Genomic DNA, 56,959 nt, shown 5'->3' on the forward strand with positions numbered 1-56,959 from the left:
CAGCAAAAATCTCAATTATTGACATTCGTTTCTTTCCATGTATTATTTACCCCTCTTACCCCACCAATAAAATTACCCCACTAATAAAATAACTGCTTTTTTGTTAAAATGCATCTGTTGTTGTTGTCGTTACGTGCCACATACGTGATACATAAAATACTTCATAACGTAATATGATTTACTGAATTCTAATTATCATTCATACTTCGAATTTAACTATAAAAATGTTATGAAAGTAAATAATCAGGGAACACATTTTATTTTACATTGGAAAATATTTACAAAAAATTTTGTTAAAATACCCTCTCATTCTCCTACATCGCATTAGCTTAATGCCAGTAAGCTTAGACTCGGCCTTACCAGGCTCTAAGTCCTGCTTGGGACCAATGCAATTCATTTGCATTGACTTTCTATTGTAGAGCTTTGGAACCAAGGGAAGGATCCAAACATAGCTCCATTTTATCCAATCAGAGGAGCCTCTTAGTGCTAAACTCTGATTCGTCCTTTTCTGTTTGCATCTACCCAATCATCAGGCCACTTTAACAGCCAATCAGCGATCCAGATATCTACCAATCAGGGAACAGGGCCGAAGCACGGCCTTTGTGTCGGGGGATGTCAGCGCGCCGGCGAAAGCGCCCGCCAATAGAAAAAGTCGTTGGTGTATGCAAATGAGGGGTCTATGACGCAGAGACGCAGCGTGAAGCGTGCGTATAAAAGCGGAGGCGTCGGGGGGGCTGGGAGCGCAGAGCGGTTTGGTCGTTTGGTGGGGGGTTGTCGTCTTTCTGCTTAGCGACTGCGGCTCTCGTTTGGGCAGCAGGAGCGGCGCGGCAGTCCGAGAAGCGGCCCAAGACTTCGGCGTTTGGTAGGCGTTCGCGGGGAGTGCCATGACTGGGTGCCCCGCCAGCCGTTGATGGCGCGGGTCGCGGCCGTTGGGAACCGAGTGACGGGCGGAGGGGGCTGCTTGCCCGCTGGCGTCGGGCGTGGACCGGCCGGTTTGTTCTCGGGGCTCCGGGTCGTCCCGCTTCTCCGCTCCTGGCCTAGTGGTGATTCCGAGGTTCCGGCGCCTGGTTCCGGACGCTCGGGCTCCGCCCGGCGAGGAGGGGAAGTGACTCCTCCCTGCGCCCCCCTCCCGGGGGAGCCTGCTGCTCCGCGCAGCCTGAGTCATTAGGGGTGGGGGGGCTCCCCGGCCATCTGCCGCCGCGAGGTGGGGGGCGAGGGCGCGGGCGGGGCCGGCGGAGGTCGGCACTCGCTCCGGCAGGGGCCCGGGTCGGGCTCGGTCCCCCTGCGCCCCCGGCGGCGAGCGAGAGGGGGGCCGGGCTGGAGGGGCGCGCGGCCTCACCGTGGGGGTGCTGTTCCTAGGTGAAAAATGGCCCGGACCAAGCAGACTGCCCGCAAGTCTACCGGGGGGAAAGCCCCCCGCAAACAGCTGGCCACCAAGGCAGCCAGGAAGAGCGCTCCCTCTACCGGCGGGGTGAAGAAACCTCACCGTTACAGGTAGGCAGAGCGGGGAGGAAACAATGGCCTGGCGGCCGCTGGGCTTTGTTCGCCAACTGTCCGGGGCTCCGCCGGGGCTGCCCATCGGCGTCCGTTCACGCGCCCCTCCGCTCGCTCCAGGCCCGGAACCGTGGCGCTCCGGGAGATCCGCCGTTACCAGAAATCGACCGAGCTTCTGATCCGGAAGCTGCCTTTCCAGCGGTTGGTGAGGGAGATCGCCCAGGATTTCAAAACGGACTTGAGGTTTCAGAGCGCAGCCATCGGCGCCCTGCAGGTAAGGCAGAAAGGCGATTTTCCTTCAGGGGAGGGGCTGTGTGTGCTTGGTTCTCTCCGCGGGGTTTAACTGTGTGGCTCTTGTCCTCAACAGGAGGCTAGTGAAGCGTACCTGGTGGGGTTATTCGAAGACACTAATCTGTGTGCCATCCACGCCAAGAGAGTCACCATCATGCCCAAAGACATCCAGTTGGCTCGCCGGATACGGGGGGAGAGAGCTTAAGTGAAGGGCAGTTTTTATGGTGTTTTGTAGTAAATTCTGTAAAATACTTTGGTTTAATTTGTGACTTTTTTTGTAAGAAATTGTTTATAATATGTTGCATTTGTACTTAAGTCATTCCATCTTTCACTCAGGATGAATGCGAAAAGTGACTGTTGACAGACCTCAGTGATGTGGGCACTGTTGCTCAGGAGTGACAAGTTGCTGATCTGCAGAAGGGATGGGTGATATTTCCTGCTTCTCATGATGCATGTTGCTGTATGTTACTGACTTGTTGGGTAGCTATTAAGGTACTAGAATTGATAAATGTGTACAGGGTCCTTTTGCAATAAAACTGGTTATGACTTGATCCAGGTGTTTAACAATTGGGGCTGTTAAGTCTGACCATACATCACTGTGATAGAATGTGGGCTTTTTCAAGGGTGAAGATACAAGTCTTAACCACAGTGTAACTTACAGTTTCCTAAGAAAAAAGAAAAAAAGTAAACTTGGCAGCTATAGAATACACTATGTGCATTTATAATAGCTATTTTATATATTGTAGTGTCAACATTTTTAAATTAAATGTTTTACATTCACATGTGGTGGGAAGTCTTGTCATTGAGATGTGTGTAATTTAGAGTCGAGTTGGTTTGCCTTTAACTAGACTACACTTGTTTTCACAGTAAGATGCTGTGCTGCGTTGTACCTTGCATAAGTCCTCATTCTACCACATGTTAACTAATCCTCTAGTTGATAATGCAGACACTGATGGGGGATTTTATTTATAAGGGCTCTAGAGTATATAATACCAGTTACTCACACCAGCATCACCTGTTACTAATTTCCAGAACTAGTTAGTGCAGCTTTTCGTTGTGTTGTGGTCTCATAACTAGGTTGAGTTTTTCTCCACTGAGAGGAGTCAATTCTGAAATGTTTTTCCTTGTGGAGTTTGTGTTTTAACTTAGTGTAAACTTGCTGTGGGGGAGGGGGATGTAGGTCCAGCTTATTGAGTCCTCTGCCAATTAAGGTGGTGTTGGCTTTAGGTTACATCTGGTATACTGTCCTGGGAAAAAATCACTTTTAATAGAGGTGGCCTTCCAAGTGGTTTTAAAATTTATCCTTCTATTGAAGTTTTTAGGTCAATTATGTATGTTGACTAGATTTATCAATAAACTTGTTATGTAACTGTCAAAAATCTAAATTGAATGTACAGAGCCTTAATACATCTATTGTCTAGGCTTTTTGTGTCCTAGAGTTTGAGCTTTTGTATTTTAGATTTTGGTTGGTAGTTAAGGAACTTTATAAAAGTAGTTGTAGAAAGCATGTAAACTAATCCCATGAGATAGTTCTCTTATCTATAAAAACGCCACAATTGCCATATTTGCAATGTGAACTTAGGACTAAAAGTTTATCGGTAGGCTCCTCCACCCCCCATACTGTCAACCAGTAAAATACTTTGGTCATATTCATGGTACAGCACAGACCGAGAGACAAGTATTTTAAAATTTTAGAATTCAACTTCGGGATCTTGTTCCATGAACCTTTTTTGGGTTGGGTTTGTAGAAATGTATATAGCAAGTTTATTTTAACAAGTTCACGGGCATGGAATTGTTTGTTGGGCTAAGCCACCATCTCAGTACAAAACTGGTTTTTTTGACCAGTGATCGTCTCCATTGGAGCATAGTCATGAATGTCAAGAAATGGGCGCAAGAGCAACCAGTCATCAGAAAACCAGATTGTATGTCCAAAGCTGCTAGTTGTAGAAATTTTTGCTGTATTAAAACAGCTTTTTGAAGAAAAAATTTTGGATTAGTTTGAAGTTGAAGGAGCTTGTTGAGAGGGAAGCATACTAGAGTTTTGAAGTCAAGAGGCTTTGGTGTCTTCCTAACTTAAGTCTTACAAGTTTTCAAAGGTGGGGTTCATTACAATATAAAGAAATGGTTTTCTGGAACATCTTAACCAGGCTCTAGAACAAATGTCAAATCTGACAGTTTTGTTACATGGTACTTAGAGATGAGATAATCTAGATGCTGGAGTTGTCCAGTGGTCTCCAAGTACACAAATGGACACAAACAGAGAGATGATGATGGGTTAGCTGCTTATGACTACATGTGATAATCCAAATGGGTGGCACTGTTGAGCTTTCTCCCTCGGTCTGCAGCTTCTTGGGTTTTGTTAGAATCTGCTGAAGTGCAACTCACATCACACTGCTTAGACACATTTAACCAAAGGCTTTGTGGTTCTTGGAAGCTGTGCCCACACAGGCTATCACTGAGAAAGGGTGATGGAACAGTCTGTAAGGAAAAAAAATTTGGAGCCGATGAAGGTACCCTGTGCCCTTGACGGATGAGACAAAAATAAAGTTGTTGAAGTTAGACTTCCTCATCTTGTTTATGGTTTTCGCTTGAATGACAAACTTCTGTTTCTTTCACAATTTCCTGTGGGGGAAATGTCCAGAAAGCTTTGTCTCCTGATTCAGGAAGGGTGGGGGCACATATAATGATGAAACAGGTAGATGCCTGTTATGAAGGTGACGTTTGACCAGGATGTTGCCTGTTTTACGCTTGTCGAACTTGGGTGTTAATAATAGTGCCTGTTTTTACTCATTGTCATGTTGCGATGATAAAATGTGGTTGCCCCACTTAACCAAAGCACTTGGTGGCGTGGGATGGGGGCCAAGTGAAGCTTTTGGGTAAGAACAGACTTAAGGAAAGCAAGCCAGGTTTGAAGTGCCCGAGGGCACTGGGTGAGTATATTTTGCCCTTTAGCTTTTTTTGGTCCATGCGAAGCAAAAATGTTTTACCCAGAAACGTGGGCTCAGGGAGTCAGCCCAAACTACACTGAGGGTGACCGATAAGAGAAAGGAGGGATGGGGCAGAAGATAGGGTGAAACCAAGTGGGGGGTGGGGAGGGCAGTGGGTCTTTCCTTACCTGAGGTAGCTAGTGGTGCTCTAGGGAGAAGGGGATGACTTGGTTTAGAACCTCTTGGGAGCCAGAATGGCGGGGGGGGGTACATTAGTATCCCAGGCCCTTGTCAGGTCCCTGGTGCTCCTGTTTTCCCCAGCTTACCTGGCCCACTCATGTCTGGGAACATTGGCAGACAAGGAGCCGAGGGAAGAACAGAGGCCAGCAAAGAACAGTCCATGTCCAGAACCAGGAATCTGGCGAATGGCTCTGAGTGTGAGATAACAGGTCCTGAGCTGGTTGGCTGGACTGGAAATTTATACTTTCCCATTCACTAATTCTCTCTGCTGGGGCTTTCCCGCCTGGCTGTGCAAGTATGGGCTCATGTTCTCAGGATTGGGGTTTGTGCAGCGGTTGGAACACAGGCCCTTTCTGGATCATCTTCAGGCAGGGCAGCAGAAGGGGGAACATTCCCAACGGCTGCCTGCCAGGAATGAACAGGAAACCAACTGAGGTTGTGGTTCAGTTTCAGCAGAGCCTGTGCTCTGAATGACCGTTCAGGGCCAGGGGGCAGGGTCTCGGCCTAGGGCCAGTCTAGCCTGCAGTTTTTTCTAACTTCTGCCAGTTTTTGTCTCAAAAGAGTAGTATGGTCCACCTGGGCATGCAGTGCCCACCCATGCCATCAACCATCTCCTAACTGTTTCTTAGAAGCTGCTCCACCCCAGGCACTGATCTAAGACCTCACCTGGACTGGTACACCTTGCCTTGGCCCTTAGAACTTTTTCCTTCACCCCAGCGGTGGTGCCCTTGTCTACCTATACCCTGATCTCACCAGCATGGATCACTCCAGCCAGCTGGGCCTGACTTATGGCCAGCAACTTCAACACATGCTGGAGAAAAGGAGGAAAGGTCAGGCCCCGGCAACACAAATGCCGCAGCACCAACAAAGAGAAGACTGAGGATGCCCATGCCCTCTTGGGTGAAGTGGCTGTCTTTTGGCCCCTTCATTGGTAGGTCTAGTGAGTGAGGAAAAAGGCTTTGGGCGTTAAGCAGCCATGGAGGCAGGTGTGGCTGGAAAGTCTTTTGAGTTTATACACCGAGGAAAGGGCAAAATGGCGATGTCCTCTGTTCTGGTGGGGGTGGGGGTTGGGGAAGCGCCTGTGCCCTGTGGTCTTTTTGAGTAAGCAGCAACCCCAGGCAGCTGGGGATCTCACGTGAGCATCACTGTCCCTCCAGGCACAGAATCATGGAGCTCCCCCGTGTGATGCACCCTTATGCTCAGTTCTGGCAGGGATCATTCTCCCAGGTCAAGTGCACCCTGGAGCAGGCACTTCTGGCTTTCTGAGCAGAGGATCCTCTGCCTCCGCCCACAACTACCCTACTGCCCTTCCCCAAGGAGGGAACCAAGAGCTACTCCAGTCACAACCCTTACTAAGGGGAGGGGGCCTCAAGCTGTGGCTCTTGGGGTGGCTGTTAGGCCAAACATCATCTAGAAAGGGTGCTGGGGGGGGGGCACAGTTGGGCAGCCAGGGTCTGAGGTGTTCTTAGGGCAGTGGCCAGCTCTCAAGGAAGCTGCAGTCCCAAGAGTACACACGGAAGGAAGATGCCCAAAACTAGCCTGGGGAGTGGGTACCCTCATTCAGCACCTGTAATGCCCAGGGAGGGCTTGGCAGACACAGGCTCCCCATAGGCTGCATCCCTGTCATGACCCCCACAGCTAGTCTCTCCTATCACACACCTGTAACTCCGGGGAGAAATCCCTCTTAAACACCACCAGTACCAGCGACAAGAAGGGCTCTGGGAAGGAGAGGCCATGAGCTGAAGTCTTAGGGCAGATGGTCTTTTGTTGAGACTGGGCATGTCCCCATGGAGGTGGTACCTGGGCTCCATTAACCCCAACTCCCTTCCCTACTCCTCTCTGTCGGACATACTGGGCCCCAGGACCTTACTCATAAGCTCCTCACAGCTGAGGGGTCAGCCTACAGAAGGGGAAGGATGGAGTTGGGTTCAAGGCCTAGACATCACAGGTCCGAGGGTCCTGCTGCAGCCACAGACCTCTCCTTTGCCACCTCTGGGCCTCCAGCCAGTTTCAGCCCTCCTGCTCACCTCAAGCAGCCTGGAGGCCTGGGCCAGCTGCTGAACAGTCCCAGCCAGCAGCTTCTGGGCCAGCATGAGATGCAGGGAGAGGTGGCTTCAGCCCTGAGCTGTCATCTCAGTAGCTGAACTATCTTCATGGCCATTGACAGCAGAGTTGTCAGTCTAGAAGGCAGGAGCTTTGGGGGCAAGATGGGGGTACCAAGTAAAGACAAGGCCTGCAACTGGCCCTCTTAGCAGATGTGATTGGGGCCAGAGAGGGACAAGAAGCTCCCGGCAGCCTGGCCTGCCTCTGGAGTTGTGCCTGGCACATGGCAGAGGTGCCAGGCATGTTTGCTGGTGAAAGCGAAGGTTCCTGGCAGCACCACACCCCAGCTGGGTGGATCTGGAGCTAGCACAGGAGGCAAAGATTCAGTCCAGTTCCCAAAAGGCTTGGTTACTGGTCTGGGCTTCCAAATTGGGGGTGTTCCAGGTAGAAACTGGGGCTCCAGTGTTGTGGGAAAGTGACTCCCCCACCCCATCGGCAGTAGCAGAGGCTGAGCTTTCAATCCTGACCTCACTAGCAGAGACTGGTAGAACACAGGCTGCAGCAAGCCAGGGTGCTCATGGGGGCAGGGTGGTGGCTGAGAGAACAGGTGTCAGGTCAGACAGACCCAAGTTTAAGGCCCAGAATTCTCAGATGAGTTCCTTGATCTAGCTGTGCCCCTTTCCTCATCTGTAAAATGATCATAATAACAGTGCCTACCCAATAGGCTCGTCGTAAGGACTTAACAAAAGAATCTGTACAGAGCCCGGTAATGTAAGCTCTAACCTGCTGCCGTCGAGATGATTCTGACTCATAATGACCCTATAGGACAGAGTGGAACTGTCCCACAGGGTTTCCAAAGCTGTAATCTTGACTGAAGCGGACTGCCACATCTTTTTCCCACAGAGCAGCTGGTGGGTTCAAACTGCCAGCCTCTTTTGGTTAGCAGTGGAGCACTTAACCACTGTGCCACCAGGGCTCCTATTTAAGCTCTGGAGGGGACTTTAAAAATATTTAACAATAGAAGTGAAGAGTGCTGACCAATCAGAACAGACACTGGTGGGACACACCAGTACTGCCCTATGGTGCGTTCTGGCTAGAGATCAGCCCTGGTATCAGGGCTCACTTAACCAAGTGCTGATTAGGATTATCAACACTACAGAAGCTATTATTATTAATAGGAGCCCTGGTGGCACAGTGGTTAAGTGCTCGACTGCTAACCAAAAGGTTAGCGGTTCGAACCCACCATCTGCTCCACAGGAGAAAGATGTGGAGGTTTAGTTCTGTAAAGATTCCCAAAAACCCAAACCCACTGCCATCGAGTCGATTCTGACTCACAGTAACCCTGTAGGACAGAATAAACTGTCCATAGGGTTCCAAAGTTGTAAATCTTTACAGAAGCAGACTGCCACGTCTTTCTTCCGTGGAGTGACTGGTGGGTTGAAACCACCAACCTTTTGGTTAGCAGCTGAGGTCTTAACGGGTGTGCCACCAAGGTTTCTTCTATAAAATTACAGCCTTGGAAGCCCTGGGGAGCAGATTTTCTTTGTACAGTAGGGTCGCTATTAGTCAGAATTTACAATGGTTTTTATTTGTATTGTTATTAATGGAGTCCCTGGTGGTACAAAAGGTTAATGAGCTCGGCTGCTGACAAAAAGGATAGTTCAAGTCCATCCAGAGGTGCCTCAGAAGAAAGGCCTGGCAAGGTACTTCAAAAAAATCATGTGTTGAGAACCCTCCAGAGCACAGTTCTACTCTGGCACACGTGGGGTTGCCGTAAGTTGGAATCAACTCGACAGCGACTGGTTTTGGTATTATTAATAGTATAGAAGAGCAAAGGAGCCCAAATCAGGACATAGATTAACCCTCTGGGAGCAACAACAAAAAGTACCTCTGAGAATAGGTGAGATGGGTGGGCCATCTGCTGAGAGCGAACATTTTCAGGCTGGCTGGCTCGCTGTAAATATTGGCTTGGAAGATGTGGATCCAGGTCCCATCAGGCTGGGATTGTAACGGAGAAGCCAGAGGTCTATCAAGGGAACAGAATTCCATTGCGTGAAGAAAGACAGTGTAGCAAGGAGGGCCTGTCGTTAGGTGCCATCGAGTTGATTCTGACTCACAGCAACCCCATGCGACAGACTAGAACTGCCCCTTATGATTTTGTAACCAAAAGGCCGGCAGTTCAAATCCACCAGGCAATCCTTGGAAACCCTATGGGGCAGTTCTACTCTGTCCTATAGGGTCGGTATGAGTCGAAATCGACTCAACGGCAATGGCTTTAATATTTATGGGAGCAGATCACCAGGCCCTTTCTCCCATGGAGCTGCTGGGTGGGTTTGAACTGCCAACCTTTCGGTTAGCAGCCTTAACCGCTGCGCCCTGAGGGTTCCTAAGGAGGGCCTAAGGGGTAAGAATTTGGTGCCGAAGACAGACATAGAACCTGGTAGAGAAGGGCGAATCTCAGCGGTGGGTCAGGTCTCACCATGACCTGTACAAACAAATGTTCCTTGGCATCTCTAGGCCTGCCTAGCCCACCTGGATACCTTGACCAAACATGGTATTCCCACCACTGGACAGTATGTCCCTGTGGTTGATGTTACTGGGAAGCCTTTCACCATGCCTCAGCCCTTCTCAGTTGGACTTGTGCTAGTCGGTTCTGGCTAGGAGAGTTTCTCAGCCTTCAGAGCAGAGAACAGACCCTGGGGTGCAGTGTCCCATGAAGGCACCACCTCCTCCCAGTCCTGTACCATCTGGCCAGGAAATGGGAGGGAAGGTCAAGGGTCAAGATAGACTTTCTTTTGAACAAATTGCGGGTAACACACTAGACAGGATTCAAAAACGGAGAGTAAACACGTCTCCCAAATCGATGTTTCAGAGTCCATCTGAACAAACCAGGGGCACTTCCCCTTAGATAAATCCAGGCTCTCCAAGAAAAACTGCACAATACAAAGGATATATAGATGGGTCCAACGGGAGTGTTTTCAATAAAAATGAAACAACGGAAATAAACAGGGGTGTGGGCTTAGAAAGATCAGGATTCCTCCTTCAACTTTTCTCTATTGAAAAGCTCTTTATCCCCTCATGGGTCACAGCAAGGAGCCTTGATGCCGCAGTGGTTAAGAGCTCCGATGCTAACTAAAAGGTCTGTAGTTCCAAACCACCAGCTGCTCCACCAGAGAAAGATGTGGCAGCCTGCTTCCATAAAGATTACAGCCTTGGGAACACTACAGGGATGTTCTACTCTGTCCTCTAGGGTCACTATGAGTTGGAATTGACTCAACAGCAACAGGTTAGGTGTTTTTTTTTTGGGTCACAGCAAATGAGCCGTGGTGTCGCAGTGGTTAAGGGCCTAGCTGCTAACTGAAAGGTCAGTGGTTTGAACCCACCAGCCCCTCTATGGGAGGAAGATGTGGCAGTCTGCTTCTGTAAAGATTACAGCCTTGGAAACCCTATGGGTCAGTTCTACTCTGTCGCTATGAGTTGGAATCAACTTGACGGCAGTGGGTTTGGCTTTGTTTTTTGAGTCAGAGCATTTATCTTAGTGGGAGGGTCAGATCTGTGGCTATGTGTGCCTGCCAACCAGCCCCTGGCAGCCTGAGGCTTTATCTGGCCAGTTGACACAGGAGACCCCAATAAGGCCTGCTGAATGGATGGATGGCTGATAACAGTAAACACTCTGTGCTTCCTGAGTGTTAGGTGCTGGGCTGGGCATTTTATAAAGATGATCACTCCAGTTCTTAAAGACAGTGCTTCGGAGAGGAATCACTACCCACATTTTACAGATGAGAAACTGAGGCTCAGAGAGGTTGAGTCATTGACTGAGATCACATAGCAGTAAGGATAGAGCTTTGGGCTCAGGTCTGTTGCACATCCAAGCCAAGGGGGATCAGAGATGCATAGAGAAAGGGTTACTGGAGAAAGGGGTTGCCAGCATTCACTCAGGACTACCCCAACAGAGCTGGCCTCGCAGGGAGGCACAGTTTGTGAGTTCTGTTGACATTCCCAAGGGCCACTCATATTTCGTTTTTTGTTTTGTCTTTGGGCTTTTCCTTACTATGCCAAAAAGTGGTTTAGTGAAGAGTGCTCAAAATAAGCAGGCTATCAGATGAAATTAGCAATTGCTTTTATTCCCAGTGTTTTGTTTTTCAACATTACATTGATGACACCATGATGATCGGACCAATAAGGATGGAAATACCAATGCCTCTCAACTTATTGGTAAGACATTTACATGCTAGAGGATGGGAAATTAACCCAACAAAAACTCAGACACCTTCCACCTCACTGAAATTCCTAGGGGTCCAGCGGTGTGGGGCATGTCGAGATATTCCTTTTAAAGTGAAGGGTAAGTGTTACATCTGGCCCCTCCTACAACCAACTAAGAAGGAGTCACAATGCCTGGCGTGAACCTCCTTAGATTTGGAAGGCAACATATCCCTCATTTGGGTGCGCTATTCCGGCCTATTTATCAAGTGACTCAAAAAACTGCTAGTTTTGAGTGGGGCCCAGAACAAGAGAAGGCTCTGCAACAGGTTCAGGCTGCTGTGCAAGCCACCCTGCCACTCGGGGCATTGATACGGCTGATCCAGTGGTTCCTGAAGTGTCAGTGACAGATAGAGATGCTGTTTGGAGTCTTTGGCAGGCCCCTGTTGGTGAATCACAGCACAGACTCTTAGGAACAAGCTCAACCATCCTCTGCAGATAACTACTTTTCCTTTTTGGAAACAGCTTTTGACTTGTTACTGGGCCTTAGTAGGGACTGAATGTTTAACCATGGGCCACCAAGTCACTATGTGTATGGAGCTGCCCATCATGAACTGGGTGTTGTCTGACCCACAGAATCATAAAGTCAGACATACACAGTAGCACTCCATCATTAAATGGAAGAGGTATATACAAGACTGGGCTTGAGCAGGACCTGAAGATGCAAGTAAGTTTCACGAGGAAGTGGGGCCGAGTGCCCATGGTTCTCACACCTGTCACATTACCTTCCCTCTCCCAGGCTGCACCTAGGGCCTCATGCGGAGTTCCTTATGATCAGTTGACTGAGAAGGAGAAAACTTGTGCCTGGTTTACAGATGGTTCTGCACAATATGTCGCACCATTTGGACGTGGACAGTGGCAGCATTGTTGCTTCTGACCTCCCTGAAGGGCAGTGGTGAAGGGAAATCCACCCAGTGCGCAGAACTTCGAGCAGTGCAACCTGGTTGTTCATTTTTCTTGGAAGAGAGATAGCCAGATGTGCTATTTTGTATACTGATTCATGGGCTGTGGCCAGCGATTTGGCTGGATGGTCAGGGACTTAGAAGGAACATGATTGGAAAATCAGTGAGAAGGAAGTACAGGGAAGTGGCATGTGGATAGACTTCTCTGAACGGGCCAAAGAAGTGAAGATATTTGTGTCTCATGTGACTGGTCACCAAAGGATGTCCTCAGCAGAGGAGGATTTTAACAATCAAGTGGATAGGATGACATGTTCTGCGGATACCAGTCCACCTCTTTCCCCAGCTACTCCTGTCATTGTCCAGTGGCTCATGAAAAAAGTGGCCACGGTGTCAGGGAAAGAGGTTATGCATGGGCTCAATAACACTCACCAAAATTGACTTGGCTACAGCCACTACTGATTGTCCAGTCTGCCAGCAGCAGAAATCAACAACGAGTCTCCAATATGGCACCATTCCTAGTGGCAATCAGCCAGCAACCTGGTGGCAGGTTGATTATATTGGATCACTTCCATCACGGACAGGGCAGCGTTTCATTGTTACTGGGATAGACACTTATTCTGGATACAGATTTGCCTTCCCTGCATGAAATGCTTCTGCCAAAACTACCATTTGTGGACTTACAGAATGCCTTATCCACCATCATGGTATCCCACACAGCATTGCCTCAGATCAAGGAATTCACAGCAAAGGAAGTGCAACGATGGGCCCATGCTCATGAAATTCACTGGTCTTACCACATTCCCCATCATCCTGAAGCAGCTGGCTTAATATAACAATGGAATGGTCTTCTAAAGACAATTATGGTGCCAGCTAGGTGGCAATACCTTGCAGGGTGGAGGCAATGTTCTTCAAAAGGCTGTATATGTTCTAAACTAGTATCCAATATATGGCGCTGTTTCTCCCAGAGCCAGGATTCATGGGCCCAGGAATCAAGAGGTGGAAATGGGCGTGGCACCACTCACTATTACCCCTAGTGACCCACTCACAAAATTTTTACTTCCTGTCCCCATAACCCTATGTTCTGTGAGTCTAGAGGTCTTAGTTCCAAAGGGAGGAATGCTCCCACCATGAGACACAACACTGATTCTATTGAACTAGAAGTTAAGGATGCCACCTGGCCTCATGTTTCTGGATCAACAGGCAAAGAAAAGAGTTACCATATTGACTGGTGTGATTGATCCTGATTACCAACGGGAAATTGGATTGATATTACATAATGGAGGTAAAGAAAACTATGTCTGGAACACGGAACATCCCTTAGGTTGTCTCTTAGTGCTAGCATGTCTTGTGATTAAAGTCAATCAAAACCTACAGCAATCCAATTTCAACATGACCACTAATATCCCAGACCCTTCAGGAACGAAGGTTTGGGTTATCCCACCAAGCAAAGAACCACAACCAGCTGAAGTGTTTGCTGAGAGCAAAGGGAATACAAAATGGGTGGTGGAAGAAAGTAGTTCTTCATGCTGTCTATGACCATGTGACCAGCTGCAGACATGAGGACTGTAATTGTTTTTAGTATTTCTTCTTTGTTTTCTTGCACATGTATGAGTATATATATATGTATATAAACCAAAAACCAAACTCGTTGCTACCAAGCTGATACCGACTTATAGTGACCCCATAGGACAGAGTAGAACTGCCCTACAGGGTTTCCAAGGAGCGGCTGGTGGATGCAAACTGCCAACCTTTTGGTTAGCAGCTGAGCTCTTAACCACTGCATGTTACCATATATATATGTTGTCGTTGCTGTTAGGTGCTGTCAAGTAAGTTCTGACTCATAGCGACCCCACGTACAACAGAATGAAACACTACCTGGTCCTGCAACATCCTCACAATTATTATGCTTGCACCCATTTTTGCAGCCACTGTGTCAATCCATCTCGGTAAGGGTCTTCCTCTTTCTTGCTGACCCTCTACTTTACCAACCATGATGTCCTTCTTTAGGAACTGATCTCATCTGATAACATGTTCAAAGTATGTGAAATGAAGTCTTGCCATCCTTGTTTCTAAAGAGGATTCTGACTGTACTTCTTCCAAGACAGATTTGTTTGTTCTTCTGGCAGTCCACACCAAAAACCCAAACTCATTGCTGTTGAGTTGAACGGACTCATAGTGACCCTATAAAACAGAGTAGAACTGCCCCATAGAGTTTCCAAGGAGCGGGGTGGATTGGCAGTCCATGGTATATTCAGTATTTGCCTACACCATAATTCAAAGGTATCAATTCTTCTCTTGTCTTCTTTATTCATTGTCCAGCTTTTGCATGCATATGAGGCAACTTAAAACACCATGGCTTGGGTCAGATGCCACCTTTGTCCTTAAAGTGACATCTTTGCTTTTTAACACTTTAAAGGGGTCTTTTGCAGCAGATTTGCCCAATGCAATGCTATATATAACCCACTGCCGTCCAGTCAATTCCAACTCATAGCGACCCTATAGGACAGAGTAGAACTGCCCCATAGAGTTTCCAAGGAGCGCCTGGCAGATTTGAACTGCCGACCCTTTGGTTAGCAGCTGTAGCACTTAACCACTACACCACCAGGGTTTCCGCTATATATATACATACGTATATATATGTTGTTGTTGTTAGATGCCATCGAGTCGGTTCCGACTCATAGCGACCCCTGTGCACAACAGAATGAAACACTGCCCAGTCCTGAGCCATTCTTACAATCATTGTTATGCTTGAGCTCATTGTTGCAGCCACTGTGTCAATCCACCTCGTTGAGGGTCTTCCTCTTTTCCGCTGACCCTGTACTCTGCCAAGCATGATGTCCTTCTCCAGGGACTGATCCCTCCTGACAAGATGTCCAAAGTATGTAAGACACAGTATCACCATCTTTGCCTCTAAAGAGCATTCTGGCTGCACTTCTTCCAAGACAGATTTGTTTGTTCTTTTGGCAGTCCATGGTATATTCAATATTTTTTCCAACACCACAATTCAAAGGCATCAACGCTTCTTCGGTCTTCCTTATTCACTGTCCAGCTTTCACATGATGTGATTGAAAATACCATGGCTTGGGTCAGGCACACCTTAGTCTTCAGGGTGACATCTTTGCTCTTCAACACTTTGAAGAGGTCCTTTGCAGCAGATTTACCCAATGCAATGCGTCTTTTGGTTTCTTGACTGCTGTTTCCATGGCTGTTGATTGTGGATCCAAGTAAAATGAAATCCTTAACAACTTCAAGGATTGATGTTGCTCATTGGTCCAGTTGTGAGGATTTTTGTTTTCTTTATGTTGAGGTGCAGTCCATACTGAAGGCTGTGGTCTTTGATCTTCATTAGTAAGTGCTTCAAGTCCTCTTCACTTTCAGCAAGTAAGGTCGTGTCATCTGCATAAAGCAGGTTGTTAATGAGTCTTCCTCCAAGCCTGATGCCCTGTTCTTCTTCATATAGTCCAGCTTCTCATATTATTTGCTCAGCATACAGATTAAATAGGTATGGTGAAAGAATACAACCCTGACGCACACCTTTCCTGACTTTAAACCAATCAGTATCCCCTTGTTCTGTCCGAACAACTGCCTCTTGATCTATGTAAAGGTTCCTCATGAGCACAATTAAGTGTTCTGAAATTCTCATTCTTTGCAATGTTATCCATAGTTTGTTATGATCGACACAGTCGAATGCCTTTGCACAGTCAATAAAACACAGGTATACATCCTTCCGGTATTCTCTGCTTTCAGCCAGGATCCATCTGACATCAGCAATGATATCCCTGGTTCCACGTCCTCTTCTGAAACTGGCCTGAATTTGTGGCAGTTCCCTATCGATATACTGCTGCAGCTAGTTTTGAATGATCTTCAGCAAAATTTTCTTGCGTGTGATATTAATGATATTGTTCTATAATTTCCACATTCGGTTGGATCACTTTTCTTGGGAATAGGCATAAATATGGATATAGGCATAAATATATATATATATATATATATATATATATATAGCAATATCCCTCTCTTATTCCATTACTTATTAGAAAATATAAGATGTAAATAGGGCTGGGGTGTTTTCAGTTATATGCATGTCAGTTGTACTGTGTTAGGTGCAGGTATGAATTTATAATTGTCTTTATGTATTTAGAGGTTATGCAGGTTTAAGGAGATGTGTATAGGTGCCAAATTGACAAGGGGTAGACTATGATGGTTAAGGTTATGTGTCAACTTGGCTGGGCCATGATTCTCAGTGGTTTGGCAGATACTGTGTAATCATCCTCCATTTTGTGATCTGATGTGAACAGCCAATCAGTTGAAAGGGGAGTTTCCTTGGGCGTGTGGCCTGCACCCAGTAGACGTAGATGTTCTGGCAAAGCCCCCTCTGGGTCCTGCATCTGACTTGTCATCCTCTGACCTCCAGTTCTTGGGATGTGAGCCAGCAGCCTGCTGTCTGACCTGCCAGTTTTGCATTCATCAGCCCCTGCAACCATGTGAGTAAGGAGAAGCATCCAACCTTACATCTGACTCATGGATTTGGGACTTGCCAGCCTCCACAATGGCGTGAGCCATTTCCTTGAAATCTCTCTCTCTCCTTGGAAATTCTATGGGGCAGTTCTACTCTGTCCTATACGATTCGCTGGTTTTGCTCCTCTAGAGAGCCCAGCCTAAGACAAGGGGTGTACAACTTATTGACAGCAGCTGCAATAAATAGCTGTGCCACCCTACCCTTGATCAATGTGATTTTCAGAGCTGTCTTTTGAATGCAGTTCCCCATCTTTGGACAAACCCCTGAGTAGTCCCCAAGCTACACACCTTCCCACAAAGCCCCCACCCTAATCCCAGAGGCTGCTGACATTTCAGCCCCTTCTGCTGTATTAGCTCCAAGGTTTCTAATTGGGTGGGCAGCTGTGGATAGATGTCCAGGCAGGCTTGGGGCGAGCCTGAAGCTTCAGGATGCAGGCTGGCAAGAAAGGCAGCAAATGTCAGACCCTGAGCATGAGGGCATGCCTCTGAGACCAAGCCTCCTGGGCTGAGGATACATCTGCTAGGGACAAAAGCCCAGCCTTCCTTGGCAGCTGCAGTAGGTCCCTGGAGGAGTGGCTGGGCTCATGTTGGCTGCTGTAACCACCTTCAGTCCTCCATTACTAGCAGCTATGACAGAGGGTCCACCCCAGACAGGCAGCCTGTGATAAAGTGACTCCCTGGTCATCACCACACTTGACCTTCCTTGTATCTACTTACACTGAGTGCCAGACCACGCTCTTGGAGACCCAGGATCAGGGCCAGTAATGGGCAGCTCAGGCCTCCCAGTCCTGCCGAGTACCACTCAGGGACATACCTACTGGAGGGGCACCAGTGGGCATCATGGGGCACAGACAGGGCAAGACACTGGCCCTGAGCGTTCACTCTTCCCTCACACCCGGTGTGGGAGCAGGGTGCTGATTTCCGCCCCGCGTGCCCTAAAGATAATAGCAACAGGAGGGACCTGGCAGAGGAGGAGCCAGCTCGGGCCGCGGGGCGGGGCCGGGGAGAAGTCGGGGTCCGCCCCTCTTTCTCCAGCTCCGCAGCGCCGCGTCGGGCACGCGGGTGGTAAGGCTCCTGGCTCGGGGTGCGCGCGCCCGGGCGCGAGCGGCGGCTGGCGCTTCCCCGGGAGAAGGGTGGCGCGTGCAGGAACCTGCGTCGCCCGCTGCCGTGGCCCCGCCCCGAGCATCCAGCGCCAACTGGGCCAGCCTGGCGGAGCTGAGCTGCACGCGGCGGGAGAGCGTCATGGCTGCTTCCAGCCATCCGCAGGTCTCTGAGCTGCTGGCCGAGGCCCGGCGGGCCTTTCGGGCGGAATTCGGGGTCGAACCCCAGCTGGCCGTGTCGGCGCCAGGCCGCGTCAACCTCATCGGGGAACACACGGACTACAACCAGGGCCTGGTGTTGCCCATGGTGAGGGGCTGGGACGGGACCCCTAAACCTGCTGCCCGCTGCCCCGGCCACCTCTCCGGCCAAGGGCAAGGCGCAGGGGCGCAGGGAAGCTAATTCCCTCCGCGCGGGATGCTGGGTGGGCATCACCAAACCTCCTACCTGGAGTTTGCGGGAGGAGCACTTGGGGGAGAGTCTGGGACTGGCGTTTCCCGAGTTGGAAGTTGGCTGGGAGAGGGCGTGTGGATGCCTCCTTGAGCCGCCCAGCGATTCACAGGTCCTCGTCATCAGCCTGGGAGCATGTTGGCCTCAAACTGTGGGCCCCGATGCTACATGCAGAAGGGGCTATCCGGGCCTGCAGCCCCGTGTAACTCCAACCGCAGGAGGGCACACACTAGCCCCGAGTCTCCTGGCCCAGCCCGGCCAGTTTACAGAGGAGGAAACTGAGGCCCAGAGAGGGCGGGTGACCTGTTGAAGGTCACACAGCTGGCTCTTGGTGGGACTGCAGCTACAGTCAGGCCTCCTTTCAGACCCAGGGCTCTTTCCACCCCACTGGCAGTGTGGGGTCACCATGAGTCGGTATCAACTGGACGGCAGTGGCTTTGGTTTTATTCTTGGTGCAGCTTAGCAAGTGAGTGGGTACAGTGCATCCAGCCAACACCAAACCGGTTGCCGTTGAGTCGATTCCGACTCATAGTGGCCCTTCCAAGGAACGCCTGGTGGATTCGAACTGCGGACCTTTTTGTTAGCAGCTGTAGCTCTTAACCACCACCCACCAGGGTTTCTCCACAGTGCATCCAAGGCCACCCCCAAAATAGGAGGGCATCGGTCTCCTTTGGTCCTCTTTCTCTTTGCACTCTCCCCCTTGCCCTACATCTGGGAGCCCAGCTTAGTGCAGAGTCCAGAGTCCAGGTCTGCCCTCAGGGCCTCAGCTGGCTGGCCCCTGAAAAGCCTGGGGGCAGGGCCCAAGCCCCTAAGGCCAGCTCAGCACTCTTCCCCGACCACTCCCATCCCCTCCTTGGTGAACCTGGAGTTCTGCTGCAGGGCAGGGTGGAGCCTCTCACCTGGCTCCACCCTTTCCTGGTCTGTCCTGAGGCCCCATGTTCTTCAGAGCTGGGTGGTGTTGGAGTGGCTTATCCCTCTCTCCTGCCAGGCGCTGGAGCTTATGACTGTGCTGGTAGGCAGCCCCCGGATGGATGGGCTCGTATCCCTTCTCACTACCTCTGAGGATGCCGACGAGCCCCGGAGGCTACAGTTCCCGCTACCCACAGCCCAGCGGTCCCTAGAGCCTGGGACACCCCACTGGGCCAACTACGTCAAGGGGGTGATTCAGCACTACCCAGGTATGGGCCCAGGCCTGAGTTAGTTCGTGCTGGTACCAGGAGCGCCACCTCACAGCTGGGTAATTAATTAGCTTGTCTGATCCATGGGGAAGTAACATTCCCACTTTACAGATGAGGACACTGATGCTCCAAGAGGTTCTAGAACTTGCCCTGGGTTGCCCATTATGTGATTGGAGGAGCCAAGATTCCAACCCTAGCCTGTTGGCATCCAGAGCCCTAAAGTAGCAGGAGAATCAGGAAGACTGTATCCCAGAAACCACAGAGGCTGGGAGATAGAGGGCAGTTGGCTCCTTGGCTCAGCAGGTTGGTGGCGGTGGCCTCTAACAATTGAGATACACTCCCCAGAGGCAGCCTGCCAGGCCGTTACCTCCCTTCATGCCAGGACACATGCCCTTCCTGCGCCCATCCTCCCAGGCAGCCCATCTCACCGTTACCCACTCTTCCCTGCAGCTGCCCCGCTCCCTGGCTTCAATGTGGTGGTGGTCAGCTCAGTGCCCCTGGGGGGTGGGCTCTCCAGCTCGGCATCCCTGGAAGTGGCCACGTACACCTTTCTCCAGCAGCTCTGCCCAGGTACCACCTAGGCCCCAGTCCCAACTCAGCCCTCTTCCTGAGGTCTGTGGTCAGTGCTTCTTCCCTTACTTCGACTTAGGGAGTGGGGTGGGAATTTCCCTGCAGCATCTTTGGAGCTACTGCTGCTCCCACCCACCTACCCCTGTGCCCCCTCCTGGCCCCCAGCCTCCCCACCACACCCCACCCTGTGCTGCAGACTCGGGGACAATAGCTGCCCGTGCCCAGGTGTGTCAGCAGGCTGAGCACAGCTTTGCGGGGGTGCCCTGTGGCATCATGGACCAGCTCATCGCCCTGATGGGGCAGAAGGGCCACGCGCTGCTCATTGACTGCAGGTCAGGGGCCCCCCTCGCCCCCTCCCACCTTACAGTCCAGAGCTCCTGGGTGGAGTGTGCCCACCACCTGGCATGGCAAACAGACATTTGGCCTTGTCATCTCTCCCACTCCATCTCCACTCCAGGTCCTTGGAGACAACCCTGGTGCCGCTGTCGGACCCCAGGCTAGCAGTGCTCATCACCAACTCTAATGTCCACCATGCACTGGGCTCCAGCGAGTACCCCCTGCGGCGGCGCCAGTGTGAGGAGGTGGCCCAGGCGCTGGGCAAGGAGAGCCTCCGGGAGGTGAAGCTGGAGGAGCTTGATGGTGAGGCTGGTCAGGCGCACTCTGTCCTGGAGGTGGCTGGGCACCCACTGTGGCTGCTTCAGCCTACGTGTGGCCTTGACTCTGACCTTCAGGGGCCCCCTGCCATGCCTTTGCCCACTCCCCCAACCCAAACACTGCAAGCCCAGGGCTCTAGCCTCGGCAGGGCTGCTTGGACATCTTAATCTTGGTTTTTTTCTGATCAGAGAATTAGATTTCCATTGTGGAAGATATAGAAAAATACAAAGAAGAAAATTAACATGCTACCAGGCCACTCTTAGCATATTTCCTTCCCATGTTTTTCCTCTTCCATCTCAATTTTCAAAATTGAGTATATGCACTGTTCTCACCTGCCCCCTCCTTTTAACTTACCATTATCTCAGCACCCTGTTTTATGCCATGGAAAGCTCATTGTCAACATGATTTTTAAAATGTACGTGATCTTTCAGCACACAGATGCCCTGTCACATGCACTGTCTTCCAGTACCACACCCCACCCTTCCGTGGACTGCATGCATAAATCGTAATGGCATTCTGTTATTATTTTCTCACGACTTGGTTCCTAGGAGTAGGATTCTTAAGTCAAAAGACAGAAGTATTTTTAGGATTCTTGATACACCTGGCCAGGAAGGTGGTACTTATTTCACAAGGTTCTAAGGTCGCATAGAAATGAACTCATGTGATTCTCTTACAGCTCTATAGAGCAGGTACTGTGACTGTCCATTCAGGGGAATGTATGGAAAGTGGCAGTCCTGGGATTGAAGCCCAGGCCGACCTACTCAAGCCCACACTGTGAACTGTGCTGCTGCCCACTAGGGGCGTTGCCCTCTCCCTGCCAGTGTGAGTGTGGCCCTTTCAGGGACACTGGCCAACCTGAGGGCCCATCTCACCTTCTCCAAAGAGAACATCACCTTCTCCAAAGCCGCCATTCGGCCCTGCCCGGCCTGCTCTGTGCAGACGGCCTTGGCTGAGGTTTTCCCTCCTCCAGGCCTTTCACTCCTCTCATGCTTCCCCCCCTCCACCAGCTTCTCCAGAGTCCACCTGGCAGCCCCGCCCACTCTTGCACCTTCCTTCCTTCCTTTCCACTACCTACTCCTTCCCTTCTGCCTTGGGAACAAAACGTGAAACACACTCAGCTTTCTCCTCTCCCAGAAGTGTTTCCCTCCCCTGCCAAACTCTCCGGAAGAGTCCCTAACTAACACGTTTCCCCCACTTCCTCATCTCCACCCATTTCCTAATCCCCCAGTCGGCCTGCCCCCTGCCCCGCCTCCCATGACACTTCTCAGGGCTGACCAATAGTTTCCCAACATAAATCTTGTGGATTACACTCAGTGCCTCCCCATGCCACTGCAGCAGTATCCACATTGGCTTGCTTTTTCCTCCTGTTTCTCTGACTTTCCCTCCAGACATCATCCCAGCACATGGCATCAGCCCCTACTTTGCCACTAAAGCCTCACACCTGTATCTCCAGCCCCCGCTTTCCCAGCCATAGCATATCCACCTGGGTGTCCTGTGACCCCCTAAAAGCCTTCCTCGCCACAGGCTCCCCTGGACTTCCCCTTTTCTGTTATTTTCTCACCCTCATCACTCCTCTTTGAAACCTCAGAGTCAGCCTGAGTCGGCGTTGTTCCCGCATCTAAGCCCTCTTCCTACTCCTGTCTCTGATCTTGGTCCCCATCAGGCCTCCAGTTAAATATGAACCCATTCACAGCCACTGCTCCTGGGTGCTGGCTTCTCCCAACCTGGCCCTCCTGCCCAAGTCTGTCTCTTGTGTCCACTAGGGCTCAGCCCTGTCCTTCCTTCCCGAAAGTCCATGGCTCCGCTGCACATGGAATTAAGTAGCAAGCTCCTCTTGGCACTCTGGGCTGCTGTTACAGACCGCTCCCGCTACCCTCCCCCACACCAGTAGGACAGCGTGCTGACTCCCTAGCATGCCCCACCTCCTGATCTCTGCCTGGGCTGTTCTCTGTCCCCTCTGGAGCCCCCAGCCCTCTGGTGTAAACGCCAGCCCAATTCCCCCCTCCTGCTCTGCCGGGGCTGCTAGAGGGTAAGGCAGTGTCCCACTCACCCTGGAAGCAGCTGCAGGGCCTAGGCCTTAATGTGATGTTCATTGAGCACTTGCTGTGTGCCAGGTACCCTGCTGGGTGGTTTCTACGTATTTGGTCCTCTTAGCACCCAAATGAGGCAGCATCCTCCCATTTTACCATGGAGGAGAAGGAGGCCCTGAAAGCCTAGTCATCTGCTCAGGGTTCCACCTATGACTTAGTCGCAGGTTCAGAGCCAGGTCTCTGCCTTGGAGGTTGCCCCTGACCCATGGGGCTCTCCCCCCTTCACTACGTATGCTCAGCAAATAGCTTTTTGGTAACTGGCCGGGGGCCACTGCCCTGGAGCCATTGTGGTCCCTCCCCCACATCCCAGGGGTGGGGGGAAGTGGTCTGCTGACTCTCTTTCTTCCCCAGCTGGCAAAGAGCTGGTGAGCAAGGAGGGCTTCCGGCGGGCACGGCACGTCGTGGGTGAGATCCGGCGCACGGCCCAGGCTGCGGACGCCCTGAGCCGTGGGGACTACCGAGCCTTCGGCCGCCTCATGGTGGAGAGTCACCAGTCACTCAGGTAAGGCCCTCTGGGCACCCGCACCTCCCAGGCAGAGGCAGTCCCAGGCCAGTGCGTCCCAGGTCCGGCCCTCTGTATCCTCTTTTCAGGGATGATTTTGAGGTGAGCTGCCCTGAGCTGGACCAGCTGGTGGAAGCCGCACTGTCTGTACCTGGGGTTTACGGCAGCCGAATGACAGGTGGTGGCTTTGGTGGCTGCACGGTGACACTGCTGGAGGCTGCTGCCGCATCCCGCACCATGCAGCACATCCAGGTGAGTGATTGCCCAAGCCTGGGAGGGTGGAGGACACACCAAACAGGTGTCCTGGGCCCGGGGATGGGATGGGGCCACTCAGACCCCTCTCACCCCCCCACAGGAGCAGTACAGCGGGACCACCACCTTCTATCTCTCCCAGGCGGCTGATGGAGCCATGGTGCTGCCCTTGTGAGGTGCTGCCCTGGATGGGCGCACGACGGGCATTGGGCCTGCCTAGGCTGCAGGTCAGCCCCAGGCCTCTGGTGTCTGCTCTCCACATCTGGGTGCTCAATAAACTTGTGCCTCTGACCATGAGCCTGCCTGCCCCAGCAGTGGGTGTGTGCTTGGGTATCAGAGAGGGTGGGCGTCAGAACTGTCCCCTACTTGGGGTGGTACCTCTCAGGCCCCAGAAGCATGAACAAGGCAGAGCCAAGTAATAGCTAAATCTTTTATTAAGTGCAGGACAGAGGCTGAGTCCTTGGCATGCGGGTCCAGCTCTTTGGTTACAAATGGTTTTGGGGCCGGTGGGGAGGTGGGCAGCCAAGGGGGCTTCCAGGGCCTCTGCCCCCTTCATGCCTCCCAGAGGACGCCTGCCCCCTGCTCTGTGACTGAGGCGCTCACCCTGGGGAGTGAGCTGCATGTGGAGGGGGGGGTGCTGGGCCCCCAGGAGTCCTAGGGTTAGAGTAGCTGAGGCAGAGGAGAGGAGGCAGGTGTGGGGGTCCAGGCTCTAGGGCACTGCTGGGGTGGTGTGGGCTGGGCTGGGGGACTTAGGTCTGGTAGAACTGGTGGTCCACCTGTGTGCTGAGGGTCCCACTGGTGGTCAGTGTCCGGCTTACAAACTCCTGGGTCACATGCCGGGTGAGGGAACCACCCATCTCCAGGTGCTGAGACCCCAAGGTCAGCCCATCTGCAGGGGAGGAGGTGTTGAAGGTCATCTTCCCCTTCCCCTCTGCTTGCACCCCTGGGAGAGCCAGGAGCCCCAGCTGGCCACTCACCCACTAGGAGGGGCTCGGTGGTGCTGGTGTGGGTTGTGGTGACGCTGCTGTATTCCCCTGGAAGTGAGTGCTGCAAGAGTCCAGGGTGGCTGCCCAGCTGCGGGAAGGGGCCTGGAGGAGGCAGAGGGGCCAGTCAGCTGATGGAGCCAGGAAGAGGCGTGGCCTGCGAGGGGGCGGGGCTGAAGCCGTAGCCCTACCTCCATCCTGGGACTCGATGGTGATGATGCCTTCGCGCTCAGGGCCAAAGCCCTGTGTGGTCTTGGCCTGCACCTTGAACTTGTAGGGCACGTTCTCACTGAGGCCCGGCACTGTCAGCCGGCTCTCGGGGCTGTCTCCATCCACCAGAAACGTTGTGGCTGGCCCTGGGCAGGGGAGACACCTTCAGGGTCCGCGTTCCCCCTCTCCAGCCAGCCCCTGCCAACCCCTTCCCCGGAGGCGGGCAGCACCTCCTCCGTGGGCTATCTCGCAGGTCACCAGGTAGCCGAGGATGTCCCCAAGGGGCCGCCGAGGCCGCTCCCAGCTCAGCTGCAGCGAGTCGGGGCTCAGGGCCGTGAACACTAGGGGGCCCGGCGCACTGGGGGTGCTCAGGGTGAAGGCGGAGCCTGAGGGAGCGGAGGAGGAGTGTCACCGTGTGTGGTGGGAGGCGGTGGGCAGATAGGGGCGGTCGTGGGGGTGGGGGCAGCTCACCTGGCAGGGGGCAGAGTGGGCTCTGTGGGTGCACCTGCGACTCGATGGTGATGACGCCCTCGCGCTCCGGGCCCCACCCCTCCTGGCTCTGGGCACGCACGCGGAACACGTAGGAGTGGTTGGGCAGGAGGTCCTCCACGAGCACCGAGGTCTGGCTGGGGTTGGGGATGTTGAGCCGATGCAGCTCACCTGGGGGTGGGGTGGGGCAGAGGGTGGGGCAGTGTTCTTCCCACCCCTGGCATCATCCCACCCTTCCCCTAATCTGCCACCAAGACCTGGCCATCACCCACCCGGACTAGCTGTGGTTAGGTACAGAAAGGGTCAGCCTAGAGTCACCAGATACGGCTGGTTGTTCAGGTTGTGCATTATACAAGTGATGAGTGGAGCCTGAAAATCCACCCCTGCTCTGGCCAGACTCGGCCTTGCCAAGGGGCCAGGTCAGACTGCTTTGAGTGTGTCTGCCCAGAGGTGCCATTTCCAAATTCCCACACAGGTCAGCTGAGGCCCTGGGTCTGAGGTTAGTGGCGCCTTGTTAGGCAAAACCTAGCAGAGGAGATGACCAGGAGAGAGGCCCAGGGAGATGGATGAGGCCAGAAGAGACAGTGAAGGGGGGGGGGGCATGGGGTTAGGGACCCTCTCAAAGGCTGGGTTGGGGTGTTAGTGCTCAGGGGACTTGGGCAGTTCTTGACACAGCCAGGGATGCCCTTGTGTGTGGGGGACTGAGCCTCCAAGGGCTGCACCCCACAGCCAGACCATGTGTGCTCACCACCGTTCAGCAGCTGGTACTCCACACTGTAGCCCTGCAGTGCTCGCTCACACTGTGGCTCCTGCCAGCTCACTTTCAGGGATGTGGGTCCCAGGGCCGAGAACACCAGACGGGTGGGGGTGTCGGGCACACCCGCAGCCGTGCGGGAGTCTGGGGACAGAGGGCCAAGTCAGGGCTGAGGCAGGGGTCTCTGGGCAGAAGTCACAGGTCTGCCCTCTAACCTCCCTCACAGCTGGCGTGTCTACACTGACCACCTGCTGGCAGTCTGGGCATCTCACTCACCCTGTAACACCCTGTTCAGGCTGCCCAGCACCTCCCACTCATCATCAGAGTAGGTATGAGCCCTGCCTATGCCGAGAGGGTGAGCACCCTGAGTTGGCCAGCACCCCCCAACCTCAGCTGGCCTGGTCCCTCCCCAGCCTGGCCCGGCACCCCCACAAGGGCAGAGGCTGTGTTAGGCAACAGCACTGATGGGATGGGGCAGGTGGTTAGCTCCTGCGGGTGGGCCGGGGTCCTGCGGATGGGATGGAGCATGAAAAGGTGGTGGCACGGGTGGTGGCTGCATGGATGGATGGTTGACAGATGGAGCAGGTCAGCCATGGAGACAGGGTGGCTGCCCTCGAACTACCTGGGCCCCAAGAGGGCGCTGCTGGCTGCCCTGCCAGGATTATAGAGTCTCGTGAGTCCCCGGAGGGGGGCAGCACCTTCACCCGAGCCCGACTCCGGGCCCCCAGGGCCCAGGACAACGGAAGCCTGCTCCTCCCAGCTTCCCAGATGGGAGGGAGGCCTAAGGCAGGATGAAATGAGAGTGAGAGAGGCAGGGAGTGTGCACGTGTGTGCATGTGTGTGTGCTGTATGTGCATGCGTGTGTGTGTGTTGTATGCATGTGTGTGTCTTGTGTGCATGCGTGTGCTGTGTGCATGTGTGCTGTAGGTGTATGCATGTGCTGTATGCACGCGTGTATGTTGTACATGCATGCGTGTGTGTGCTGTACGTGCATGCATGCGTGTGCTGTATGTGCATGCATGTGTGTGCTGTATGCATGTGTGCTATACGTGTATGCATGTATGCATGTGGTTGTGTGTGTCTACATGGTGTGTGTGTGTGCTGTGTGCATGTGCATGCATGCATGTGTGGTTTGTGTGCTGGAGGGTGGGCACTGGGGCACCAGAGACCACAGCCTGAGCCTCCAGGAACTGGAAGAGAGGGGTCAGCAGAGGCGGCGTTCTTGGGGCACTCACCGTGGGAGGAGAGGGAGGTGAGAGTGGAGTAGTCCCTGGGCAGCGTTGCGGAGTGTGAGTGTGAGTGCTCTGTGCGGGTCAGTGAGTGGTAGTCCCGCGTGAGGGTGGAGGACGTGCTCAGCACGCGGTGGGGCAGGTGTGGGCTCAAGTGGGTGCCGTAGGCGGCGTTTGCTGCAGTCATCCTGTGCAGGGAGTTGGCGCTGCCCGGGAAGTCCATCCGCCCGTTTACCAGGTGCTCTGTAGAGAAGAGCAGGGTCACCTGCAGGCCTGGGGCAGTGGCCTTGGGAAGTCCCGGGATTGCCTACCCTCTGGGAGCCTTTCCGTAAATATAGCCAGCCTCCCTTGGCCTGCCAGGGACAAAGGTCCTGTGTCCCTAGAGGAGTGCCGCCCTGCCTCTGGCAGATCACACACGCTTCCTAAGCCCCCTGGCCTGGCATGACGCCGTAACCCGCCAGGGTCTGAACACAGTGGACCCCAGTTGGGAGACCTGCTACCCCGCCCTCCGGGAGCCAGGGCATCTGCCCTGGTGGTTCATGGCTTCCGGGTCTGCCTCCTGGGCAGCCTGAGCAGCAGACGAGCTGGGGGCTGTCTGCCCGATCTCCGACGCAGCCCGCCCCCGGGCTCCAGACGCGGTCGCCGAGTGTGCCTATGTGTGTGCGGTCGGGGCGCGGCCCGGGAGGGCGCCGTCACCTCCGGGGGGCCCGGGCGTCGTGCTGAGGGGCGGGCCACCAGCCTCGGCGCCCCCCGCGCCCGCGGCGCCGTCGTCCGGGGGCGCAAGGGGAGCCTCGGCGGCCTCGGAGGAGCGCCCGCTGCTGGCCGACAGGCGCGGGATGAGCTCCGGGGGCAGCCGCCACGTGACGCGCCTCAGGTCCAGCTCCTCCCCCAGCAGGGCCTCGAACTTCCAGCCGCCACCGCCTTCGCCTTGGGAACAACGAAGGGCCGCGTTGGCACCGCCGGCGGGGGGGGCGGGCGGCTGCCCAAGGAGGGGCCGGCAGACGAGGTGGGCGGCGCCGCGACGAGGCCCATCCTCCGGGCTCGCTGGGATCCAGGTGTAGGGAGGCGGGGAGCACGACGAAGGGGGGGGAAATCCCAGACAGGTGCGCCTCTCAGCCCCTCAGCCCCGCCCAGCCGGAAGGAGAGCCCTTCAGAAAGAGCGAGTGCAGCCCTTCCGCCGTTCCCCGTGTGAGCTACAGTGTGGCACCGAGGACAGACCTCTGGACCAGCAGGGAGTCCCGGGGCAGCCTTGTGAGGTCTCCCTCAAGTCGCTTCCCGACTCTGCCTGCCTGCCAGGGACGGTCCAGAGCCAGAGGGCTTCAGGGGTACAGGACAGAGCCGGTAGTGGTACAGTTGGGACTTCTGATTTACACCACCCGTTCTTTCTGCAGCCCCTCAAAGCGGCTCTGTACAGCCCCGTGGGGACCAGTGTATTCACTGGGGAAACTGGAGGCAGGAGAGATACAGACTGTAGACGTGTCCCAGAGGATTTTGACTCAGGACATCATGTGATTGGCATCTCATTTTACAGATCTGGAAACTGAGGCACAGAGAGGCTCACAGGTTCATCTGATGTCCCACAGCAGGGCCAGAGCAAGGACTGAGCTCAGGAGTCCCAGCAAAGGGCTCTTGCCATTACATTGTGCTGGGAATCAAGAGAAGCACACGGCCAATGTGTGTGCATGTGTGTGAGGGGTGGCACTGCCTCGCTGGCACTGGGCCAGGTGGCTGCTGATGGGCCATGCCTGCCTCCTCCCACCAAAGCCCTGCCCCATGTGTCCTGATTCCATGGCACTGCCTGTGAGCCCTGGAGCCACAAAGCTGTTTCTACCTGGCCTTTGTCATGAAGCCACGTACACCGAAGCCTGTGTGCATCAGCCCCCCCAGCACACATCTGTATGCTCTCATACACTGGCTGCACACGATTGCACATGGATCGTGTCTGCCTTGTCCCCTCTGTGTCCCCAGCGCCAGTACAGTGCCTGCCAAATCATGGGCTCACCAATATTTTCCTGGGACTCAGAGGGGACTTCCAGTCTTCACTGAACGCCCAAGCCCCTCTGCTCTCCTGGGACAGCAGTGACACGGGCCCCAGGCCCACTCACCAGTGTCGTCGGAGACGCTGGGCCTCTGGCTGCTGCCCGGGGAGCGCAGCACCTCGTCACTGTACATGAGGAAGCTGTTGTAGTCTTCTCCACTCTGGGCGTCCACGATGGGGATGTCGGGGATGATAGGGACTGCAGGGTGGGGGGAGGTGAGCCTGGGCCCAATCGCAGCCTCCTGGCCTCCCCGTCCACCCTGCACCTCTCCGTCACCACTCACTGGACATGGGCCGCTTGGGCTGGGTGGCCAGGTTGATGAAGGCCTCCCGCTCAGGCCCCCAGCCTGCCCCATTGCGCGCCTTCACCGTGTAACGATATGGTTGGGACTCCCGCAGGTTCTCAATGAGCAGCATCCGCCTCTTGGGGCTGTCCACCAGCACCTTCTTCATGGGCCCGATGGGTCCTGGGCCAAGGAGAGAGCTTCAGAGGGGTCCCCCAAGTTCTGGCACCATCCCAGACCTGCCTGACACAGCAGGACCATCCCACAGCCCCTGGACAGCTCCCAGGGGTGCAGAGAGCACAGCAGGGAGCATGACTTCTCTCAAACTAGTGGCACAAGAGGTGTCAACACCTGTCCAAAGGGCACATCATCAAGTGAGTGACAGCCAGGACTGGGCTCAAGTCAGCCTTGCTTTCACCTCTACCCCCAGTAAACCTGTCCAAACTGCCTCCAAGTAAGGCTTGCTCAAGAGGCATGGGCACTCGAGGGTGACATTTCACCACCTGTGCCCCACTGTCCACAACCAAACCCCAGTCGCTTCTGTTGAGGAAGCACAGGAGGGGGCCTCTGAGCACCCCCACAGTTGTCCTTGGGGAGCTGTGCCCGAGTGAGCAAGGAGTGAAGAAGAGGAAGGAGTAGGCTCAGGCAGCTGAAATTTAAGATGAACTGAGGCTTGTGAAGGTTAAGGGTAGAGGGAAACAGTGAAGAGGGAGGGTGGCTTGTGATGCAGGAGTGCCGCAGCTATCACATTAGCAGAGGACAACCCAGGGATCTCACACTGGGAAGGGTGGACATGCAGCCGCCAGCTGTGCTGCAGGACTTCTGGGGAACGGAGAAAGGACGGAAGAAGGGAGACCAGAAAACTCCCAGTTTCCAAAAAGGGCCAAAGGAGTATTTTGGAAAGACGACCAGTGATAAGCTTGATGTCTACCCCCAGAAAACCCTGTCTTCAAGGAGTTGGTGGATGGAGGCCTATCAGCCTGGAGGGGGCATTCTAACAGCTGCAATGGGGGCTGCCCTTGGGCCATCCGCCCACCCACTGCAGATGCCTAAGGAGTTGGGAGGGCTGCCTGGTACATCCATGACACAGGTGAACCTATGGGGCAGAAATTGTCAAGGATGAACTTCTGGAAGATACAAGTCACTCCTGGGATGACAGGCCTGGTCAGAGGAGGCTTTCCAACACTGGTCCATGGGACACACTCATGGCTACCCCATGTGTGGCAGAGTAGAACTGTGCTCCATAAGGTTTTCAGTGGCTGATTTTTCAGACCTTCCTCCTGAGGCACCTCTGGGTGTATGAGAACCTCCGACCTTTTGGTTTAGCAGTTAAGCATGTTAATCATTTGTACCACCGGGAACTCCTATGGGTGGTCTAGACCTTATAAACTCAGAAGGAGCCAAGGGCTTGAGGCAGCTGCTGAGAGCGTTGGTGCTCTCTCTGCCTGATTATTAAACAGTGAGGCAGCCCCCTGCTCCAGAAGCCTGATGCCCAGAACAGCCCCACTGCCCTCCAGGAGGGTTAAGCCTGACCTGCTGGAGGGTCTGCAGGTTGTACGTAGGCGTGAGAAATGTGGACACCTAGTCTAGGCCCTGCCCCTTCCTGGGGTGTGACATTGGACAAGCCACTGAGCTGGACTGCCCTTACCTCTTGGGTGGGGGTTGTCCTACTTCCCTCACAGTTGCCGTGAAGATTAAATGAGATGATACAGGTGATGACTGGAGGCTTTTGTTATTAACGGTTAGCCAAGAGAGAAGTGGGGGATGCAGGCTATCCTGAAATCCTTGGCAGGAGACCATGTGGAAGGGGACAGAGTCATTCTCAGAGGAGGGAAGTCAGAGAAAGTCTGGTTCCAGCACAGCCTCTAAAAACGGCTGCTCTGTGGAGTGGTGAGCTCCCCATTACTGGGACTAACCAAGCAAAGGCGAGGATGGGAGGAGGCGGTCCCTGCCCCAAATGAGAGGTGGGACCGACTTCCCTCTAACCCTTTCTCTCTGGACAGTTGGCAGGGATCAGCCACCCATTCTGCCAGGTGGAAAAGAATAACAGGTCTGCCAGGTGCTCATGTTGCAAGAAACATACTAAAAAATAATTTGTTTACCTGAAATTCAGGGTGCCCTGTGTTTTTGTTTGCTAAATCTGGCAACTCTACTCTGGCCCTAAGAGAACCATATAAAATGAGCCCCTCTGGTTACCTGTATGGAAAGGTGCCCCCACATGATAATTCTAGGCCTTCGGCCCCACCCTACCCCATGGGAGACTGGGTCATGGCCTTGGAATACAACCTAGCCTAAATCTGACCCGAACTTACAGATGCCTCAGGCCTCCAGAACTGATGGCCTCAGCCCCCTGTGCAGCAGATCCAGGGGGCTCAGACCTGGCCCCAGCCTCCCTCTGGCTCCTTGCCCCCTCTCTTTCCACGGCTGCTGTCCCAGGGGCAGGAGAGGGGCCCAGCCCTTACGATTGTCCTCGTTGACTGGGCCATAGCAGACCTCGTAGGCCGTGATCTCGCCATTGGTCTCAGCCGGCTCGGCCCAGCTCAGCTGGGTCACGGTGGAGGAGACTACATTGAAGGCCAGGCGCCCCGGCTCGCTGGGTACTGGGGTGGGGGAGGTGCAGGAAGAGAGTTGTCAGTGGGGGGGCGGTGGTTGAGTTCTGGGAGGCAGAGAGGGCAGGCTGGGTGCCCTGGCACCAGGGAGGCTGGAGTGGACGTGGCAAGCCTCACCTTCCTGGTGGGTGCGGCAGGTCACAAGGGGGCTGTATGGGCTCTCGCCCTGCGGCCCGTAGGCACACACCTTCATCTCGTAGTCGCAGTACGGGTACAGGTTGGTGAGCTCCACAGAGGGCACCTTGCTGTCGATCATCTGGGCTTCAGCCTCGGAGTCGCCCTGGATCCAGTACTTCACCTGCTCTCAGGGAGGGACAGTCAGTGGGGAGTGGGGGTCCAAAGCTGCCCCTCCCGCCCTTGGAACCCTGCCCTATGGTCCCATGGTACAGGTGAGGCTCCAGAGGTTGAGTGGCCTGCCACGGCAAGGCTCTGGCTGGGGGGGAGGGGTGTCCCTTAGGCAGGGGAGGGGAGCAAATGTCTGAAAAACTCAGGAGCAAGTCTTCCCTCTTCCCTGGGCCCAGATGGGGCTCCCTATGTCCATCGTGTCCAAGCATGCCATCTCTTCGCTCCAGGGGCCATCAGGCTGCCCACCTCCCCAGTCCAGACCTCCCCATCCAGCCCATCACTACCCCACCTCACCTTGTATCCCATCGGCTTGCCAGGAGGGGGCAGCCAGTTGAAGTGGATCTTCCGGGACCCGGCAGCCTTGGCATTGGGGTTCTGTGGGGCCGCTGGGTCACCGCGGAGGAGCGGGGTTGATGACACAGTCCGGCTGGTTAAGCTCCGGTCCAGTTCATCTGTAATGGGTCAAGTGCGGTGGGGAGGGGGGCTGGTGACCAGCTCAGACACCTTCTTGAAGAGGGGCAGGAGCCCCTCCTCCTCACCACCAGGGGGCGCCAGAGACTGAAACACAGAGGGCTCTTCACCGGCAATTAACTGAGACTGCCCCTAGGGACTCTGGGGGTCAGTACCTCAGAGGGCATCACACCAAGCTTGATAGAGGGCCCAGAAGGGTCTCCTGAGGAATGGGGGAGGAGGGAATTCATCTGCCCGTCTCTCTCCCTTGGCAAAGGAAATGGTTCACAGGAGAACACTTGCCCCTTCCCCCATTAGCCCCTCAGTATCCTCCTTCCTGTCCTATCTTCCCAATAAGGCCTCCTCCTGGGGAGGGACTCATGGACACCACTATAATGGAGGCTGGGACTGATACCCCTCCCAGGAGCCCCCACATTTTAGTTGGAACTGAGGCTGAAGTCAGTTCTCGGGTAGAGCAATGGTTAAGCTGAAAAGTTGGGGATGCCTTGGCAGACAGCCTTGGCGGTCTGCTTTTGGAAGGTTACAGACCTTGAAAACCCTATAGAGCACAGTTCTACTCTGCACACATCGGTCACCGAGAGTCAGAATTGACTTGATAGCAATTAACAACAATGAGGCTAAAGTCAAAGGGATAAGATCTAATTGGAATTCAAGATCCCAGCAGCAGGCCCCAGGGCCAGAGCATGATCCCAGCCTTTGGTTGCCAGACAAAACACAGGACACCCAGTGAAATGTGAACTTCAGATAAACAATGAACAGTTTTTTAGTCTAAGCATGTCCCAAATGTTACATAAAAAAAAAAAAATTGCATAGGATGTACTTATATTGAAAGTGTTCAGTGTTGATCTGAAATTCATACTCAACTGAGTGTTCCCTATTTTCATTTGTTAAATCTCCCTCCCCACGTGTTTCAGCTGACGTCCAGTTTTGCCCACCTCCGTCCCCCATGACGACAGTGGCTGAGTGGGGCTGGCCCAGGCGGGCCCCGAACTTGGGGTTGCTAAGGTGGATGTGGAAGCGGCGGGTCTGGCGGCCCCGAAGGAGGGAGTCCATCTCTTGCAGCTCCAGGAGCTTCACCTGCAGCTCCTTCCAGGTCTCCCCAGCATGGAATAGCAGCTCGCCCTCCACGGGGATGTAGTCCTGGGAGTGGGAAGGGGTCAGAATCAGGCCAGGGCTGGGGATGTGGCAACTCAGACATTAGGGTCCTCCAGGGAACGCATTGAGTCATGGCCACACAGCCCACCCTGTGCACACGACACTGCAAAGCCTATCACATGCAGACTGTCACATGGACATGAAACAGCTCCTGTGATTCTAGAGCACCTCCTGTGTATCGGTCAGGTCCCTGAGTGGTACAAACGGCCTGCACTTGGCTACTAATCTAAAGGCTGGCAGTTCAAACCCATCCAGTGGTACCATGGAAGAAAGGTCTGGCAGTCTACTTCTGCAAAGATGACCATCACAAAAACCTTATGGAGCTTAGTTCTACTCAGTAACATATGGTGTTTCCATGAGTTAGAATTGTCTTGATGGCAAGAGGTTACAGGTGTGTCAAGCACTTTACAAAGATTAGCTCATTTGATCCTCACAATGGTATGGGTTTGATGATGTTATCATCCCCATTTTACAGATGAGGAAACTGAGGCATGGAGACCTTAAGAAGCTTGCCCAAGTTCCCACACATAGTTGTGGTGAAGCCGGGATTTCAACCAGGGCTTAGAGAGACACAAGAATGCACTGGCAGCTACAGAATCCCCCACACAAGCAGGCACTCAGCCCTTTGTGAGGCCCCTGGGGGCTGGGATTTGCAGGCCCCACCCAGGAAGGGAAGAACTGTCCCCACACTGTGGCTCTGAAGTCTGGGATCCGAGCAGGCCACAGGCCCTACCTGCTGGGTGGGTGCTTCCATCGGCTCCAGCTTTTTTCCCCAACACTCCAGTTTTCCTGAGCTTCCTAGGATGAATATGTGTGTGTAGTGTGTGTGCGTGTGTGTGTGTGCATGCGTGTAATGTAGATCAACTGTGAGCAGCCAGGAAAAAAAAAAAAAAAAAATCCCTCTCACATGAGACCACTAGGTGGCGCTTCAAACTAATGAGTTTTAATTCCATGGTACAGCTGTCTAGGGCGAGAGCAGGGGACACAAACTCAAAAGATACAAAGAAAGTTCAACTGCTGATGTAAGAAAAACAGGGAATTGCTCTGCCAGACAACTCTCCTGGACCCTTCCGAAAGTGTCCATGTCATGAAATACAAAGCCAGGGAACTGTTTCAGATTAAAGGAGACAAAAGATCATGACAACAAAATGTAATGCCAGACCCTTGATTGGGTCGTGGATTTTGATGGGGGCAGCTATAAAGGACACTACTGGGACCCCTGAATATGAACTGATTATTAGGTACTAGTATAATGGAGCCAGGTGGTGCAGTGATTAAGAGCTTGGCTGCTAACCAGAAGTTTGGCAGTTCGAATCCACCATCCGCTTCTCCGAAACCCTGTGGGGCAGTTCTCCTCTGTCCTGCAGAGTCTCTTTGAGTTGGAGCTGACTGGACGGCAATGGGTTTAGTATGATCAACATGAAGTTTCTTAAGTTTGATACTTGTGTTGTAGGCACGTGGGAGGATATCCTTGTCCTTAGGAAGTGCCTACAGAAGTGTTTAGGGGCCTGTGTCATGATAGCTGCAACTTACTTTGAAATAGTTCAGCAAACAAAACAAAAAACAACTCTATATAGATAGATAAATATGGATATAGATGTATTATCTCTGTATCTAAGCTGTCCCTATTTCTGTATCTAAAGGGAACCCTCGTGGTGCAATGGTTAAGTGCTCGGCTGCTAACCGAAAGGTTGATGGTTTGAACCCACCCAGTGGCTCTGCGGGAAAAAGATATGGTGATCTGCTACCATAAAGATTACAGGCTAGAAAACCCTATGAGGCAGTTCTACTCTGTCACGTGGGGTCACTATGAGTCGGCGCCCCGAAACAGCAACATACCTATCTACATCTAGAGAAGGCAAACATTAGCAATGAGTGATCTATGTAAGGGGTAAGCAGGGCTTTTCTGTACATTTGACTTCTTTTTTTTTAAAAAAAGTTGAGACATAATAAAAATCTTTAAATACCAAGACATCTTTACAAAAGCATAACAGGATAGCCAGTATTTCTTGTATAATGTGACATACCAAAGGAAACTTACGAAAATACAAATATGTCCTTGGAATTTTTATTGGGCGCATCAGAGTGGTAATGAGAGATGTTCCTACCAATAAAAAGAAGTAGAGGAAAATGGGGCGTGGCCAAGCAGGGCAGGCCTGGAGAGTGCCAGCCTGATGGGCCAGGAGACCCTGCTACCTTGCTGGTGAGGTTTGCCAAGTGGGCCTGCGGGCTCAGCGAGGCTAGCATTTCTTACTTTCTGAGATAATTTTTGACAGATAATTGTTAAAGTTTTAGATGCTGGTAAAAAATTCAATGGTCCCTGGGTGGTGGAAACAGTCAAGTGCTTGACTACTAGCCGAAAGGTTGGCGGTTCAAACCCACCCAGAGGCCTGGCGATTTGATTCTGAGAGGTCGCAGGCTTGAAAACCCTATGGAGCACAGTTCTACTCTGACACACATGGGGTCGCCATAAGTCAAAATTGACTTGAAGTAACTAACAACAACAATAAATTCAAAATTAAAAACAATCACCACAAAACAAAACCCATGCAAACCAAACCCATCAACCAGCTGGAGTTGGCTGTTCCCTGCTGCTGGGGCCAGTGAGGAAGGGGATACAGGCACAGATGCCACCCCCTGCCTTGAAAGGCCACTCTTGCTGGGCAGAGCCTGTCGGGCAAACAATGAAGGCCCTTGGGATGTCGGGCCCAGGGACAAGGGGCTGGGACCCCAGGTCAAGCAGACGGAAGCCCCCAGGCCTGGGCCAGCCAGAGAGTCCATTTCCCTTGGAAGAGTGTGGCTGCCCTGATAGTAATCCTGGGTTGTTGGGGGAGGGGGGTGCTAAGAATGTTCTGGGCTGAGTCCCTGGCAGTGATGGGCTCTGGCCTGGCCTCACAAGGGAAGCAGGAGTGGGTAGGCTGTCTGGGAGGCCAGGCCAAGGACTCGGATAGCTGCCATGTCCTCTGTCCTAGGAACCCAGTGGGGCATCTTTGGACCTCTGGGACGCACCCACAACCCTGCTGGGGACCTCACCCGGTTGCCATGTGCTGTGTTGTCCTGTGTGCGGTAGGAGACTTGGGACTTGCCACTGTCGATGATGCGCCGGATGATGGGAATGCGGGCCACCTGCTCTCCGCGGCTGACGAAGTACTCGGGCTTCTCAAAGGACACCACCCCACTGGCTGCAAGGAGCCCGCACCGGTCAGGGGGTCCTGGCCTCAGCCCCTTTCCTAGCCCTTTCTCTCTGGCCCAGCCCAGCCCAGACTCAAGGAACCTGCGTGTCCCCCTCACCCCCACATCCCTCTGGGGAGGGTGGAGGAAGTGGGTGGAGAAATCTTCCAGAGAGCATTGAGGGGGCTGGAACACAGGGTCCAGCAGACACCCTAGAAGGGTCAGGGCAGAGAAAGGAGGCTGAGCAGGACAAAGACCTGTGGGTCCTGGTGGGGGGGGGTGTGGTGTGTGTCGCAAGGGCCCTGGATATGGGCAAGGCAATCGGGGCCAATGGTGCAACACCTGGCCCATCCCTCCCCAGTCTGGCCTCAATTCCTCATTTGCCCAAGAGGGGCTTGGACAAAATGAACACCCAATTCCCTTCCACTCTGACATACTAGGCAGCCTGTTTGACCCCCTAAGTTCAGAAAGGCCATGAGGGAGAGAGGAACAAGGGGACGGGGTGATTATAACAGGCGCTCCCGCTTCTTGCGCGTTTATCACGTGCCAGGCACTGTGCAAAGGGATTTACAGTCACCAATTCCTCACGAGAGCTTGATACCCATTTTGCAGATGGGAAAACCAAGGCTCATAGGGGTTAAATGACTTGCCGCAGGCCATGTGGCCAGGTCCCATTTCTACTGGGATAGCAGGAGGAACAAGGTGCCCCAGGAGTCCCTGGGTAGTGCCAAACAGTTAAGACTCTTGGCTGCTAACTGTAAGGTTGGAGGTTTGAGTCCACACAGAGATGCCTTGGAAGAAAGGCCTGGTGATCCAATTCTGAAAACTCAGCCACTGAAGACCCTTTGGAGCACAGTTCTACTCTGACACATGTGGGGGTCACCATGAGTGGGAGTCAACCCAAAGGCCACTGGTACTGGTTAAGGTGCTCCTTTCTGCCCCCCGCTGCTCTTCCCAACCCAACCTTGCTCCTTGATGACGGTGATGTTGACCAGGCGGCGGCCAAGGGTGGCGGTGCCGGAGGGCACGTCGATGGCCTCCACCAGCAGCTGCTTCTCGTCATCATCCTCAGGCCGGATGAAAAGTGGCACGCGCACGTCCACCAGCTCCACGCCCTCCTGGAACTCCACCATGCCCCGGGCATCTGGGTGGGGTGGGGGGCAGTCAGACGTGGGTCAGGGGGCTGCACAAGGGCTGGGGTGTGAGGGTGTGGCGTGGGAGTCTGCCACCTACCCTGGTCTGCAGTGAGGGTGTAGTAGCCAGGGGCCACCTTGAGCTCATGGAAGGCCCCCTGCTCTACCTGCTTCTCCGTCAGGCTCAGCAGGGTCTGCTTGGCCGAGCGGGGTGCCATCAGCACTGTGTCCACAATTGTATGGTCCTGCCTGGGGTGGGGAGTCAGGTGGGGATGGTGTCAGGCTAACCTCTCCTCCTGCCTGTCCCCCTCTGCCAGGGGACAAGAGGCAGGGCAGCAAAAGCACAGGGTGGTCTGGCCAGGCAGACCTGGAGGCCCATGTGGCCTCGCCACCCTTGACCTGCAGCCTTGGCCAAGCCACGCAGCTCCCTGAGCCTCGGTGTCCTCCTCCATTAAATGGGCTACCCATTCCCACTCACCAAGAAGGGCTGGTGATGTGAGGAGTAGGGGAGCTAAGACGGGGACAGGACAGCAAAGATGCTCAGAGTGGAGGCTGCAGGCAGACTCCTACCCAGCCACCCCACTGCCTGGGTTCAAATCCTGGTTCTACTTCCTGACAGCTAGATAACCATGGGCAAGTTGCTTAACCTCTCTGGGCCTCAGTTTCCTCATCTGTAAAACAGGGACAGCAATGGTAGCTCACAAGGTTGATGAAAGGGTTGGATAAGATAACACACACACACACATAAAGCCCCTAGAACAATGCCTGGCACGTCGTAAGCACCCAAAATTCTGGTCTCAGTGATTATTATTGATGGTGACTCCACTGTTCTGTTCTCTCCGCATTGAGGCCCCCCTTCTCTCCCCCTGAAAGGCTGGGACTTGGTCAGGAACTGGGGAAGAGGTGGTGACTTGGGTCCATCTACTTGGTAACCTGTCTGGTGCCCAGAGGTGCCTCTAGGATCAGGCTCTCAGGGTCTGGAGGAAGGTCAGAGCAGGGTGCTGGTGGCGGGCAGGGACTGTGTCTGTCTGGTTGCCTGGGGTTTGGCTGTTCTTGGACAGGGCTCATAGTCAGGGCTCCCCACCAGTGTTTGTGGAATGCATGGTCAAGTAAAGGAATGAATAAGGGTCCTAAACCATGACAGGTATCCGGTTCCCTCTTCCTATGGGATGGAGATGGGGCAGGGGGCTGGGGCTGGAGCCAGGCCAGCAGTAGAATGGGGCAGGGGGAAGTTGGGACAGGTAGCTGGGGCAGCAGACAGGCGTGGCAGGTTCTGGGCAGAGGGCAGATGGGGCGGGTGGCTGGGGCCGGGGGCTACCAGCCCCCCATGTGTCTTCCACTCACTTTTTCCCGGCATTGGGCTGCTGCCTGTGGGGGATGAAGAGGAGACAGTGAGTCAGATGGGCAGAGGCGAGGGCTGGGTGGAGGCAGGGTCGGCCTGAGAGCTTAAATCCCCAGGCACCAGGCTGCCCCACCTGCCCCTAACTCACCGGAACGTCGTTTGCTGGAGCTTTTGGGCGCCTGTGACCTGTCTGTACACCTCATTCAGCTGCATGGCAGGGGGCAAAATGAGTCTGGGACCTCAGACCAGGCTGCGCATTGGTCATCCCTTCACCCTGGCCCTCATGAGCCATGGGGGCTCCCCACCCAGAGCCACCCAGGCCAAGAAGACCTCTCAGGGTGGGCTGGGTGCATGCCTGGGGACATGTCCTGACACCCAGGCTCTGCTGCCTTTCCCCTCTCCAGAAACATTCACAGGGACAGATCCCATGTGGACCCCCTAGCCAAGGAAGTCCCTGTTTCCCAACTGGAACAGTCAAGGCAGCTCTACTGCTGTTTCCCTGCCCACCTACCATCCCCTGGTGCCTAGGGAGCCTACCGCCTGAGCCCAGCTCCTGTGGTTCTTACATTTTCCTCCACCTCCTGGCGCAGCTGGTCACACTCACGGGTGTCAGGCTTCAGCAGGTTCTCAGTGCAGAGGCGGGCAAGGCGCAGGGACAGCCCGTAGGGCACTGGGGGCAGGTGGGACGGGGGTGTCATCAGCCCCCTGCACAGTGGGCACCGCAGAGCCCGCTCTAGGAACCACACTAGGACTGGGGGACAACTCGCCAGTGAGGGGCAGCCCGCCTGGCACACTGAGGCCTGCGTTCGGTTTGTAGAGCCATTGGCAAGGGGCAGTGGGTGGCCACACCTGTGCCTGCCCCCAGTACCCACAGCAAACAGAAACAGTGTGATCCTGGGCCCAGGCCCAGCAGTGAATGTGCCCCGGGCCCCCACCGCCAAGGGCTGCAGCAGCCAGCCCACCCTCACCCAGCTCTGTGGGGTTGGTGCTGGCCGAGCGGGTGGCGAAGCCAGGTCGCTGCACGTTGTTGGTGATCTTCCAGCGGACGGTGTCCCGCCCCTTGAGGTTGCCGCTGCGCAGCATGGGCGTGTCCAGGTGGTCGGAGGCCATCAGGTTCTCCCGCAGCATGTAGTGGTCTTCCTTGAAGCCCACCATGTGGCCTGCGGGACAGGGAGCTCAGCCTGCGCCCCCTAGACCCACCTGCCACACCCCATCAGGCAGGATGCTATTCCAGACTCAGCCCCCATGTCCCTTCCACCCCAGCTGGGGGGCACAGAGCAGTCACAGCCTCCTCCCCCGCCCGATGCCAGGCCCATACCTTGGTTGCAGCAAGGGAGCAGGGCCAGGCAGGCCTAGAAAATGGGGGAAGGTGAGGGTGGGACAGGCTGTGGTGTCCGGCTGCTGCAGCCCTGGGAAGCCGCTCTGCCCACGCGCCCCAGGCCAGTGGCCCAGAGGGACCACAGTGCCTTCCCTGGGGAGATGGGAGCCCTGTGTGGGCAGGAACCCCATTGGGGATGGGGACCCTGAGGGGGTGGGTACACTGTGGGGACCGAGGACCCTGTAAAGATGGGGACCCTGGGGGGGTGGGGACCCTGAGGGGGTGGGGGCCCTGGAAAGGTGGGGACCCTGGTGGTCGGGGACCCTGTGAGGAGGTGGGGACCCTGGTGGTCGGGGACCCTGTGAGGAGGTGGGGACCCTGTGAGGGGGTGGGGGCCCTGCGGGGGTGGGGACCCTGTAGGGTGGGGACCCTGGGTGGGGTGGGGACCTGTGGAGGTAGGGACCCTGGGGCTGGGGACCCTTGGGGACTGAGACCCTGTGGAGGTGAGGACTCTTCGGGGCGGTGGAGACCCTGTGGGGGTGGGGACACTGGGAGGGGTCCCTGGGAGGGGACCCTGTAGAGGTAGAACCCTGTAGGTGGGGACCCTGAGGGGGTGGGGATTATGTGTGAGGTGGAGACCCTGGGGAGGTGGGGACCCTGTGGGGGTTGGAGACCTTGGGGGGGTAGGGGCCCTGGGGGGGAACCCTGGGGGGATGGGGACCCTGTGGGAGTGGGACCCTGGGGGAGTGGGAAACTTGAGAGGGTGGGGACCCTGTGGGGGTGGGGACTCTGCAGGGGTGGGGACCCTGGGGGAGCGGGAAACTTGAGAAGGTGGGGACCCTGTGGGGGTGGGGACCCTGGAGGAGTGGGAACATTGAGAGGGTGGGGACCCTGTAGGGGTGGGCCATGGGGGGTGGGGACCCTGGGGGTTCACCTTGCAGCAGGCGCAGTACTTCCAGCAGAGCAGCAGCAGCAGCGCCAGGAGCAGCAGGAGGAAGATGAGTAGGGGGATAAGCCACCAGAAAGAGCCGGGAGGGCAGTCTGGGGAGGAAGGAGGAGGAGGAGGAAGGCGGTGCCCACCTCCCACTGAGTCTGACAGGCCGCTCACCACTCCCCCCCGACAGCCCGCAGGCTCACCCTTCTTCTTGTGCACCAGGACGGTGCTGTTGGGCCCTGGCTCCCCGTCGCCCTCCACCGTGTAGCTGTAGGTGCAGTCGTCATCCTCGTCCCGGAAGGAGCAGTACTCCACAACCTCCTCCGCTGCACCCACAGGCAGTCAGATGGCACCCAACCCACCCTCCACCCTGAGCACCCCTCCGCGGCACCCACAGATGGTCAGATGGCATCGAACCCACCTTCTACCCAAAGCACTCCAGGGCCTGGTGAGGTGTTCCCTATGCTGGGGCACTCTTGGTTCCCCCAGGCCTGAGGCACCTCCCTGGGAAAGATCGAGAGTCCCCAGCAAATTGTGCCCCCTCCCCCAACACAGGGATGGGCATGATGGGGGGCTTCCCTGGGGCCGGGCTCAGGATTTGAACCCAGCAGCATCTAAGGATGCAATCTGTCCCCCATTTCCCTGCCCTGGGCATCCTGCAGGGCTTGGAATCTAGAAAGTCGATTCTAACCTAGAAAAGAGGAGGCTGTGTGCCTGGCCTGATTATGTGCCCTGCTTGGCCCATGTGCCCTGCCTGTCTATTTGCCTCTTGCCCAAGCCAGGTGCCTCCTGCCCAGACTCTTTGGTCCCAACTCAGCTGTGTACCCTCTGGTCAGACTGTGTGCCCCTGGTCCAGGTTTTGTGTTCCCTGGCCAGACTGTGGGACCTTAATCCAAACAGTGAGCCCCCTGGAAAGATGAGTGACATTCCTGCCTATTCGGTGCCCCTGCCTGGACTCACTGCACCCCCAGCCCCCAGCCCTGCCGCACACCTTTCTTCAGCTCATCCACCATCTTGACCTTGAAGCTGCACTCCTCACATGCATGCCCCTTCTTCTCTCCAGTGCCCCAGGCCTGGCACTGCACACAGGAACGCAGATCCTCACAGAGGCCCAGGCGGATCTGGGTGGGAGGGGAGGGGACAGACAGGCACTGTTCTGGGGGTTCCAGGCCCCAGTCTCCTGCCCTTGGCTAGCTTCTACAGCACCAGGTTAAGCCTCCCGTCCTGCCCTGTGCCCCTGGGTTGCCATGCCTACACACCCCGCGCTGTCCTAGCCTTACCGCCGAGTAATTGATCTCGCAGGTGGTGTCCGTGTACAGCGACTGCTGGTTGCAGTGGCAGCGTCCACACTCGCAGTGGCCACGCCCATTACAGATGCCCTGGGGCAGAGGAGGCACCAGTGAGCCCGCCGTGCCCCCATCCCTGCCCTCTCCTTTCCTTTCTCTTCACCGGGCATCCTTCTAAGGATGACCCTGACTGGGCACCCCCTTGACCACCCTGCCCTGCCTGCCCCTATGCCCAGGCCTACCCCATTGCTGTCAGTGCAGGTGGCATTGCTGAGGGGGCAGTCGCAGCTTGGTCCCGTCCAGCCAGGCTCACACACACACTGGCCCATGGTACAGTGTCCCCGGTCTGCAGAGAGGGGAGGAAAGGAAGAGGAGAACAACATTCCCACCTGCAGTCCCAGGCTGTCTACCTTCCAGGGAGGAACTGTTGGAGCTGAGCCTTGGAGCTAGGATGTCTCTGGCCAGGGGCAGAAGTTATCTCTTCCTCCTTCTCCTGGAATGTTCTTCTCTTCATCTCTCCCCCATCCAATCTTCTACCTCCACCTTGCAGCCAGAGTAACTGTCCCAAAACACAAATCCAATCATATGGCTCTCCTGTTTAAAAACCTCTAATGGGTCCTGGCCAATGCAATAAGCTATCAAAAATAAATAAATAAGTAAAAGGTATACATATTGGAAAGTAAGAAATAAAATGGTCATTTGCAAGTATCAGGTCCACCCAATAAAACAGAAGAATCTACAGACAAATTATTAGATTCCATAAGTGAGTTTACCAAGGTGGCTGGATACAAGGTTAATATACAAATAGTTAGAAATGAAATTAAAACTCCCATTGATTCCCTTTTGCCCAAAGGACAAATTCCAATAGAGCCCTAGTGGTACAACGGTTAAGCATTCAGCTGTTAACTGAAAAGTTGCCGGTTCAAACCCAGCCGGGGGCTCTGTGGGAGAAAGATCTGGCGATCTCCCGTAAAGATTACAGCCTAGAAAACCCTACGGGGCAGTTCTACTCTGTCACGTGGAGTTGTTAGGAGTCAAAATCAACTTGACGGGACCTAACAACAACGATCCCTGAACTAGAATAAGGGTCAACTAACTGTGGCCTGTGGGTCAAATCCAGCTTATCACCTGTTTTTGTAAATAAAATTTTATTGGAACACAGCCACACTCATTTGTTTATGTATTGTTTCTGGCTGTAGAGTTGAGTAGTTGTGATAGAGGCTGTATGGCTTATAAAGCTCCAGATATTTGCTCTCTGGCCCCTTGAGAAATGTTTGGACTAGACTAGAACTGGACCAGCCCTGAACTAGAACTAGCCCTTCCCACTCTGGCCCTGCCTTCTCCCTTCCTCCCCATGCCTCCACCTGTACCAACTGCCTGCCTTTCTCCACATGTGCTGGATTCTTCCTTTCATTTCTCTGAGCACCTTCTGGGACTGGCAGTTGGAGTGAAGAAATGGCAGGGAAAGCAGGAATGGAAGAAAGGGTAGAAAAGTAGGGACTCGACCCCCAGTGCCAAGTATACCAAAACAAAAAACCAAACCCATTGCCGTTGAGTCGATTCCAACACATAGTGACCCTATAGGAGAAAGCAGAACTTCTCACAGGAGTGGCTGGTGTTTTCGAACTGCTGACTTTTTGGTTAGCAGCTGAGCTCTTAACCACTGCACCACTAGGGCTCCATCAAACATACAGTGGAAGTTTAATAAGTATTCAATGAGTTCAATGTTCACTGAAGCATTTGATGAGTCAAATTTCATTCCTCCTCCTCCATTCAACCACCAAATCCATTCACGTGCCAATGGATGTGAGTTCCTTGCCCCCCTGCCCAGCTCTGGAGCCCCTGGCCAGACTGTGTGTCAACCACCTTGGCCCAACACTGCGTCAGGCCCTGTGAGGACACAGAGGAGGCATAACTCCAGCCCTGCTGCTACAAGTGCGGCATCTTCCAGAAGCAAGACTGTCATCATGCACTTCACCCGCCAACCGTTGAAGGCTGAGCTGAGTGGTGCTGGCCCTAATGAAGGGGAGGGGTTGGCACAGACTGGAGCTGCCAGAGAGGATCCCAGGGGAGCCAATGTCTTAAAAGGAGAAGGGAAGGTCAAGCTGGCAGGGGCCTGGGGCATCAAGTTTGTGGATGAGATGAGTGAGGTCCGGGGTGGGGCAGGACTTGGGAAGCACTCAGGGTGGCCGGAGCAGGGCTTGGATCACCCGCACTGGGTGTTGAAGGGAGAGTTCGATGGGGCGGGGTGGGGGGCGGACACCCAGGTCGCCCCGCAGCCGCCAAGCTCACCGTTACAGAGGAAGCCGGAGGTGCGGGGGCACTGGAAGTTGTCGAACTCGCAGAACTGGCCTTCATAGCGGCCCTCGCCGTAGCACACGCAGCGCCCACACTGGCACTCGCCATGGCCTGAGCATGGCTCGGTCTCCCCCTCCCGCAGACAGGGCTGCTTGTCGCTCAGCGAGCCGGTGGAGCAGTTGCAGGTCTTGCCACTCCTGGGGGAGAAACCAGTCACTTCCCAGAGCCCACAAGAGGGGCTGGGCTTTTAGGGTCCCATTTCACAGACAGGGAAACCAAGGCTCTGAGAGGGCCGCAGTGGCTGAGCTGAAGCTCAAACCTCAGTCCCCTGATACGCCCGCCCCCCAGTGTTCCTTTCTCACTGCTCTTGAAGCTTTAAGTGCCTTGGTGTTGCTGTGTGCTATCGAGTCCATTCCGACTCACAGAGACCCCACGTGACAGAGCAGAACTGCCCCATAGGGTGTTCTGGCTGTAACCTTCGCAGGAGCAGCTCCACAGATCTTTCTTCTGTGGAGCTGCTGAGTGGGTTTGAACCACCAACCTTTCGGTCAGCAGCCAAGCCCTTAACTTTTGCACCACCAGGGCTCCCCAAAAGTCCTTATGTTCATGTATGACTCTATTTCTGAGGAAGTAATTTTAATATATAGGCTTATGGCTCAGAATACGAAAAGTACCAGAGAGAAGGAGTGTAAAATAACCTGCCCTTCTACTCCAGCCCCCGACACCCACTCCACCCCCTGAAAGCTACCACTGTCCCAATTCTTGTGTTGCTTTGCAGAGACAGTCTATACATCTATCCATTGCCAACTGCGTTTCACTGAGCGCCCCCAACAAGTGGGTGCCCCCTCTCCTACTGCCCCTCCCCCACCCTGACAGCATCAGGCCCTTGTCGGGCCCCAAGCCCCTCTCGGGTCAGCTGAGTCTGCCCCACACTCACCAGCCCTCATTGCACACACAGTGTCCACACATGAAATCCCCGTTGAAGGTGCAGAAAGGTGACTGTATCTCTTTTTGCTGGAATGAGATGGTTGGGGTGGTGTACGGTGGGGAAGGGGAACGTGGGACACTTTCACTGCCCTCTGCCCCTCAGGGAACATGCGAGGGCCATGTGGTCACAGGAGGCTCTGCTTCGTGGCTCAGGGCTCAGCACGTTGGCTCGGACCCTCCTGCCCATCAGCAGGGCGGCGCCATACCAGCTCGCAGGTGCACTTGTCACAGATGATGCCCACGTCCATCTTGAGACCGTCAGAGAAGGAAGGCTTCAGGTGGACGTTCCCTCTCTGGTCACCTTCTGACAGTTGGCACACGTGGGTCCCCTCCACGTCCTCAGCGGCTCGCAGCTGCACGTGGTATGTGCCCTGTGAAAATGCTGCTGTCAGCTAAGGCAGACCCTGCCCTCAAGCTCTGGGCATGTGCCTTTGGATGAGGCTACAGATAAACTGAGACATGTGCCAAGCTCATCCGAGTCACCGACCCAGGAGGATTTGAACCCAGGCCTGTCTAACTTTCCGAGGCCACACTCTTGACACTGCTTGGAAAAGCCCTGCCCCTCGTGGGCACTGTGCCAGTCCTCTCTGCCCGCTGCCCCCACCAGACGTGTACCACTTTCCCACGCTCGATGTGGAAGGACCCAGTCTTTGTCTTTTGGAACATCTCGGAGGTGACCTCTGTCCGCACCCCTCGGGGGCTGTCCAACGCCCGGATGTCCAGGTTGGAGCGAATGGCCTAAAGGAGGGTAGGTGGTCAGTGGTCTTTGGCAGGGAGCCTAGGCTTCCCCACTCTGGCCTGGCCTGGCTCCCCTCCACTTCTGCCTGCGTGGAGGATTTGGGGGTGATATTGGAAGGGTCATGGTGGCAGAAGCCCAGAGGAGTCTGGGGTCAGCCCAGCTTGGTTCCTCAGCTCCCCAGGGACCGCCAGAGACCCTTCATCACTGGCCCAACTCAGGACCCCTTTCTTAGCTGTGACCTGCCCGAGACACTCCTGGCCCATTCCGCCTCTTCTCCAGCCCCACCCCAAAGGGCTCAGCCCAGGAGGCCTCATCCGGCCAGCCCTTACCTCGAAGGCCTCCTGCAGCAGCTCCACAATGTTGGATGAGTCCTCCTGCAGCACGCCCAGTGAGGAGACGGGAAAGTATGTGTGCAGCTTCTGCGGAGAGGGATACCACACCCGACTCAGCCCTCCATAGGCCTCACCCTGCTGAGGTCATCTACATTAGGCAGGGTTAGCCCCATTTTGCAGGTGGGAAGACTAAGGACTGGAACCTGCCCGGTGTATTTCAGAGCCTACCCTCCTAGCCCCCGCTTGCTTGGGAGTTAGGCTGGGGGATGGGCACACCAACTCCCCCTCCCACCAGGGCCCACTCTCAGGGGACCCAAAAGCTTTGGGGAGTGTTATGGATTGAATTGTGTCCCCCAATAATATGTATTGAAAATCTTAACCCCTATATAGGTGAAACCCTGGTAGCCTAGGGGTTAAGTGCTACGGCTGCTAACCAAAGGGTTGGCAGTTGGAATCTGCCAGGCGCTCCTTGGAAACCCTATGGGGCAGTTCTACTCTGTCCTATAGGGTCGCTATGAGTCGGAATCGACTCGACGGCAATGAGTTTGGTTTTTTGGTTATATAGGTGAATATAATCCCATCTGGGAACGGAGTTTTCTTTGTTAGATTAATGCACTCAAATTAGTGTGTGTCTTAAGCCAATCAGTTTTGAGATATAAATGGAACAGTTTAGGCACAGAGAAGGAAGCACAAATGCAGCGAAAGATACATGCCACACGAAGTTCTCCAAGGAACTGAGAACAGAAGCTGAAAAGAGACGAGGACCTCCCCGCAGAGCTGACAGAGAGAGAAAGCCGTCTCCTAGAGCCAGCTCTCTGAATTTGGACTTCTAGTCTCCTAAACTGTGAGAAAATGAAGTTCTGTTTGCGAAAGCCACCCAGCTGTGGTATTTCTGTTATAGCAGCACCAGAGATGGAAGACAGAGAGGGAGGAAGGCTGTCTGAGCGTGACCCGGCCTCCCTACCTCGTAGTAGCTGTAGGAGTGGTTGGTGACGGCAAAGATGGGGATGATGTTGTGTTTGCCAAGTAGGCGCACCAGGGTGGGCACCGATGGGTAGTCCTGCGTCTTGTAGTGGGTGTAGGTGCCTGAGGCATCCAGGTGGCAGTCTTCGTCATTGCGCCTCATGATGCCCGCCAGCACGTTGGCGCCATCGGACTCGTAGTGGAAGGCCGACTCGGTGGAGAACACCAGCAGGTGGGTGCTCTCTGGGCGCCAGCCGATGTTCCTCTGGGGAGGGGAAGGAGGGACATGGAGGACATTTAGCACAGTGTAGCATAGGGCAGTGAAAGTGGACTCCAACCGGGGGTTAGGCCAACGGGTTAATGCTACGTCCCCATCATAAATGATGACGAAGGTGAGGGACGATGAAGGAAACCAGAGACAAGGTGTGGGGGGATGGGAAATGAACGCAGGGCCTGTGGGCACAAAGGGCCCCACGGAAGATCCGAACCAGGCTCCTCCGAAGCCCACTCAAGCTCTCAACCATTTGGTGGGAATATGTTCACAGCACAGGAAAATGTACACAATATAACGTTAAATGCAGAAAGGGTAGATAAAATAGGTGCAGTGGTGTACAGCGGCCTGTTAGAAAAACATACTTGGTGACTGGGAACTATGGATTACGAGAGCAAATGCTTATGTTCAGCGGAGAAAAAGGAGGTTTCGGGATTATAAGTACATGGATTCCAACAATATCAACGTAAGGAAAAGAGAACAAGGTAAGTTGACGGGGTAACCAGTGGCTGTTTGATGATGGTGAAATGACGGCAACTTCTGGCCTTTGTTTACTAGGCTGCAGAATTTTCAAAATGAAAAATAAAATTCATGTACACGTGAAAAGAAATGCTCTCTTTAGTTGTCCAGCACAGTTGGAGACTGGGCAACTCGTGGGTCCTGGGAGACTGGCATTAGTAGGGGGATTGGCTGGGAGGCTGGCCTCAGGGCACAGAAGATTCTGGAACCCCAAGGCCCATGTCTGCCTTGCTGATTAGTGTGATTGCTCAGGTTGGAGACCTTGGCTCCCAGCATATCTACACTGGGATTAAAATTCAGGGCCATCCAGAGGGTCTGAATTTGTTTTGGGGCCTGGGGTATGCAGGCTCATGGCTGTCCCTTCAGGAGCCCCCTGAGCCTGGCACCAGGGCAGGCCAGCAGCAGCTCAGGTCCTTGCAGAGAAGTTGCCGGTTCCAGTTGGGCTGGCAGTGGCCCCAGCGCTCACCGTGCACACAGCTGTCTGCAGGATGGCATCAAAGCCTCCTTCTGGAGCATCCAGGTTGCCTGAGATCCGCTCTCCCTGCAGTTTACTCCGGAACTCTTCCACATCTTGAGTCAGGCTGATGACGTTCTTGAAGGAGAAGGGGGGGTCACTGTGGGGCCAGGGCTCCTTGAGCCTGGGCAGAGGTGGGAGGGAGAGAGAATGCGTCATTAGGGAGAAGGCTCCACAGACTCCAGGGCCCACCCTCTCTGGCCAGTGCCCCCTCCACTCATTTCACCCAAAAGAAGAATTTCAAGGGTGTGGGTGAGCAAGGAGGCGGGCCACCCAGTCAGGACCCCTGCCCACCTGGGGCCCACTGAGTCACTCACTTCTCAGGCCTCATGTCCGTCTGGGGAACGCTGACTTTGTCCACAAACTTGCCGAACCCGATAGTGTAGTCACTGGTGAGCTGTCTCAGGACCTGGGCTGGGCACCCATAGGAGAAAGGGGGCAGCTGATCCAACAACACCAACCACCACCACCAACTGCCACGGAGTCAATTCCAAATCATGGCGGCCTCACGTGTGTCTGGGTAGAACTGTGCTCTGGAGGGTTTTCAGTGGCTGATTTTTGGGAAGTAGATTGCCAGGCCTTTCTTCCAGGGCACTTCTGGGTGGACTTGAAGCACCAACCTTGTGGTTAGCAGCTGAGTGCTTAACTGCTTGTGCCACCCAGGGATACTGAGCCCCAATACTCATACCCCCAAATAAACACAAGGGCCCCGGGGCAGGCTTGGGAAGCAGGAAGAAGGAGAATAACATCTTACTGCCAGCACTCTACAGGCTGGACATCAGGTCAGGCTCATAATAGCTCTTGTCCCTGTTTACAGATGAGGGAAATAGGACTCGGGGGACCCAGAGCCATGAAGCTGGCAAGTTGGGGGCTAAACCCAGCTCTGTCTGCTGAGCTGAGACCTCAGCAAGCCTCATGAAGGGGGTCCTCCCTTGTCGGGGCTAGATGGCTCTGGTGCTCCCCCGGGCCTTTCCTGATGTCCCCAGTGGTTGGGCAGATCTGGTCGGAACCCTTCCCTGATAATGGGGGAGGATGTTCTCTTGGGGCTCAGACATCCTGTCTCTCCTTGTGGGGTGGGTGCAGCTGTCCTGAGTGCAGGCCTCCTGAGCAGCTATCTGGTTGAGGCCACCTGTTCTCCGAGCCCCCTGTCCTCTACACTGGCCCAGCATACCCAGGTTCTGCCCCATCTGCTTGAGGTTGGCCAGATCGTCGGACATGGAGTTGGAGAAGTCCATGAGGATGTACAGGTCCACGGGACTCTCAAGGGGTTCAAACACCTCAAACTCGAAGTGCCGCTCCTCTCCTGGCCGCAGCCGGACCCGCAGTCCTTGGGGTGACACCTGACTGCGTTTCAGGCTTGTGTCAATGTGGGTCTCCTGCGTCCAAGGGAGGAGGACAGCTGGCCTGATGGGGAGCTTCTCAACCCAGCCAAGGGACACAGCACGCCCCTGGGTTTGGAGAGCCCACCTCCCTCAATCCCCGCACCGGGCACCTCTGTGATCTCAAAGCTACTCTCCATGATCACCACGCTCTCCTGCCGGCAGCCCGCAGCCAGCAGCTCTGCCTGGGTGTTGCAGCGCCGCTCCTTGAACATCTGGCCAGAAGGAGATGGGGTCAGCAGGGACAGTGCCTATCCCCTGGCTGTCCTAACCCCTGGATTTTACTTCCAGAGGAATGTTCTGGACCCTTGCCTGTTCTCTCACACCCACCTGGCCTGAGCCTGGGCTGAGGGTGTGGCCAGTGTAGACTTTGCCAGAGCCAGGGTTTGGTACGACAAGGTGGGGCATCTGGGCTGGGGAGGTGGCCCAGGCTGGGGAGGTGACCCGGGCTGGGGAGGTGGCCCAGGCTGGGCCCCGGCTCCAGGGGGTAGGTCCTCACCTCATCGGTGCAGTAGGCGCAGTCCTTGTCCACGCGGATACACTCAGTGCAGCTCTTCACCTGAGCCTTCTTGCAGCGGTTCCCTGGGGGCAGGGACAGCATCACGTTGGGATAGACCTCAGCAATGGCCACGCCCTTCCCACGGGCACCCCACTTGAGAGAGGTGGGATTCTCTCCCGTTTTTACAGAGAAGGACGCGGAGGAGACCCAGGGGTTACACAATCTGCCTCAGGTAGCACTGGTAGGAACCAGCAGAGCTAGGTCTCAAACCTGTGACTTTCTGCTCAAGTCTGGAGGGAAAAATAGGGGGCTGGGACAAAGTGCTGGTCATTCACTGCCTGGAACCCTGGCTGTCTCCTCGCCTGGTAACTCCTCGGATCCTGCAAAGTTTCCACCACCTTTCCCGAGGCCTGGGATGAGCCGCATCCACCGTGCAATCTCTCCCCATCACAGCCCGGCCTCGCAGCACAACTGCCATGTGACTTGTCTGTCATATGAGCCTCCTCCAGAGTCAGGGGACTGTGTCTGTCTTATCACTGTGTTCCCTGGGCCTGTCTCCGGGTGGTGCAAATGGTTAATGTGTTCAGCTGCTAAATGAAACGTTGGCAGTTCTAATCCACCCAGAAGTACCTTGGAAGAAAGGCCTGGAGATCTACTTCCAAAAGCTCAGTCATTGAAAACTCCATGGAGCACATTTCTATTCTGACACATGTAGGGTCACCATGAATTGGAATCAACTTGACATCAACTGGTTACTGGTTCCCAGGGCTAGCACAAAGCCTGGTACCCAGTAGGTCCTCAGTAAACAAATGAGGTAAAACTCCAGTTTATCCCTCAAAAGTTATTGGGATTCACTTTGACTCTGTTTTGTTAAAAACACAGTAGGGACCTGCTAGGTACACCCAGTGTACACAGTGGGTAGTCTCTTGGGCTCCAGGCAATAACGTGCTGGTCAATGTTTAAAGATGATTATGCTCTTTTAAGATCTATCTGTATGGGATCAAACCGACAACAGCAACTCAAAAGATTAGATAAGAACCTGGGCGGGGGGGGGGGCAGTTTATGTTAATGTGGGAGGAACAACTCAGGAAAGGAGGACGCAAATGGTTTCACAACCAGAAGAATGTAATCAATGTCACTGAATTGTACATGTAGAAACTGTTGAATTGGTGTATGTTCTGCTGTATCCTCAACAACAACAAAAAGTAAAATAAATCATAAAAAAAATTGGTGGGGACCAAATCAGTAAGAATAAAGTTGCAATAACTACCTTCCCTGTTAAAAAAAAAAAAAGCCTGGGTGGGAGGCGCAGGGAGCTCTGATTGATAATATTTGCCAATTTCCCTAGTGTAAATATTCCCACCAAGATCTAGCTCAAGCTCTCAGCATAACCTCAACTGACAGGCAAAACTCAAGGCGTAGGAGCTGGCCCAAGCCAGCTGAATGGAGACACTCAGAGAGCAGGTGGCATGGGGTCAGAGGCCTCTCTCTCCTCTGAATCCCCGTCAAATGTTTCGACTTCACTCAAGGCCTCAGCATATCTGGAGTTGCTCATTCTCAGAGTGAGTCTCACTTCTCCTCTAGACAGAATCCCTCTGTCCCTGGATTCTCAGGCCACACAGCCCAAGGCTCCCGATTCCACAGGCTGAGGGGCAGGGAGCCTCGAGCTCCCCAGCCCCTGAGCGCACTGTTCACTTGTAAGATGGCTGAGTGTCTGGGTGAGCGGAGGCACCATGTGAGGTGCCTGCCCTGAAAAGTGGGTCCCTGCCGCACTCACCCATGTGCCCGGGGAAGCTGACGCTCAGCAGGGCCACCAGCAGCAGCCTGGTCCATAGGCTGGGGCTCAGCCCTCCCATCCTCTTCCTCCTGTAACAGAACAGCCCACATATGACATCTCCACACTGGTCCATCCTGTCAGCTCTGCAGGGGAGCTGGAGCCATTGCCATCGGGCCAGTGTGGAAATCGAGGCTCTGAGCGCTTCCGTGACACCATCAAAGCCACACAGCCAGCAAGGGCAGGCGCAGAGACCCAGAGTGCTGGCTTTCCCACTGCCCCTCACCTGTCGCCCTGGAATGGCCAGATGTCCTGCAGGCCTGCGCCCACTGAGGGAAGCCTCACCCTTCACCTCTGAAGGCTCCGGGCTTCAAGCTTGTCCCAAGGCTAGGCTCTCAGTACTGGTCTCCAGAGGGCAGGCCAGGTCTTATTCTGTCTTTGCCTTTCAGACTTCAGCAGGCCTGGATCAGGCTGGATAGGGAGAGAGGGGGCCCTAGCCCTACCTTCCTGCCACTCTCCGTCCTGACCCACTCACCTCTTGGTGAGGGGTAGCATGCCCAGGAGGAGAGGGGCCCCATGAGCTGTGAGGCCTGGGAATGGGGGGAGTCAGCTTCTGCGATGGCTGCCTGGCTCTCCAGGGTGGGGCCTGAATCCCCTGCCCTACCGCCCACTGTTGCCACCCCAGAGTGGAGTTTCCGGGGACCCTGAGCTCTCCGAGCAGGCCACTCCTTTCTAGAGTCAGCCCAGAGCTAGGTGACAAGCCCCTTCCTGCACACACTCATACTCACTGAGTCAGCTGCCCCAGGAACCCCCACCTGTCTTGTGTTCACTATCAAACCATCTCAAGTCAGCAGGACACTCGGGGCAGCCACACGCATCCCTGAGGCCTCCAGAGAGAAGGGACTGGCCAGCACCACGAGGCCTGCAGAGCTGAGGACAAAGGTCCTTGCCTTGCCTCTCTCTCCAAAGAGAGTCTTCCCAGAGGCCCGAGACCACATTGTGCCCACTGGCCCTCCCACCTGAGTCTGTTCTCAGTCCCCAGCGTGTGGGGCAGGGGCAGCCCAGGCCAGGCCCAACAGAGTTAGGGAGACTTGTCTGTGCTTTGGGGCCAGGAAGACATTGCCTCCCTCCCCAAAAGCATGTGGCCTCAGGAGGTCATGACAACTTCAACACATCCACAGGCAGGACCACCTGGGCACCAGCCCCACCAGAGGCGGTGGCTAACGAGGACCCTGGGCAAAGTGCCCTGAGCCTCCAAGGCAGGGCTCCTTGGGGGAAATAACTTTCCTGCAGCCGTGGGGTGTGGGTACCACACCCACAGGCCACACAATGCAGCTTCAGCCCCGGAGGCACCATTACACACAGGTACAGCTGGGGCAGAGCCAGCTCTTGTTTGCCCTCCCCGTGCCCACAGCCGGGCACTCCGTGAGCACACCGTAAACACGGACCCCCTCTCAGTGGTGACAGCCAGCGTGTGCCCTGCGCATCACATTCATGATGGCTACTTAATCAGCTCGGGACCCTGTACAAAAATTCTCGCGTTCTCCCCATTTCACAGATAAGGAAGTGGAGACACAGAAGGCTGCAGGGCTAGCCCACCACACAGCCAGCTGGGGGGGAGCCCAGACAGGCCCCGGCAACCCCAACCCCCATTTACCAGCCAGGTTATCCCCAGAGGCTACAAAATGGCAGAGATGGGCCAGATATCCACTCGGAATTGTCTTGTTGGACTCAAATTTTGTTAAAAAAGTTTTAAAAGTAGTTGCTAACATTACAAAAGATGAAATTTCGCATAAAAATAAAGCTTTCGGGTTTATCGGCAAGTGTGGCCGAGATGGGCTGGGCAGAGGTTGCGGGACATTCACCCCCTCAGGCCCCCATGGACCACACATACAGGCTGGGCTCTCCTCACACCCCACCTCCCTCTTCACCCCATGGGACCCCTGCTTGGCACACCGAAGCCCCCTGCCTCAGCTGTCCCTTCCTGCTGTCCCAAGTCCCTACCCTGGAGAGCCCGGGTGCTCACCCTCAGGGTCAGCTGCTGTGAGAACCTAGGACCGTTGCCCCTAGGCTGCTGTCACCATGGGAAACCAGGGCTAAGGAGGCAGATACTTCTTCCCAGTGTCCTTCCACCTCTCCCTTTAGCCCCCAGAGCGAAGATCCTCAGCCCGTGGGGGTAGCAATGACTACTGCCTAGGCGCTGTGTTCAGGGTGTGGCAGGGCCAGTGGAGAGGTCAGGCCCTGCCCTTGGGAGCCATCTAGGGCCCCTGTGCCCACATTCAGAGCTCACCACCAGGGGCCGATAAGTGGGAAAAGGGGTGGCATGGAAGAGCTTACAGTGGTAGGCATAGCCTCCAGGGCTGTTGAGTGAGGTCAGGAGAGCTTCCTGGAAAAAACGGTGCCTACAGCCGACTTTGGGAGGAGGGCTGGTGTGTGCTCGCCTGAGAGGGAAGCCAGGGAGTCCCCAGGCCCTGAGAGAACTGTGGCACCACACACGGCAGCCCATGCCCAGCTGAATGGGGGGTGCTCACCTCTCTGGGTGGCTGCTCCTCTGAGGACCCAGCCTGTAGGCCTGCCAGCTGCCTGGCCTCTGCCCAGTTCTCCCCACACCCTTCCAACACCCAGGCCTCTTCCTGCTGCCGGCCTCTGGTTGTCCCAGCCCCAGGATCTGCCAGCCAAGAGCCTTTTCTGGCTTCTCCTGGTCTCTGCTCCCCGGCACACCCTGGCATGCTAGGCACCTGCCCCGGGCAGAGTCTGTCAGCCTCCACCAATGGAAGAGCCCAGGAAACAAAAGCCACCGGCCCTGCCCCACCAGCTCCCTGGCCTGGCTGCCCAGTGCTGGGTGGGCATCCGCATTTTCCTTCCTCTGAGGCCCAGACTGGGCACCCAGCTCTGGGCCCCGGGGCCCCCGGCCGCCTTCCTGCGCTGCGTCTGCTGTCCCTGGCGTCTGCCCCGGGAGAAGCTGTACCTACCTTGGTTGGGCTGCCCGCGTTAGCGTCTCCCGGCTGCAGGGGCGCGCAGATCCGAGTGTCCGGAAAGGGAGGGAAGGCGCGGCGGCAGGGAGTGGGGCGCTTTATGGGCGGCGGGCGGGCAGGTAGGCAGGAGGCGCTGGTGAGTCAGGCCGGCAGCATTCCTGCGCGGCGCGCACCTGTCGGGGCAGGAGCCTAGCCGCCACCGCCGGGCCCGCCCCCCGGAACAGGCTGCTGCTCCGGGCGCCCCGACCTCCGGCGGCGGGCAGGCAGGGCTTGTTTTCCAGGGGAGGAGCCACCCCTCACGCTCGCTGTCCAGCGCAGCCCGGGTGTGCCTCCCACCCCTCCAGGCTGCAGACGCCGGGGCCCGGCTGCCCCTGCCCGGGGGGTGACCTCCTCCTCTAACCCTGGGCCACCTCCAGGCCATGCTGCGGCTGCCCCGACGGCCTCAGCTGCGCGCACCACCCCCCACCTCTCCGTGCCACCCCGAGGGAT

The 56,959-nt window shown here is 55.0% G+C and overlaps 3 protein-coding genes across 8 annotated transcripts; 2 read left to right on the plus strand and 1 right to left on the minus strand.

Moving 5' to 3' along the window:
- The first annotated feature begins 728 nt into the window (after positions 1–728).
- LOC100654055 (histone H3.3A) lies at positions 729–4,346 on the plus strand. Its single transcript, XM_010596954.3, has 4 exons — positions 729–862; positions 1,360–1,494; positions 1,615–1,768; positions 1,862–4,346. The coding sequence occupies exons 2-4, from the start codon at positions 1,367–1,369 to the stop codon at positions 1,988–1,990; spliced, it is 411 nt and encodes a 136-aa protein (XP_010595256.1). The 5' UTR covers positions 729–862; positions 1,360–1,366; the 3' UTR covers positions 1,991–4,346.
- Positions 4,347–17,852: 13,506 nt separating this feature from the next.
- Positions 17,853–23,893, plus strand: GALK1 (galactokinase 1). 2 transcript variants are annotated; one of them, XM_064270739.1, is made up of 8 exons: positions 17,856–18,082; positions 19,212–19,401; positions 19,852–19,971; positions 20,168–20,303; positions 20,429–20,610; positions 23,067–23,217; positions 23,307–23,469; positions 23,573–23,893. In XM_064270739.1, the coding sequence occupies exons 1-8, from the start codon at positions 17,918–17,920 to the stop codon at positions 23,642–23,644; spliced, it is 1,179 nt and encodes a 392-aa protein (XP_064126809.1). In that variant the 5' UTR covers positions 17,856–17,917; the 3' UTR covers positions 23,645–23,893. The 2 variants fall into 2 exon arrangements, with proteins under 2 accessions (XP_064126810.1, XP_064126809.1); XM_064270740.1 differs by lacking the exon at positions 19,852–19,971 and having other exon boundaries at positions 17,853–18,082.
- ITGB4 (integrin subunit beta 4) lies at positions 23,766–56,583 on the minus strand. 5 transcript variants are annotated; one of them, XM_064270738.1, is made up of 39 exons: positions 53,499–54,294; positions 51,722–51,804; positions 51,336–51,437; positions 51,015–51,219; positions 50,161–50,257; positions 49,796–49,967; positions 48,541–48,804; positions 47,574–47,663; positions 47,121–47,243; positions 46,712–46,876; positions 46,456–46,532; positions 45,513–45,715; positions 43,463–43,566; positions 43,215–43,313; positions 42,926–43,055; positions 42,138–42,260; positions 41,935–42,041; positions 41,001–41,034; positions 40,651–40,842; positions 40,249–40,352; positions 39,831–39,889; positions 39,685–39,708; positions 38,441–38,589; positions 38,172–38,351; positions 37,070–37,218; positions 33,817–34,021; positions 32,705–32,862; positions 32,183–32,363; positions 31,919–32,056; positions 29,457–29,639; positions 29,240–29,371; positions 27,141–27,377; positions 26,528–26,686; positions 25,900–26,049; positions 25,134–25,322; positions 24,893–25,048; positions 24,644–24,808; positions 24,447–24,557; positions 23,766–24,358 (listed from the first exon to the last, which is right to left on the minus strand). In XM_064270738.1, exons 1-39 carry the CDS (start codon positions 53,629–53,631, stop codon positions 24,219–24,221), a joined length of 5,472 nt encoding a protein of 1,823 aa, XP_064126808.1. In that variant the 5' UTR covers positions 53,632–54,294; the 3' UTR covers positions 23,766–24,218. The 5 variants fall into 5 exon arrangements, with proteins under 5 accessions (XP_064126808.1, XP_064126805.1, XP_064126806.1 ...); XM_064270735.1 differs by lacking the exon at positions 26,528–26,686 and adding an exon at positions 56,468–56,583 and having other exon boundaries at positions 23,766–24,557; positions 53,499–53,587; XM_064270736.1 differs by lacking the exon at positions 26,528–26,686 and having other exon boundaries at positions 53,499–54,292.
- Positions 56,584–56,959: the final 376 nt, after the last annotated feature.

The sequence above is a fragment of the Loxodonta africana genome, chromosome 18 (assembly GCF_030014295.1).
Source record: "Loxodonta africana isolate mLoxAfr1 chromosome 18, mLoxAfr1.hap2, whole genome shotgun sequence".
NCBI classification, from domain to species: Eukaryota; Metazoa; Chordata; class Mammalia; order Proboscidea; family Elephantidae; genus Loxodonta; species Loxodonta africana.

Coding starts and splice junctions, on each gene's coding strand:
- GALK1 (XM_064270739.1), top strand. CDS start 17,918: ATGGCTGCTTCCAGCCATCCGCAGGTCTCTGAGCTGCTGGCCGAGGCC. Junction 20,304..20,428: donor GCGCTGCTCATTGACTGCAG/GTCAGGGGCCCC, acceptor TCTCCACTCCAG/GTCCTTGGAGACAACCCTGG. Junction 20,611..23,066: donor GAAGCTGGAGGAGCTTGATG/GTGAGGCTGGTC, acceptor TTTCTTCCCCAG/CTGGCAAAGAGCTGGTGAGC.
- LOC100654055 (XM_010596954.3), top strand. CDS start 1,367: ATGGCCCGGACCAAGCAGACTGCCCGCAAGTCTACCGGGGGGAAAGCC. Junction 1,495..1,614: donor AAGAAACCTCACCGTTACAG/GTAGGCAGAGCG, acceptor CGCTCGCTCCAG/GCCCGGAACCGTGGCGCTCC. Junction 1,769..1,861: donor CAGCCATCGGCGCCCTGCAG/GTAAGGCAGAAA, acceptor TGTCCTCAACAG/GAGGCTAGTGAAGCGTACCT.
- ITGB4 (XM_064270734.1), bottom strand. CDS start 53,631: ATGGACCAGTGTGGAGATGTCATATGTGGGCTGTTCTGTTACAGGAGG. Junction 49,968..50,160: donor ACGGACATGAGGCCTGAGAA/GTGAGTGACTCA, acceptor ACCTCTGCCCAG/GCTCAAGGAGCCCTGGCCCC. Junction 27,378..29,239: donor CAGCGTCTCCGACGACACTG/GTGAGTGGGCCT, acceptor TCTTCTCTACAG/AGCACCTGGTAAACGGGCGG.